The following is a 71,882-nucleotide window of genomic DNA, read 5'->3' on the forward strand; positions in this document are numbered from 1 at the left end:
GGCTGCCCCAGCCCTCATTCCAGCCCCCTTCCCTTCCACATGAAGGTACTGAGTGACAACCCTTCTAGCCAATCAACATGTGCTGGAGGGATCACGGGGACAGCTCTTGCTGACCTAATACAGATACTGCCTCTCTCCCCTCCAACATACTTCCACTTTCTCCTGCTGAAAATGCAAATGTGATTGCTGGAACTTCAGCAACCATCCTGGGCTTAGAACAGAAAGGCTAAGAAAATCTCAGACTTCAGGGCTGACGTCCTTGAACTTGTACCGGTAGCTACCTACCTATTCTTATTATGGGAGAAAAATGAAGTTTTCTCTTTTTTGGACACTGAAGTTGGGTTTTCTGATCATTGCTGCCCAGCACATTCCTGACTGAGGCAGTTGGCCACGCTCTCTTGTCCTTGCACAGCTCCACCATATGTCAGCTCCAAAGTGCGCCCAACCTTCAGCCCAACTTTTCATCACGGCCGTTGTTGTGGGAATCAGCTATGCACAGCACCCCTCCCCACACCCTGGCAATAGCTACCTAGAGCCTGCCCAGCACGCAGACATACGAACACCCTTGAAAAGTGCAAGGATGTCGACACCGCTGTGGCATGAGGCAGCCGCTGCCCAGTGCTGGCCCGAAGCTGAAGGATAAATAGTGCCCTCCCGCCCCACCCCACCCCCACCTTGAGGAGACATTTTAGAAGCACGTAGAGGTCCCCAGCGTGATGGTAAAGCACTCAAATTGGCTTATCCTCCTTCCTATTGCATTCTTCCCAGCTCCCTACTTCTGTTTCTTCCCATATCCATAGACCTTGTTTCACGCTTTGGGGGTTAGGGGGGCCCGGGCCAAGACATTTTAGATCACTGAGTCAGCTTGGTCTGCTTGCTCACCCTCTCTGGGCCTCAGTCTTCCCCTCTGCACAGTGGGTAGACCTTGGACCACACGTTCTCGGGGGTCCCTCCCTCTGTGCATCCCTGTGCCCCATCCTTGTCCCTCCACATCATCGCGTCAGCCCCAACTAAAGGTTCCCCAGGGGCAGGGCCCACGACTGCCTCAGCCTGTCTTTAGGGCACCCAAACCAGCATCACACACACAGTGAGTGGAGGAGGGAAGAGAACAGCCAGAAGAAAGTGTTAATTATGAAGTGAAGCAAACCAGAAAGAAAACAGAAAAAATCCTCAGGCTAGAAGCTCAATCATGTGAAGGGGAAGAGACGGGGTGTTGCCAGGCGGGTGCTGAGCCCATTAAGTGGGAATGAGCTGGGGTGGTGTGCGCCAGCCAGGGGCAGGGGCCAAGCACACAGCCAGTGCTAATTAGCTGCAAGTGGCTTTGGTCACAGGTTACCAAGAGCAGAAAACACTCAGTCCTGCCAGGGCATTGCAGAGGCGGGTGGGGGAGAGGGGAGGGAGGGAAGAAGATGGCTGAAGGGCTGGCGGGAGGGCTGGCAGCACAGGGCTGGGACTCGCGGCCGGCACTGAGCTGTCCGATCCTCTCCAAGCCACCTGACTTCTAAGCTCTTCTCCTGTGGGAGGCTCAGAGGCAGCGCAAAGAGCCCTCCCTGAGGGCCCACCTGCACCAGGTTCCACAAGAAAGGGGATGCAGTCCCTGACCTCACGGAGGGCACAATCCAGTACGGAAAGTACTTCTAAGATGGGGTGAGCACAGCCAAGGGAGCGCTCACCGGGGGTGAGGCTTCAAGAAAAGTCTCCAGGAAGGGGTAGTTTTGTTGAAATCTGGGAGGAGTAATCCAGGCAAGCAAAATGGGGGAGGCTGGGGGAAGGAAAAAGCATGCCCGGCAGAGGGACCTGCAGGTGCAAAGTCCACGAGGCAGGAGACGGCGGGGCAGTTTCAAGAGCTACCAGCCCTTCCGGACACCTCTCCCTCAGCCTGTTGCAGCAGGCTACTGCTCAGCGGGCCATGTGCCTCTGGAGGGGCTCCCCACCTAGGGTCATGGTTTCTGTCTCTTGCCCCTAGGCCTCTTGAATAGTGGAACTGAGTGGTGCGGGGTGTGACCCAAACTGGGTGCTTGGACTCTGGGCCTCCAGCTTAGGATTCCATTCTGCCCTCTCGATATGAGACTAGAGGGAGGCTGTTAGGCCCCCTTTCCAGGAGGCAGGTGGGAGTGAAAGTGTGTCATTCAACAAACACTATGACAGCCTCCATGCTAGGGGCAAGAGTCACAAAGAGAAATAAGTTTTGTCAGGTCGCTGCTTTCCCTGAGTCCCCACACTAGGGAGATAGAAACATATACAAATAATTACAGAAAACCCCAGTCACTTAAGCAAGACAGACATTCATTTCTGTCTAACATTAATCAATTACAGAAGTAGGTAGCCCAGGGCTGGTATGGTAGCTCTATATGCATCTAAGACCCATCCTCTTGTCCCCTCACCCTCCACACACAGCTTTCATTGTGTGATCCATTATGGCTGCTGGAGCTCCAGCCAACTCAGCCACATTCCAGCCAGCAAAGTAAAGGAAATGAGGAAGAGAAGGGCACTTATCCCTTTAAGAACACTTCCAAAGAGCTGTCTATGCTGATTTAGCTTATGTCCTATTGGCTAGAATTCAGTCAAATGGCCACACCTACTTGCAGGACAGTTGGGAATATAAACTTTATTCCAGGTGTCTATGTGCCCAGCAAAAAATTAGGGATGCTATCACTAAGGAAGACGGAAGAAAGAGAGATTGAGGACATCTAGCAGCCTCCACCACAAATCAGAATCCTTCCTGGCCAAGGATGGCAGAATTCTGAGCTAGGAACTTCTACCACTGCATGTGTTTGGGGCCAAGAGGACTGTGATATATGTCCCCATCACAGAATCTCAGATTGTTGTTAGGGACTAGAAGACTGGGTCCTTGTAGGCTCTAGATCTCAAAGCAGACTCCCCTGTCTAGTCTGCTTTCTCTCCTTTCCTTCTCAAGTGGTACTTCCCAACGAGACTTTTTCTTCCTAAATCCTTCTCAGTCTCTGCTTCCCAGACACTGTCTGTTCATCACTTTCAGCTGCTTGGCAAAGCCCCTTTCTCTGGCCACTGCTCACGGTCTCGGATAGGCTTGGACCAGCTTCTTGCAGGTGCAGCCCTGCAGCCCTCGTCTCTGCCGGTGATCTGCATCTCTTGCTTCCTGCCCAGGGCTTCTCTGAGGACCCAGCATGGCTCTCCCGGTGTTACCGAGTCCAAGTTCATACTGCTTGCTGCACGACAGGCCAATAAATCGAGAGACAAGGTGTTGGGGCAAGGAAGAGTGACTTCATTGTTCTAGCAGACCAGGAAGATGGTGGACTAGCGTCCCAAAGAAGCATCTTACCCCAGTTAGAATTCAGCCTTCTTTTATACTAAAGGGGGAGGGGGTGTGATCGTCTGCTGCAAACTTCTCGGTGTCAGAATCCTTTGTTCTTGCAGCTGTCCCTGTAGGTCCCGTGGAGATGTTCCTATAAACCTCTAACAAGACAAATGTTATTCTCTGTTCTGCAACTTTTTATCTCTGTATGAATGGAAAAGTGTTATACCCTTAAAAGTCAGAGTCTTGAGAATGAGCTATCCTGTATATTTCAAGCTATAGGCAACATCCTTAACTTGTAGCAAAAGCAATAGAATACAAAGGTGAAAGTAAAAGAAACAGGTCCATCATGGGAGTACTTGCTTGGAGTACCTGCTTGGTGCTCAGGTAACTGCAACCAGGAAGCACTGGCCACCCTTGGTCAAGAGGGGGTGGCGGCCACTGAGAATTTTTTTCCTCCCACTCATCTCCTGGTGTACAGCTCTGAGTCACGTGCCCCAAGACTCCCGAGATGACCCGTGGGGTCCAGACCCAGTTGCCTACACAGGTGGCCAATCCGACAATACAAACTTGGCTTTGCTTTGACCCTTCTCAGTGCCATCTCCCCTTCTCACTCCATCCCACTTGCAGGGACCACTTGCAGGAAACTGCCCACAGGCCTGTGAGCCTTTGTCTCAGGGCAAGTCAGTCGAGACACGGGATGTGCAGGGAGGCCTTGCCCTCTCTCTGTCCCGCTTTCCTTCACACGCCAGGAACTGCCCAAGCGGCACTTGACCTGAATTCAGAGACCAAGTTCAAATCCTGGTTCCGAGCTTTCAGCTGTGAGTCCTTGGGCTTAGCCTCTGTCTCCCATCCTCTTGTCTGTAAGTTGGCGGGAGGCATGCTTCTACCCAGAGACACCTTCAGGGCACCACCCTCCTTGCGTTCCACACAAGTGATGCCCCTTGGTGTGTGACACGTAGCTCTGCTTACACCACGGGGTAAAGTGAGGCGGTGGGTGCATCTAGCCGTGCACAGTAGGAGCCTAATGGAGTTTACTTCCCTTCCTTCTGCCGTTAGTCTGGGGATCCCCTGAGGTCAAGGGACCTGTCTCCCCCTCAGACTGGGGCTCCTGAGGGCAGGGCCGAGAGCTTCCCTCTCCCTTCCTCTGGGTCTCGGCATCTGTCCCCACCCCGCCCCCGGCAATGCTCCAGTCCGCTTTCTGCTCCAGAAGATGGCTGTTCTCTCCCAGGCAAGAATGCTGCCTGTGGGTCCACTGCTCATCCCTTCTCTCTCTCTGTCCTCCTCCTGCCTGTGTGTTTGAGGAGGAACAGGTTGCATTATGCTAACTGCAAGCTTACCCTTTGGTGATTAAAGGAACATGGTGTTACAAGCAGAGCCATACTAATTACAAAGTGGAAAACACAGCTTTTTACCAAGAGACAAAAGGGGACATTCGGTGCCTTTTCCAAGCATAGCCAGGGATGCGCAAAGCTGCCACAGGTCCTAGGGAGCTGGGAAGTGGGGCTCCCCCGAGAAGCTGCCTGATCCCCCTCTGTTCTGTGCACCCCTCCACCTGGTGGGGGGAAGAGAGTGACCTTTGCAGGGAGGAAATGAAATCCCTCCACGGGCCAGGTTCATTAACAGGCATCATTAACAGGCATTAACAGGCACCGAATCACAACTCTCTTTCCTGGGAAAACACAGAGGCTGCGGAGGGAACAGCATGCCAAGCTGGGGGCTGGAGCAAGGGGGAGCTTCACAGAGTCCAAGCAGGGCAGCCTCATTCCTGAGCACAGGCTCATTCTTGCAGTTCTACCCCCACCCCTGGTCCCAGCCGAGGACCCTGCCTTCCCATCACAAGGGCAGCCAAAGCCTCTGGTGCTCAGTGCCTACAGCTTCCACTTTTCATACTCCTTGTCTCCCTCTCTCCCTCCCTTCCTCCCTTCATCCATCCCTCCCTCTTCCACTCCTCCCTTCCATCGATCATTGAGCGCCAGTTTTGGAAGGATGCTCAGCCCTAGGGATACACAGTGAAGAGGAAGACACAACCCCACCCTCATGGACTTTGATTCTAATAGAAGAGCCAGTAAGCAAATGATGATAGAAAATAATCAGTAAATAGGATTGGGATGGGTGTTTGCGAGAAAAGTACAGGGGAATTTACCTAACCTGGGGTTAAAATCTTATACAATAAAGCTCGAGGTTACTGTGTATCAGGAGTTGTCACAGCTCCACTCACTCACTCACTCATTCATTCATTCATTCATTCACTGCTTACCGAAAACCACAATTTGCCAAGCCCTACGGCCCGGATGGACAGGAAGTCAACAGCTCCTCTCTTCCCTCATGCAGCCCACTTTCCAGGTGGGAGACAGACAACGAGCAGCTCGGTGATGGTTACAGTAACGCCCAGCGCCAGGCATGTGCTGTATTTTAGATACTTCATAGACTCTATTCCTCATAACAATTCCGGGGGTCATTATTATCCCCAACCTACAGGTAAGGAAACTGTTATCTCCATGAGGCCACAGACTTTTGGATTTCAGTGCTTCCCTGGGTGCTCGGAATAAAAAAATACACATGTAAACTCCAGCAGATCAAGAATAACTCTGACCCTTCCCTGGGCAGGGAGTTACTGTGAACATGCTGGGTCCTCGTCCACATCCCAGCACCAAGGTCACCCTGGATGGTGCCTGACAGATCACTGCTGAGCAGATGAGGAAGGACAGTCTGGTCTGCAGGATCGCACAGCCGCCCAAGCCCACGAGCATTTCCCATCTCAGCAGAGGCCCACTTCTTTCCTTGCTAGCAACAGTTTCCCAAGGCCTGCAGGGGGAAATCATTTGAAATGCAATGATTTCTTTTTACATATGTCTATTGACTTTTCTCCACATTCCACTGGCATTCTCCAATACTCAGCCAACAGAACAGCCCAGTTACACCAATTCACAGCGGACAAGGGTGTATATATTCATCGCTGCCGGCTCTCCTCTCCCAAGCCGGGCTGCTGCTTCCAGTGCATCAGGGCTCACAACGTCGAGGGCAAGTGGCCCATTGTAGTGGGACATCCAGTTCCTTCCTTCTCCTGCCTACATGCCTTGCCTTGCGGGAGCTCCCCTGCCAGGGGGGGGGAATTAGGGACATGTACATGACACAGGTGTTGTGCCTCTGAAGGTCAAGGGTGGGGGCAGGAGTAGGACAGGTGAAGCTGTTGGATCAGGTGAGGTCTTTGTCTTATCCTTGAACTTAAGTTCCCCATGTTCAGGCCTGACAGGAAGGTTCTGTGCTAGAACGTGGGGAAGTTCATGGAATGAGGTTGCAGGGGCCGATCTGTAAGCTGGAATGAGGGGAGGTGGGGACGTCACCCAATGTACCAGGTATTTCAGATCTTTAATCGCTCACCCCTCTGGGTCTACCTGCTTCAATATCTGAGCTGGATGCGAGGATCCCCATCCTCTTCTGCCATCTAGAATGTTGGGGTGGCCACACTGAACTGTCAGTGCCCCCCCCCCGTATCCCCTCTGGTACACGACAGCCCACTTCCAGATGCTTTTAAGTTTTTGGCTGAGAGTGTTCCTTGGCCTTGGAAGCCTTTTGTGCCCCTTCATGGAGGACTAGAAGAGCTGGGGAATAAACAACCCGGGAGTAGCTCAGCCCGTGACTGATGGGAGCAGGTGTATAAATGCCCCAGCTCCCTCACCTCCATGGGCACAGAAGTCCAAGGTGCAGGTTCTGCACTGGCTTCTAGAGCTCCTAGCAAGATGAAGCAGGATCAGCTGGCGATCTGATCATCAGTGCACACTGTATTGGCTTCCTTCCCTTGCCTGCCCCACTTCCCTTCCCCTCTTCCTGAGTTTTCCAGGACCAGCTCCTGCCTGAGCTACTTGCAGACAAGTCCTTACTCAGGCCTCTGTAGGGGAGCCCAAATGAACAGTGGCATCACTGGTGTGTGGATTCAGGTCCTATTTCTATTACTTAGACCTCGGGTCAGAGACTTAAGCTCTCTTCGCCTCCATTTCCTCGTGTGTAAAATGGGCGTAATGACAGACCCTACCTCCTAGAGTTGTTCTGAAGATTGGATGAGTGATTACATGGAGAGCCTGACTGTAGTACCTGGCATGTGGTGAGTGCTCAAATGTTACTAAGCCGTGAGCCCTGCAAGGCCGGGGGCGTTTCCAGCCTCACACACCTTGTGTGTGCTATTAACCGTTCCCAGACAGGGCAGAGTGCTTGGCAATATTTACTAAATGAAATTCTTGTCCTAACTCCAGCCCCGGTGTTCCTGACTTTGGCTCCCCCTCCACTCCTGACCACATGTTGTGTTGTGAGTCTGGGCTCTGGTTCCCAGCCTGGCCTGCACCTGCACCCATAATGCACTGCTGCCCTTGCTGACATCAATGGTGTCGCTGGGCAGGGGAGCCTGAGGCCGTTCCCAGGTGACCCTGCACTCTCAGGGCACACACATAGGCCCGGGAGGTCAGGCCTGGGAGTGACGTCTTCGTATTAAATGAGACCTATTCTCTAGCCTCGCTTTCCTTCACCCTGGGCAAGGGCGCCCGCAGGAAGCCCAGGGCAGCCTCTCTGAGGACTGCAATTTCTAATTAGCCTCGGCTCTTTGAAAAGAGTAAAATGCTACACAAATGTGAGCTGTTAATGAAAACAAGTGATCTTGTTGGGGTTGAGCATGTGGCTGGCCAGGCCTCTTGCTTCTCCTTGTCGGAGGCAGCGTAATAGAAAACAGTACTAGAAAGAAGCAGACCAGGAGTTTAGTCCCACCTGTTACTAACTCGCTGGGTAACCTTGGACAAAGTATGTCTTCTATGGGGGCCTCTGTGTCCTCCTGGATAAAATGAGAGTTTTAAGAGTTCCTCGCATCTCTGATTCCATGGCAGACCTCACCAAGGGTTGCAGGCAGCAGGGCCAGACACTTAATACCTACTACGTGCCTGAGGGTTCTCACCTATGGACTAATTTATCCTGCACGGTGACCCAGATTACCTCTGGGTTTATAGATGAGAACATCAAGGTTGGGAGAAGTTACATAACTCACCTAATGTCACACGTTAACAGTGATGAAGCTGGTGTGTGTACATTCATGTGTGTATGTTTGGGTATCTGCACACGCACGAGTGTGTTTGTGTGCACATGAACATATGTGTTGCGTGTGTATCGGTGTACATATCTGTGCCTTTGGCGTGGACGTGTGTGTGTGCGTGCGCATGTGGGTCTGCTTGTGTGTGTTGAGCTGCGTGTGTGGGGTGCACACACGTGACATCTGGTCAATAGCCAGTTTTGCCTGAGATGCCCCGGATGGCAGTCCCCCCAGGTCCCATCCTCTCTCCTTTTCCTTCTTTCTTCCCTCCTTCCTGTGTCTCTAGGCTGAGCCACCTGAACTGGTTTTCTTTAGAAGAGAAAACAAAGCCTGCTCTTTCCCAACTCCAAATTCTATTACCTGCTGGAAAATCCATAACAATTAACCAGATCTGCTGGAGGGAAAAAAAACAACCCGGGACCTGCTGAGATGGCTGTAGGAAAGGCGGTCGTTCTCTTGCGCAGGTTAAAAACTCAGAAGGTGCATTGGCATAGGATATGAGGTGCAGTCTTTTACTAAAGAGATTTAATGGCCCACAGTTCAATTTGAACGGAAGATTTCCCCCCATGACTCTTTATAAAGTCTTCCCAAGACCTGAGTCGATATCTGGGGGGCTGGCAAGGAGCAACCATCGATTAGCTGTCTCTGCCAGTGAGCTTTACAAACCGAGGAGGGTGGAGGGGAGTTGCCTCATAAAATCGGCCCCGTATCAACTGGCTGCAGGGCCGTCCAGGCCGAGACAAAGGATGGCTAAGGCAAGGCCTGAGAGCTAATCAAATTCTCCAGGAACCCACTGGGCTAAAGGAATCCAGAGGCCCCTCTCCTACCAGGGGGCATGCAGCAGGGGCCGGGAGCCAAGTTTCTAATAATTTCAAGCCAAAGGATCCTCAGGTGTGAGGTAAGACCTGATCATACAAGATTTGAAGTTTCATTGTGTTCTAACCAGTTCAGAGAAGAAAAGAGAGAAGTTACTGTGATACCACGTTTTTCCTTAGACCACTGATTTGGCAACCTCAGCTGTACAAGAATATAACAAGGATTCCAGAGTAAGAAAAAAATGGCTTCCGGGCACTTAAAAAGTCCTCATGATAAAGTCTCTGCATTAAAATACATGCGCTACTCAAGGAAGAGCAATTCAGACCCGACCCTCACTCAGAACCTATTAACTCTTGCTTTATACATAATTCTAATGAGCTTTATTTTTCTGGTCTCACGTGACAGTTTAGTACTAGGAAACAGGTAAGATTTAAGTGAGTAAGGGATGGCTATGCTAAAGGTAGTGACGTCATTGGCCACAAGAGGTAATAGCTCAGAGATAAGGCAAAGGAACTATAAAACCAGAGTGGGGTGAGCATGAAATTTGGAACCACTTGGGGCAACGGCAAACTGTCCTATATTCTGGAGTGTCTGTGTTAGTCTGTGATCAGACTGATTTCGGAAGCACACAGCAGCTTGCAGCAGCTGGAAGCAAGATCTTAGTTCCCGGACCGGGAGTCCTAACTGCTAGACCACAGAGGCCAGAGGCTACACCCTAAACCCCCAGTTCTTGCCCACCTTGTCAGGAAAGAATTCAGGAGAGGAGGTAGAAGGTAAATAGAAATGTAAAAAGTTTATTGGAAAAGCAGAGTACACGTGGAGAGACGCATGGGCGAACTCAGAGAGAAAGAGTCGTGCCTTCGGGAAGTTTAAATCCTTTATAGAGGGACAGTGTTCCAGGTCGTTGTCTTCCTTCTGGCCAATCATCTTGTTTTGTCCCCCTGGCTAAGTTACCTCAGGACCCTCCCTTTAGGTGCACACGTGCCTCTCAGCCGAGGTGGATCTTGACGTGAAGGCATCTGGGAGAAGCAAAACTCACTGTGACCTTGCATTGCCCTCTGACTTTTGACCCCCAAGGAGACTTTCTGCGCATGTGTGGTGTGTCCCTTGCCCCAAGGAGGGGGAAGCAGAGATCCCTTGATCCTTTATTCAAACAAGGTTTTGCCCCTCTTTGTTCTTGCCATGACTGTTATCTTAAGGCATCCACAAGAGACAAAGCCTGGCTATTTACCCTGTCTCTGTAGTTTCTTCCATTTTGGAGAGTAAACAGGAGGCTGATTTTATTTGATTTCATTTTATTTTTATTTATTTATTTTTGGCTGAGTTTGGTGTTCGTTGCTCTGCGCGAGCTTTCTCTAGTTGCAGCGAGCGGGGTCTACTCTTCGTTGCAGTGCACGGGCTTCTCGTTGCAGTGCGCGGGCTTCTCATTGCGGTGACTTCTCTTGTTGCGGAGCACAGGCTCCAGGTGCGCGGGCTTCAGTAGTTGTGGCGTGTGGGCTCAGTAGTTGTGGCTCTTGGGCTCTAGAGTGCAGACTCAGTAGTTTTGGCAAATGGGCTTAGTGCCTCTGCGGCATGTGGGATCTTCCCGGACCAGGACTCGAGCCCGTGTCTCCTGCATTGGCAGGCGGATTCTTAACCACTGCACCACCAGGGAAGTCCCAGGAGGCTGATTTTAAATGTCTAACCTGAAGCCCATCTATCTCCTGTCTCAGGAAATGCAAGCAGGAGGCTAGTGCCCAGCCCAAAGCCCACTTTTTTCCTACCCCATGAAACGTAAATGGGAGGCCAGTTGTAAATGTCTAACCTGGGGCCCATCTATCTCCTGCCTCAAGACTGTCAAAACAAAATACCATAGACTGCGTGGCTTAAGCAGACATTTATTTTCTCATAATTTTGGAAGCTAGAAGTCCAAGATCAGGGAGCCAGCATGGTTGGCTTCTGGTGAGGATTCTCTTCTTGGCTTGCGGACTGCTGTCTCCACACTGTGTCTTCACGTGGCCTTTTCTCTGTGGGCACGGGAGGAGAGAGAGAAAGCTCTGGTGTCTTTTCGTATGCTTTTAAGAAAACCAGTCCCCACTCTTATGACATCATTAATCTTAATTACCCCCTTAAAGTTTCTATATCCAAATACAGTCGTATTAGGGGGGTTAGGGCTTCAACATATGAATCTGGGGGGCCACTATTCAGACCATAACAGTCACCAAAGTCTGCAGTGCCCACTGTGGGACAACAGTTGATGTTCATAAGGAACTAGCAAGGGTAGCTTTTCAATCATGTGTAGTTACTTCTCTTTCAGACGGCAGGGAAATAACGGCTGCATTTTATAAAGACTGCCGAAGAATACTGGCCAAAACACTGGTTTCTAAGGGAAAGAGCTCCATTTAAAAAGAAGGTCACTCTTGTGAACTAGTTCTTTTTCAGGGTCTTGACACAGCTGTTAAGAAATGTCACCCTCAAATTAAGGATCATTTGAGGAGAATTTATTAAAGGGGTGTTTACCAAGGTGCAGGTAGAGCGGGAACCACAAGGGAGAGCACTTGTAGACCAGGCTGGGAAGGGTGGGGATGTGATGCCCCAGGCCCTGAAGCCCAGGTCAGCGAGGCCCTGGGACAACGAGAAGGCTGTGAGTAGAAGGCTGATCTACAACAAGTGGAATCTCAGCTCTAGGGGCAGGCAGATCCCAGCAAGGAGGAGGCAGGAGATGGGAAGTAAGTCACCTGAGCTCTCTATCTCTTCCCTCCTTCCCTCCAATCTCTAATAGGGGCTCCCATGTGCTAAATTTGACCAGAAGTCAGACATCAGGCAGGGCTGAGTGCATGGTTTCAGCCTCCTGGGGTGGAGCGTGGACACGAAAGAGTAAACCAAAGATGCCCTGGTGCCTTACCTTTTCCGAGGTGCACCTGGCCCTGCAACAGGTCATCTCCCCTATCCCACTGGGTGTTGGGTAGGTGCAGGGGCTGGGGGAGTTACTTCCTCTCCTCACTTCCCTCCTTCCAACTCTGACCCTGTTTCATTCTCTTGTCTTCCCCAAAGATAAGAGAGGGAAAGAACTAACCTCAAATGTCTCTCCAGCTCCAACTTGCCGTGTCCCACCATCAAACACCACGTACCACATACACGTCCCCCTCCTCAACAAGAAGAGAAACTCATTTCACACCATTAGACGTTTCAAAACGGAGCTCCATCATTTACTCAAGCCCCGCCCCACCTGAGGATCCAGTGTCACAGCCGCCACCAGTGCTGAAAAGAACAGAGGCAGCTTTTCCACACCTGCAATGACTGATTTGCACCAAACTGCTCTAATTAGCACATTCCACGCTATGATTAGGCTTCCAGGGGAAACATGCCAAATGCCATTAATTATGGATGTGATCTTAAATTATTCACTTGGAATGTTTTTTCTTCCTTGATGTGCCCCTTTCATCTCCCACTAACTTTTTGTCACATCCAAGAATAGATCCAATTAAGCCTCCAAAGGCGGGAGTTTGTTATGTTAAAGAAAATGTAAACTGAAAATGAATCACTTCTTTTTTCTCCCCAGTTGTGGCGTTGGTGGTGATCAGGAAGCAACCAAAGGAGGAAAAGAGACGTGGTTTTCTTCCCTCCCTTTCCTTTCTGCAGATCTCGGCCCACGTGGCTCATCAGTGCCACCTTGCTCATTCTTACGGGAGCCTGGATGGGGACCTCTTAGGCAGGTGCCTTAGAAGTAAATCCGGAGCTGAGGATTCGTGCGCAAAGGATGTTTTTAGGAAGCTGGAAAGGAGTCAGGGAGGCAGGACGAGGAAGGCGAGGCAAGGTGCAACTTCAGGCCACATCCCAGCGGGGGCTCTGGAGCAGAAATTATACCTCTGCATTTCTAAGGCAAGGCAGCTGGGCTTTCAGACCTCTTCTGCACAGGTCAGTCATTGACTAAGGACTGCCGGGAAGCCAGAGAGGGTGTAAACTCCCAGGCATTTGGTCCACTGCAAGTGTGGACCAAGCAGTTCCCAAAGGCAGTTCTTTGATGAGAATAACAGGCGTGGGCCATTAGAAACTAAATGGAAGCTGGAGACCGGCTGCACAGAATCTCCACCAAACGGGGATCAAGAGGATGACGGACAGCAGAATAGAAAACGGAGCCCCCCAAACCAGCATGCCCCTGTGTGGTCTGTGGGCGCGGATGCTCCAGGCACCCATGTGGACCCAGCACTGTGCTGTGTGCTGTGGTAGAGACACAGGCAAGTCCTGCTGGACTCAACACTCCATGTCAGAAACTGGCCTAACACAAATGAAAAGAAAAATTTGAGGGTGTCAGATCAAATGCAGGTCTGTGTGGTTGAAATGTGATTGCTAGAAAGATTCATAAATGTGACGAGGTTCTCCTGGGAGAGTTAGGACTGAGCTGGGTTCAAGAGGATGAAAAGGAAAAATAAAGATTCCTTACCTAGAGTGCTTTATGCTGTTTTCTCTTCCTTCTGTTTTCTCATTTAAGCCTAGAAACGACTTATTATACCCTAAGGTGGTATAATGGCCCCATTTTACAAACGGGAAAAATCGAGGCTCAGAAAGGTGATGGGCTGACTTGTCCAAGGTGCTCAAGTACTGTATGGTGAAGCAGAGCCTTGGGTTCCTTCCTGCCTTTAGATTCTAAGGCCTGTGTTCTCTCCACTGTGCCACACTGCCTCCCAGGCAGCAGGATCTAGCAGGGCAGAGAGGACAAGGAAGGGCATTCTGGGTGGGGGAACTGCACAAGCAAAGTCTTAGAGACTGAAATGTACATATAAAGGCTACGAGGAAAGGAGCTGGTCTGATTAATATCCATATTGTAGTAGCCTTGGAGGAAGGTCGTTCCCACCCCCTTGATCCGTCCCTACCACGTCACAGTGGAATAATAGTCTCCCTCTAGAAGGAATCCAGGCCTGGAAGCAAACCCCATGTGGAAGTGGCTGCCTGTCTAGGCCTTTTAGAGTCAACAGGAGTCATGTAAGAGGCACACACAGGAGACTGGGAGCCAGAGGGTTGCACAGGGCAGGAAGGACACTGCTGGTCAGAGACCCAGGCCACGAAAGGCTGCTCTGTTATGTCCCAGATAGGCCGACAGCCAAGAGAGCATCGGACAGCTAGAGATGCCCACAGACAGTGCTGCCCCAGGCCAGCCACCGCTGCCTCCTGTTGCATCTCAGCTTCAGAGTGGCATTCGGGAAAGATGGGCTGTCTGTCCAGTTCACCAGACATTTAGTAAGCAGCTCCTATGTACCAGAAGTAGGTACCCAGTCTCCCATACATGACAACTGGGGTATTTTTAAATCTGCCCACGGAATATTCGGTACTCCTCCCTTCAAAAGAAGGAGCCTAATTCCACTGAATGTGGGAGGTCCTTAGTGATGTTTTTCCTAGTCAATAGAAGGTAGCGGAAGTGACAGTGTGTGACTCCCAAAGCTAGGTCGTAAAAGACATTGTTCTGTCTGCCTCTCTTTCTCTTGAATTGCTCACTCTGGGGAAAGGCGGCCAGCTTCAAGGCACTCGTGCAACCAGGGAGAGGCCACCCTGAGGCACACAGCCCCTCCTGCCAAGCCAGCATCAGCTCTGCAGCCGCGTGAGGGATCCGTGGGAAGCCACTGCTCCTCCTCCCGGGCTCCGCCAGCCCCAGCCAGGCCTTCAGATGAAAGTATCCCTGACCAACATCTGAACTACAACTTGATGAGAAATCTCGAGCCAGCACCACCCAGCTAAGCTGCGTCCAAATTTCTGACCCAGAAACCATAGATATTTATCGCTGTTTTAAACCACTAAGTCTTAACGTAACTTGTCAAGCAGCAATAACTAATACAGGACAGTACAGAGTGTCAGGACCCATTGAAAATGGGCCTTTTTGACTCCATCTAAGGAACGTATCAGCACAGCATCACAGTGATGATACAGAAAAACCCACATCCGAAAGGTTTTGCAAATAGTGAGCAGTTTTGCTGCAGATTCTCTGGAAGGGGGAGGAGTGAGGTGGGAATTACCTCTCACAGCAGAGACCCAAACTCCTTAAAAATCGTCTTTAACCCCCACTTCCCTCTAGAAAATGCTCTCTAGGTGGGTCTGCTTTGTCCAGAGCTCCAGCCCACCTGTGTCACGCTTCCACAATGCTTCCATCGAACTAGGTTTGTTTTGCCCAATGCACGGGAAGCCAAAACACTGAGACACAGAGGGTTTGCAGCAAAGAGAGGGTTTATTTGCGAGGCAGCCAATCAAGGAGACAGGAGGAGAAATCTCAAATGTGCCCACCTGAAGGCAAGGGCCTCGGGGGTATTTATGGGATAAAGAATAAAGAAGCAGGGCGGTCTCAGGCGTGGGGAGCGTGGGGGAAAGGTGATTGGAAAAAGGTGTGATAATCTTTGTTCCGTGCAGGCGTAACTAAACTCTATGCCTCCACACGTGCGAAAGTTCATCAAGGACGCTCGCGCATGCCCAGTTGAAGGGTCGGGGATCCCTTCCGGTCTTAACCTGCTCAGCTTGAACTAGGCAACTGACCCCGAGTTCCTGGGAAACGATTGGGGCAAACATCTTACCCTTTAGGCTACATGCCGCTTGGAGGACAGGCGAGTCTTAAAACGACTTGGATTAGTGAAGGCAAGTGAAGTGGATTGAACCACGGTTTCAGTAGCAGCGTCCCCAATGTTCCTCCCTGCCTGTTACCCGCGGCCAGTACAACAGAGGCATCACCAAGCAGGACCAGCACCCAGGAAGGTGGGGACGGCTGTGATCCTTCAATACGTTGGCCCCGTCACTGCAGCAAGAGCAGTAGCAGACAATCGTGCAAGGTCAGTGCAAATCCGGGGAAAGCGTGCCTGCGGGCTGGAGGTCACTGAGCTTCACGGAGGGGTGAGTGAGGGCTGAGATGTGAAAGACGCCAGGAGGCGGAGAGGGCATCCTGGTTGAGACCTTAGGTTGTGCAATGCCGCAGAGGCACGGCAACGCGAGGGAGGGCGGCGTGCTTGGGGAATTGTGCCTCGTGGCTCTTGCGCCTAAAGAGGGAGAGAGCTCCAGGGTCCAGAGGACTCTGGCCAAACTCCTCCGGGGTTGGAGGGTTGGGGGTGGAGGTTGAGACTCCCGGGGCAACTCGAGCTTGCCCGAACCTTGGACTGTTCTTGTATTGGAAAACAGCCTGGTTTGGCGTTCACTTGGATAACTAAGTGATTACTCCTCTGTATGTAGGGTCAGGACTCTTAAACTGTAATGGTTAAATTCTGATTCCTGGGCCCCACCGCCCAGAGGTTCTGAGTCCCCAGAGCTGAGGCAGAGCCTGGGAATCTGCCTCATAACAAGGGTCCCAGGGGCTTCGGCCGCAGGTGGCCCTCACATTTTAGCAGCTTCCTGAACTGTCTTGGTGCTGAGAATCGCCTGGGAAGTTGTGAAAAACACCGATCCCTCCCCTGGAGATTGTGGGCCAGCGAGCTGGCCTAGGGCAGTGATTCTCAAAGTGTGGCCCCAGGAGCACAGGCACCCGGCACACCCGGGGGTTTGTTACACTTGTGCAGTCAGGTCCCACACTAGGGCTGCTGAATCGGAATCTCGAGGGCCGGGGCCCAGGCCCCCCATTTGTTTGAACAAGCTCTCCAGGTGAGTCTGATGTCTGCTAATGTGACAGCTGTAGCCTAGAATTTGAATTGCTTAACGATTACAGCAGGTGATTGGTAGCACTGGACAAGGTTGGGAAGCCTTGCATCACTGAGGACACAACCAGCTCCTGTTGCCCAAGGTTCCCCGAAGGCCTGGATTCTCCCCAGCTTGCCTCTGGTCCTCTCCAGAAAAAAAGGTGTCCAAGAAACCGTCAGTATTTCCCCTTTACAAGCAGGTAATTTTCAGAAGAGCTGGGGAGCAGATAATTAAAAGCCCCACCTCAACCTGCACACTCATCCACTCCTCCACACCCGGCCTCCGTGGCTCCCCAGGGAAGAAGTGGAGGCCATGGAGAAACTTCCAGAATCCAAAATTTACCAAGAATGAGTCTGGGTCAGCAGGGGTCACTTCCTTTTATTAATTCATTCCTGCCAGCTGACATCTCATTTTCTGGAAGCCAACCTGCGGAGCCCAGCTCCCCCGCCCCTCCTTTCTCCCTGCCGGGGAAGAGCATCCCCGCCAAGAATAACAAGGAGAACTGAGCAGGCGCTGGGCTCACCAGTCATCAGAAAAAGGAGCCGCCCCCTTTGCTCCCCTTTCAACCCATTTTTAAATTCTGGGGCAAACTCATTGTCTCAGGACTGACAGGGAAGGGAGGTTCGTGGCCTCTCGGCCTTGTGCTCCCAGAACTGTGGTTCCAGAGGACCCTCTCTCCTTTCCCTGCCTCATAGGGTACCTGAAACCCCACCGTCAGTGTAGCAGTCTTTTCATCCTCTCACCTACACACACACACGCTTTATTCAATCAAATTTATTTATTGAGCATGTTCCTGTGCCAGGTAGCGTGCTAGGAGATGAGGACGCTTGCAATTACATCTGACCTGAAAAAATGCCTTAAACCTTAGCAGACAAAGCTTCACCCTAGAGCTTCATTAGAGCTTCCCAACGGCGGAGGAGATCTTGTAGGTGGAGGGATGGGACTTTGGGAGCGTGCAGGGCGAGGGTGAGGGAGGGCATTGGGAAAAGAACTTGTCTGACTTCAACTTAGAAACCTGTTTATTGAGCAGTTAATGTGTCCCAGGAACTTCACTGGGGCCTCAAGAGAGGTAATACATAGTGTGCCTGCGAATCCTGGGTCTTCAGGGGTGCATTACCCAGGGGAGATCCCCTGCTCTTCTGAGAGGCATTGCAGTATTGAGGGCAGAACCCGGGTGTGTGGTCACAAGAATGGAATACTGGTCTGGAAGGTTGTCTGGTTAGCGGTGATCTTGGGGAAGTCAATTTATCCCCAAACCTCATACCTTCTGTGGTAGGGGAAGGAGTTCTCTGTAAAATGGGAGTTGTCATAACTACCTGCTGCTAAGAGCTGATGAGATCATTGTGGCTGCACCTTGGAGACTCTGGACAGCTGTAGATACTTATTCTGTGGAGCTATATTTCGTACCTGCTATCAGACATAATTTAACTGGGGGTCAGTTAGCACAATGGACAGAAATCCCTGTCCTTGTGGGGATTTCGGTGGGGGAGGATGGATGATGAATGAACAAATAGAGTGTCCATGGTGTCAAGGGCTCTGGAGGAAAATACATCAGAGCTGGGGGTTAGGAAGGACTGAGGGAAAGGGTGCTGCTATTATATAGAATGGCCAGAGAAGGTCTTTTAATAAGTGACAAAGTGCTGCTGGAGCTAGAGCTAAAGGAAGTGGGGAAGGAATCACAGGGTTATCTGGGGAAAGAGCATACCATGTAGGGGAGACTGTAGGTGCAAAGGTCCTGAGGTAGGTATGTGCTACAAAGAGTATCAGGGTTACTAATGAGGGGAGAACCAATTGCTGAAGTTTCAGGCATTTTTTTTTTTTTTTTTTTTGGAACAGAACAAGAAGTTTATTACTCTCACTCAGTAGTTGCTGGGAGCTTTGACGTTAAGTCATACATAATTTGAGAAATACCAGGAATCTTCTTAATCTCAGTGACCGTCTTTAACACCACCTCTACAGGGATCTCATTGCCAAGGGTTGCAGGTACACCAGTCATGAAATCACTAGTAATAAAGGTTCCAATAACCATGGCTCTCTGGCATGAAGGATGCTTCTGAAGTGGGTCCCGATCAAAACGTAAAGGTGTCAGAATCACCAGCATCTGGCTGATTTTCCCAGCACACCCAGACTCCCTGAGAACGTTATGGGCCTCAAAATCAGCTTGGCGTAAAGTACTGAGCACCCCTGTTGTCAAGAAAGTGGGGGTAACATCTGTAGGAGGTTCTTTAACTGGTGGGCCAAATATATAGACAACTCTGTTAATGTTGTGACACAGGCGAGGTATAAGTCTAGCCAGGAAAATTGGAGATTCCCAGTCAGGCTCATCCTTACTGGAGATTCCACACCCATAACTGGAAGAACGACAGTCACCCTGCACACCCACAGTTTTAACTGGTAGCGGGAAGGCATTCGGTGAATGCAGACTTGTAATTTGCACCAGCTTCTCCTGAGCCTCTTCAGTTGTGCAGGCTTTGACTCTCTGTAATAGTGTATGTGGCTTTATAACGCTTGCAGAAAAATCAGCTACTATTTTCAAAATATTGTTGGTTTCAGGAAAATCCTTACAAATATAAGGTTCCTCAGCACATATTACTCTGATTGCCAGGCTCGGACCTGGGAATGGATGCCTGGAAACGAACTCTTCCGGAAGTCCAAATTCTCTGCCTAAGATCCTTACTTCGTCTTGATGAAAATCTTTCAGAGGTTCTATGACTTTTCCCTCCTCTCTCAACTTTCTGATAAGCTCTGTGTCGTTATAATGGTTTATTTTATTTTATTTTTTTGTGACTTAAAACATTTTATTTTATTTATTTATTTTTATTTTTAAAACATCTTTATTGGGGTATAATTGCTTTACGATGGTGTGTTAGTTTCTGCTTTATAACAAAGTGAATCAGTTATACATATGTTCCCATATCTCCTCCCTCTTGCGTCTCCCTCCTTCCCACCCTCCCTATCCCACCCCTCCAGGCGGTCACAAAGCACCGAGCTGATCTCCCTGTGCTATGCGGCTGCTTCCCACTAGCTATCTACCTTACGTTTGGTAGTGGATATAATGGGTTTTGATGAGTTCAGCTTTGCCACTTGCAACAAGGGATGCACTTTCAATTAGATCAGGCCATAAAGTACCTTGGGCAAGGAAAACCTCCTCTGGTTTCAGGTTCATTTCTCCAATTACTTCATTGGCAATCTTGACAAAAGGATCCCCAATGATTTTTCCTTTCTCCTCGGGACTCGTAGTCATTTTAAGGTCTTGCTAATTCTCTTTCGTGGAGATCTGTCTTCATCTGATATTGGTAGAGCTGTTTGTTCCATTGTAGAAAGAATGAGCGGCATTTATCACTTTGACGTGAATTCCAAGCTTTTTGAGGGCCTCTTCAACAGACCGACATTCTCGTTTTCTCATAAAGCCATTATCAATGTGCACAGCAATGACTTGACCTTGGTTTAAAGCACGATTCAACAAAGCTGTACAAACTGTTGAGTCCACTCCACCACTGAGCAAAACCAAAACTTTTGATGTGCCGACTCTCTCTTTGATCTCTTGAGCGCACTCAAGTTCTCTGTTCTGCACAGGGAAGGTCCCGCTGCACCCAGCTATGTCGAAGAGGAAATTCTTCAGTATTACTTTCGCATTTTCTGTAAGGCCAACTTCAGGGTGGAACTGGACTCCATATAATTTTCTAGATCCATTTGCTCTACCTGTTAGTGTTGGAGGGTCTCCTGCAGAGGCGGGGGGTGGCTGTGGCTCACCGTGGGGACAAGGACACGGGCAGCAGAAGTTGTGGGAAGTACTCCTTGGCTTGAGTCTGCCATTAGCCCCACCAAAGAGCTGGGTAGGCTCCAGTGCTGGGTCACCTCCCGCCAAACAACCAACCGTTTTAGGCATCCTGACAGCTACTTTTTCAACACAACCATGATTTAAAATTATATTAAATTATTATATCAAAAAGAAATATATGTTTGCAACCTATTCCTTTGTAATTATTTAGCTACATTCTAATTCTGTGTATTTTACTGTGATCCATGCGCTTCAGGTAATTTACATCTATTGTAGGCATATAGAGATATTGCCGTGTAATAGAGGGAACTGCCCATCCATTCTCAACTCCGTATTCAGTGACGTCGTGTCAGGAGCTTGAAGCCCGCCATGCTGGGAGTATTTACACCTTGGCAGTTGGCAGACACTGTGAATCACAGTTGTGCCTCTCCTCCTCCCAAGAGCGGATTGTGACCATTTTCCAACCTACCAAGGCTGCAGCTCCCTGCAGGGCAGATCTGAGGCAGGAGCTCCCTTTCCAGTCTGCTCTCAGATGGTCCCCGAGTCTGGAGGAGGAGATGGGGGTGGTGCTGAGGAAAATCTCAGGGTGTGGTAGAGGCAGTCAGGGTGAGCTGGGCAGGACCTCCAGCCCCACCCCATCCCTGGGCCCCCATAGTACTCCTGGAGCTGCCCCGACTGCATTATTGTCTCTCAATCCCCACTTCCCTAGCGGACTGCAGCCAATTCCTGATTCGCACACTGCAGTTCAGGAGGCATTCCAAGCTCCTTTGAGTGCCCAGCCTTGAGCACTCAGTTCCTAGGGATAATGATAATGACAGCAATTTACAGTCATTGCTTTTAAAATTCTCTCAACAACCCTAATCAGGTAGACATGGTTATCTTCCTCACCTCATGGAAGGGGCATCTGAAGCACGGAGAGATTCAGTAACTTGTGCAAAGTTGCACAGCCATTACCAAGTCCAAACTTGTACTGCTCGCCGCATGACAAGGCAGTAAACTGAGAAACGAGTTGTTGGGACAAGGAATAGTGATTTTATTCAGAAAGCCAGCAAATGGAGAAGATGGTGGACTAGCTTCGCAGAGAACCATCTTACCCTCGTTAGAATTCAGGCTTCTCTCATAGTAAAAGAGGAGGGGGTGTTATTGATCGCTGCAGCCCTCTTGGTGTCAGAATCCTTTGTCCTTGCAGCTGTCCCTGTAGGTCCAGTCACGATGTTCCTATAAACCTCGAACAAAACAAATGTTATTGTCTGTTCCGCAACTTTGTATCTCTATATGAATGGAACAGTGTTATACCTTTAAAGGTCAGAGCCTTGAGAACGGGCTATCCTGTATATTTCAAGCTACAGGCAACATTCTTATCTTGTAGCAAAAGCAATGGAATGCAAAGGTGAAAGTAAAAGAAACAGATCCAATATGGAGTCAGATTTGTTCTTCCCTATTACACAGCTAGTAAGTAGCAGTCTTAAGTCGAGCCCAGGCCACTGGCTCCAGAGTCTGCACTGTTTGCCATGAAGCAACTCTATGACATGAGAGGTAAGGGCCCTAAGCTCGGGGAGCTTATGCTGGGGTGGGGAGATCAGGAATATCTGGGCCTCGAGAGAGACAGATGGCATTTTGCCAGGAAAAGATGGCGATCAGAAGAGGGCATCCCAGGTGGAGGCAACAGACAGTGCAAAGGTCCAGAGTGTGTGGGAGAAAGGGCTGTTCAGGGAAGAGGGAACAGCCCCAGCTGCCTGTCACTTCGACGGCCTCACCCACCCTGGAGAAGCCTGCCTTTGGGGCTTCAAAATGACAACTTTCCAAAAATAACTTATCTTCAGCTTTCTCTCTGTCTTTGCTCAGTGATTCACATGTTCCTCAAGGTGGTAGTAAAGTAGATTAGTTCCATAACACAGAGACTGGGGAAATTGTGTGTGCGTGTGCATGCTGGGGTGGGAGGCGGCAGGGAGGAGACCTGGTAGAGTGAATGTGGCATCTGGCTTGGGATTAAGCATTTTCCTCAAGTCTGTTCATTACCTGCCTTGAGCAAAGCCAAGTGGTAGAGGCTGGTGAGGGCAGGGCAGGAGGGGCGACTGCTGTGCCTGGTTGTTCTCGACGCTCTCTCTGAGTAGCTCAGAATTTGCTGTCCTGGTCACTCTCAGGAGGTTAATGAGACAATGAACATCTCTGGGTCAACTGTTATGTTATCCAGCATCCTTTGTAAGAGCCATCTATGCAAAGCCATCTATGTAAGAGCCATCTATGTCCTGGAAGGACAGACTTCTCTTTCTGAACTCTGAGCAGAGACCACCCTCTTTGCAGGAGAAATTTCATCTCTCCATATGAGTCTGTTGGCCTCTTTTTATCTGCTCCGGTGAACTATATAACCTAAGCGTCCACATCGAAGGGATTGCATCCTGTAAATTTAACGCTGCTCTGTGTAATGAGTTCCAGAAAACAGAGAAGCCCCAGTGGAAATTTCCATTGAGGTTCAGCATAACCATTCTTCCCGGAAAAATACTCTTGGACAAGGTAATAGAAATCCTTGTTTGCCTGGAATCTTAAAGAGAAGAGTGCTGGTGGGAGGAGCCCAGGGACTCTTGTTTCTCCAGAAGTTTCCAGAGGTTTGGAAGACCTTGCGGTCACTGACTGTTCTGGCAATAAGCACGGCATCTGCAGAATTGAGGATTCATGGTTGAGAGACGCATGAACTCAAGCCCGCGCCCTTTTGAGCACAGCAGAGGAGGAGTTAGGAATAAGCACCACTGCGTCCAGGGTGGACTGGTGGTGAACACATGGGGTGCATGTGTCCAGAGGCTGAGTGTGGAGGGACTCCCTGCCTGCGGGTCAGAGGTGAGCCTTCTGCAAGGTTATTGGTTCTGGATCTAAGAGGTCAGCAAATCTCCCCCAAATGAGAGCTCTTAACTACAATGTATTTTCCCTTTTGCCTGGGCTACCAGGACATTCACAGGGAAAATTAGTGTTCAGCTGGTGACTAGACATTTCAGGTACGTGACATATCTATTAGTGGAAGCTTTGGGTCCTTGTTAAAATTGTGCTGGGGGAGAAAAAAGAATGGAGGCAACATATAACACTAAAATAGAAGTGTTTTTTCAGAATTAATCTTTAGCCTCAAAGAGTGACTCTTCGTGAGGCCCTGGAGAGGAGAGGGTGGGGAACCACACAGTCAGTCAAGGGAGTCTTTGCACCCCTCTGCCTGGTGTGTGGTGTTCCTCTGCTTCCCTCATGCTAATCCTCGCACGGCACCTCTAATAAGCCCGTACCCCAAACAGTTCTAGCCCCTCCACGTTCTCCAGGCTGTCTCCTATCCAAGCCCATTCATTTGTTCATCCATCAGTCCATCGATCTATCCACCCCCCACCCCCCTCCACTCTCAGCAAACACTGAGCACTCTTCCTCTGTCCCAGGACAGGGCTATGCATTGACTAAGAATTGGGATCTGCCTTTCAGTAGCCTTTGCATCCAGTAAGGGAGAAGATTTACCAATGGGTAAGTTCAAGAGATGTTAGGACAGTGGAACAATAGTCAATTTAGGGTTCAGAGAAGAGGGAGCATGGACTTTGGGACCAGGCTGTCTGGGTTTGGAATCCTGGCTTCATCACTTATTAGCTGTGTGACCATGGGCAAATTACTTGACGTCTCTGTGTCTCAGTTTTCTCAGCTGTCAAACGGTATTCCATTGGACCTGCCTCAGAAGGTTGTCCTGGTTATCTACCGCTGCCTAACAAAGTACTCGTGCCATTTTATTATACCTCATGATTTTGTGGTCAGTTACTCAGGCAGTTGGCTGCTTGGTGCTTTTGCCCCACGTGGCATCAGCTGAGGTCACTCAATGGTACTTCAGCTGGAAGGTCCCAGATGGCTTCACTCACGTGTCTGGCACCTCGGCCAGGATGGCTGAAAGGCTGGGTCCAGCTGGGACTGTCCACTAAAGCACGTGAATGTGGTCCCTCCAGCATGGCAGTCTTGGACTAGTCAGACTCTTTCCGTGGAGGCCCAGGGCTGCCAAAGAGAGTACACCAAGAGATGGAGGTGGAACTGCTAGTGTCTTCAGGTCTGCTCTAGAAACTGGCACAGTATCACTTCTACCACATTGTACTCATCAAGTGGACCCCGGGCCTGCCCATGTTCAAAGTGAGAAGACTGAGACTCAAACTCTCCAGTGGGAAGAGCGGAAAGGATTTGTGGCCATTCTTAAAGCATCACAGTTACCCGAAGATGAAATGAGTTAATATGCGGAAGCAGCTAGAGCCGTGACTGACAGCGAAAGGGACATACAAGTGTTTGTCGTTGTTGCTTTAATTACCGCCCTTGCGCTGAGTCTTAATAGATGAGTCTGTGCTCTCTTGACAGACAGCCATGGGGAGCTGGGGAACGGTGGGTTTCAGATGGATGGTGTTATTAGCACGTAGTCGTGTTTCGTGGGCAATCTTGTGAGAGTCCTGGTCTTTGCTAATTCGAAGTAGATGATCAGACCTACTGATATATGCAAAACATGTAAGTGACTGCTAACTAACAGGTCTCACATCCCTCCCAGGGACAACCAGGGACCCAGCCTGGTGGGAGACCCAGAGGGCAGGATGGCTTGGAGGCCAGCCCCCTCACCCAGGACACGTGGGCTCAGCTCCGAGGTGCTCACAGACCCAGAAACACACAGATGAGCAGACACGGCTGTGGGCCGCCTGCCTGGGCTCCCCCTCCCAGAGCCCACCGCTTAATTGGAAAGGGCCATTTCAACATCTTAGCAGAAAATGGAGTTTTTCTTTCCTTGATGTCGTGATTTGACTGGGGGTTAGCAAAGCATCAGTGAATCCTAAATGTCTATTTTAAAAAATCAAGCCTTCATTTCAGCTTGGCACAGGGCTCTGCTCTCCCTTTGTGGGAGGAAGATAAAACGCTTCCATGCACGTCCTTCTGCCTTGAATGCGGGCTGGTTAAACATCTCTGGTAATGGCTGGGCTGTGCCAAAGATTTTTTCTCTTCCCAGTAGCAGTTCCTGCCTTTAAACGGCTTCCACGGGGAAGAGCCATAACACACATGCAGAACAGAGGCTGAGAAAGGCTTCCAGGAGGAGGGCTTGTTTCTGAGGGGCAGGTGCAGCCGTGGCTTGAGCCAAGCTCGGTCCCTCGCATCAATTACCTTATGTAATCCTTACTAGGCTGGGGTGAGGGGTGGGGGGAGAAATGAGGGTTATTTTTACCGCCCTTTATAGTTGAGACATCTGGAGCCCAGAAGGGCTGAGTGGACCGGACCATCCAAGGTCACACCCCTGGCGGAGTAGAGTGAGGGGCAGAGCAACTCCTACCCAAGTGTGTCTGACTCTGTGTTTTTACTCTGCCAGGAAACATGGGGGTCCTCCCCACCTCCTCGTCATTCCCTTCCCCCATTACTAGCCCTTGTACAGATGCGGACCCACTCTGGCGGGGGCCCCCCACTCTGAGTGGACCAGTGGTGGGTGCCACAGCTTGGTGATGTGATTTACCTAGGAAGACCCCAAAGCATGGCATGTACTGACTCTGAATGAGAGCACAGAACCAAGGTGGGCGCACAGGGTGTGCTGAAGGGGAGGGAAGGGGGCGTTTTGAGAGCCCTAGAGGAGGGGAGGGAGGACGGCAGAGGACACCTCATGGTGCCATTCTGAGAGCCAAGAGCTGTGGGTCCACAGCCCAGCCATTTCACTGAGGCATCACTGCATGGCCTTGGAAAAGCCTTGTCTCCACCAGCAGCCTCAGGCTCTTCATTTTAAGGTTGAGTGACTGTGCTTTAGGCTTTCTGATGTCCCTTTCAGTCCTGAGACTCTGGGAGTTTACCAGTGCTGCTAAGCACAGCTGTACAGGTTGTGCACTGCACAACTCCAGGTAGGTGCCACTGGCAGACTGCAATGTGAGTCCGCGTCCCATTCCACGGTCCTGGAGTCTATAAATGGGGATATAGATAGGACATGAGATCAGAGAAGAGGGGAGAAGTTCCAAGCAGAGGGTGGCGTGTGACCACATTTTCTCCAATCAAGAGCCAGACAAGTATTTATACTGCAAAAAGGAGTGGTCACATAGGTGTGTCTGGACCTGTGGTGAGAGATCTCTGGGGTTTGTCACTAATCACACTCAGCAGCCACATATGAGCATGACCACTTTGATTGGCTCTGATTTAAAAGCACAGTGTTTGTCCACTAGGGAGAGACCCCTTTGACGGGTCTAAGATGTGGGGCCTCCAGTTGTCAGAGGCAGCTTCCTACGGGAAGTCTTCCGACAGTCTTGTAAGCCTGAGGTTCCTCAGCCGCACTGCCTGCAAGGATTATGTATTTGGTTAGTACTTGCTGATGACTATTGCCGCAAGGAAAACAACTGCGTCTCCCCTCAGGCCCGGGCTCCCCGAGGGCGGGGCCGCGTCTCCCCTCAGACCGAAGTTTCCCTGCCATCGGAAAGTGTGTCTCCGTCCTTCATTCATTCATTTGATATTGACCGAGGACCTATTTAGTGCCAGACACTGTTCTAGGCTCTCAGAACATTATACTGATAAACAGCAAACAATTCTTGCCATTGCTAAGCGCTAAGAAGCAGGGTTGTGTGACTGGTTCACCCGGGGTGTTTTGGGAAGGCCTTTCTGAGCTGTGAGATCCAGCAATAAGGAGGAGACAGGTGTGGGAAAATCTGGGTGAAAAAGCATTCCAGGCAGAACCAACCACAGGGCAAAGGCCCTGAGGTGGGAGGAAAGGAAAGGCCAGGGTGTCTGGGCATAGCGAGGGCCTGACTGCCATCCCGTGGGGTCTCCCGGAGCTTTCTGTGGCTTCTCCGTGGTATGGGCTCTGGGCTCTGTCCCCTGCCCACCTTCCTCTGCTGCCCCAGGATATCACGGAGGAAGTGTCCTGCCAGCGCGATGCCCTTCCTGCAGCCGCCCCCGGCCGCCGCCTCTCCAGCCACACTCTGGACTCCCTGCCCCCAGCCTCCTTGCTATTGCAGACCTGGTCCCCTGAGCTCAGCCCCTCGTGTCCTGTTCCTTAGAGCCATCTTAAGCAAGCAAGGAGAAAACCTCCTTGACCTGAATTTTGGATTTACAGACAGGGTGCCAGAGAAACATGTAGCTGGGCAGATTCAGGAAGGCCCTCACCTCCAGTCCGTCTTCTGGAACTGACGGTAATCAGCCCCAGGTCCTGTCCCGACTTTCTCCAGCCCCCCAGTACAGACATCCTATAACAGAAGCCCGTAAGTGCCTGGCCTTGTCATGTCCCCCGCAAATGGGCCGTTAAGAGGCCAGGCTGGGAAGTCACACTGAGCCATTGTTGAAATCTGTGGAGTTATTTCACCTCTCAGGTCCTCCGTTTCCCCAGATATAAAATGGGAATAATGGCATGTACTAGGTAGGATTGAAATTGGATAACAGATACTTGGGAGGGTAATGCTTGATTAATTATTGATTACTGTGGGTAATGCTTATTGTTCGTGTGCCAGGCACCATTCTTCATTTTTATAAGCAGTATCTCATTTAAGCTTCATAGCCCAATGAGGCAGGCACGTTATCATCCCCATTTCTGAAATGCAGACACTGAGGTACAGGGAGGCCACCCAGCTGTTCAGGAAAGCTACCGGAGAGTGGTCCACAGCCAGGGCTGGCACTGTCTCCCTAGGGGATGTGTTGACATATGAGTGTGTGGTTTTGGGTTGTCACAGTAGCTGGGGCCATCTTGCGGGGTTGGGGGACAGTGGGGATTCCTAGTGAATGTGCCCCCTGGGGCAATGTGTGGACTAGTCCTACACAGGAAGAACTGACCACCCCAAGTGCCAACAGACCCCTGTTTGAGAAACACTGATTCCAGAACTACCCCTCATTAACAGAAGAAGGATTAAGTCCCAGGTAAGGTGACTAGTCCAGGCTCACCTGATACACAGCCACATCCTCACCTCGACCATCACTTCACGGCGCAGAGCCCACGCCAGAATTTGAACCACGTTCAGGGTCAGGCCAGCTGGCAGCACTGGACTGGTGTGTCCCTCAAAAGCCACCGGGTGTGGCCTGTGATCCCCTTTCCCAGCCTGAGGAAGGACCCCCCTCACCCAGCCCTGGCTTGAAAGGTGATTTTTTTTTTTTTTTTTTGCAGTACACAGGCCTCTCACTGCTGTGGCCTCTCCCGTTGCGGAGCACAGGCTCCGGACGCGCAGGCTCAGCGGCCATGGCTCACGGGCCCAGCCGCTCCGCAGCATGTGGGATCTTCCCAGACCGGGGCACGAACCCGTGTCCCCTGCATCGGCAGGCGGACTCTCAACCACTGCGCCACCAGGGAAGCCCGCTCCTCTCATTTTGGGTGTGTGTGTTTGTGTGGGCAGATGGACTGGCTCTCCTCTCTTCTTGCCCCAGGGACTTGGTTTGTTTCCCACTTGGTGGGAATACCACCACTGTAACCCTGGCCTCTGTCTATCCAGCTCTCAGGCCACAGTTGGATCCTGGAGCATCCACTGCCTATGAAATCTGGGTTGGGGAACATCTGCTGAATCCTCTGTCCCCAAACCTCTTCCTGAGATTTCCTTGCCATTCATGTGCTTGAAATTTTACCATCAGAGATTCATTTCTTTGTGACCTGGCCTGGGGTGGTGGGTGGGTGATCCCTTTTTTCTTTTCTTGTTGCATAATTGAATCAGGATTATTTTCATTGTAAATGATAGTTAGAACACTTAGCTTGGTCTCAGGTGATATAACTGAATGAATTATTGAAAAGTTCAGATTATTGAAAAGTCTCTGGCTTCAGGCATGGTTTGATCCAGGGGTTCTCCTTGTTAGCAGGACTCTGGCCCCATTTTGTTGTGATTCCCTGGGCTCCACTCTACTCCTGGGTCAGTTTTCTCTTCTGACCACCCTCCCCCCAATCCCACCACATTGGTGGCTACAGAACCATCTGGAGGTAAACAGCTTCTCTCTGAGAGGTTCTGATAAACGAAGAAGGAGCTTTGGAGAAGCCCCCCCCCCCATACAGCTCATAACTCATTGGCCCAAACTGGGTTATGTATTCCCTCTACTTCCCTCCCCCAGCAATCACTGTGGTCCAGGTGATGGAATCAGTTATCCCTGGGCAGTGTCATCATATTTATTATATAGCAAACTATGGTCCTTGGGCAGAGAGAGCCTTCAGACCATAATGCAGACCTGCAAGCTGGGGGAGGGAAAGGGGCAGGAACGCCTCAGACCACCATTCACCAGGTCACGCACAATGGCAGCATCTCAGGCCGCCCAATGGGGAGCTCCCCAGCAGACTGCCCATTAGACGAGTCCGGCTCCGGGCAGAAATGGCCAAGCCCCAGCACCTGCCATGCTGGGTTACTGGCTGGCCCTGACTGGGAGGAACTGGCCTGAGCTCCAGAACTGAGGTGGCCCCTGAAGGTGCTATAACCGGAGGCTCTCAGCTAACTGCCCTCCTACCACTGAACAGGAAATTCCTCCTTGAAGAGGGATCTGAGAGGCATGCCTCCACAGCCACCTCGCAGCTAGGAAATAAACCAGGACTCAGACTCCAGGGGTCTGGGGCCAGACGCCTGTGTACTTAACCCCTTGGTAGACAGTGGCGGGGGGGGGGGGGTATAAGGAGCACAGCGTTAGTCTTGGGTATCCTGGCTGTGCCACCACCAGCTGTGTGTCCTTGGGCAAGTCACTACATTCATTCATTCATTTATTCCAGCACTTAGCATTTGCTGAGTGTCAAGCCATGTGCTAAACCCCAGGAATTAATGTGAGGAATCACAGGTTCTGCTCCAGCAGATCACTGATCCGGGAATAGGGTGTTGGACCTGTGCAAGCTGGGGCACAGGCACTGTTGTCCATCCCACTTCGTGCAGAGGTGGCCTGTTCTCTCTCCAAGCTACCTCTCTGCCATGAGGCTCAGTGGCTTATTGACCTTGGGGCAGGGTTTATGCCTGGGGGTCTGGATACAAGGGCTTTGGCACTCCAGACCCCAGGGCAAGTCCTCCATCTTTGCCTTTATCCAGACACAGCATGTCCAGGCAGAGAGCCAGGCCAGCTGGGCAGGAACCATCAGTTAAACAATAGACATTCATCAGCTGATGGATGAGTCTGAGAGAAATCAACAAACTCATTTAAAAAACCAAGCACCCAGAATTTCCCAAGTCCTTTTCCTTACCCAGCCAGCCAAGATGCATGACCTTGAAGAGGTCCCTTATCTTGCTGCAAATTATTGCCAGGAAAATCTATGGCCAATTAAACAAGCAAATGTTCCCCTTGCACCTTTTACTTTCTCTTAAATAAGCTCTGGCCTGACCTATGGGAGAAGATGCTGGACTCACCTGTTCCCTTCATCATACTAAACATTTCCCTGAGGGCACAGACACCAGGGCTTGGTTATTAAATCAGCAAAACCCAAACGCTCCCAAGATAAACTCCTGATGATGTGATAATAGCAGTCACCCTGTAGAATCCCACCTGTGCATATCAGCAGTGGAAATGTCATCATCAGCAGGCATCCTGGTTAAAACAGCCCAACAGGTCATTTGCTGATTTACGGCTCAGATGCTAAAACACGAATGTAAACAGGCTCCAGTGGCCAATGGAAAAACACTGACAGTGCAAAATGCTTTTCCTCACCTTCACCAGGGAAAGTCCCAGAAACGCTGAGCATCCCTGGTCTTCCTCTCCTACTCCAGCCACTTTGGGCCAGTGTGAAGGAATATACAGACTGGAGGGTTGCGGTGATCTCGGAGAGGCAGCAGGGAGTGGTGGTGTGAAGCGAGATCTTAATTCCCTGCCCAGGAATTGAGCCTATGTAACCTGGATGAAAACGGAAATCCTAGCCACCACACCCCCTGGCTCTTGCCCCCAGTAAAAAATGCACTTCTCATGGAGGCAAAACTGTAAAAACAGGTACAAAGTTTATTTTTAGAGACATAGCACAACAACACGTGGGAGAGCACACAGAGAAACCGTTTGTTTAGTTAAGATAGAAGCGAGGCAGAGATTCCCACCCGGAGAGAAAGGGTGTGGGTGTTCTCCCTAAGGAGGAGGAGTGCAGTGAAGAGGCGGTTAAGTCATTTATGCAGGGCGGTTCTTCCGGGTCTTTGTGTACCTTTAGCCAATTATCTGGTTTCTTTTTCCACGCCTGACCTGCCTTAGGAGCCTCCCCCACATATGTGTGCAACTTTTTTCCAAGATGGATTTCAGCCCAGAGGCCTATGGGATGGCCTTAGCATCACATTATTATGGGGTGGTTCCACCTCCTTTTTGACCCCCAAGGAGCCTTTCTGCGCATGTGCAATACTTCCCTTGCCCCAAGGATGGGAAATGTATGACCTCTTGATCTTTTAACAGGGTTTAGTCCTACTCCGTCCCTGCCATAAAAATGTCCAACGTCTGGTTATTTACCTTATTTCTGTTGCTAGGTTCTATATCGAGGTGAAGATCTCGAGATATAGACAGGAGTCAGGTCATAACTATGTAGTTCTGGAGCCCGTTTGTCTCTTGTTTCAGAAATGTAAACGGGGCTGGTAATGAATGTCTGGCCTGAAGCCCAACTTCTTCTCACCCCAGGAAGTGTGAACAGGAAGCCAGTTGTAAATATCTAGCCTGGAGCCCGTCTGTCTCCTGCCTTAGCAGGGGGCATAATTTTTTTCCTAAAATGAGCCATAACCCACCACCTACCCTCTCCCCAGCTCTGCCTGTTGGGCAGATGTGCTACGGTGACTACCGCCCACTCCTCACTGTGCCCACCCCTCAAGGGTAATTGTTTATTCTCCTCTTTCAGTCTCTGCCTGTCTTATTCTCTCTCATCTGCTTTTTCTCTATCCCATCTTTTTCTCCTCCTTTTCCTGAGGTGGGTCTTCCGTGACTTTCCATTTTAACACGCTCACATCAGGAAGTTCTTTCTAAACCCTGGGCCAGACTTGAGGGTGTTTCCCTAACCCTAGGCCGGTCTTGGTGTGTCTGAGTCACATTCCCCCTCTTGCCCTCACAGGGACTGTCCTTGCTGTGGTGATCCCAGTCTGGTCCTAGTGAAAGGTCAGGCTCCCCCAGCAGGCAGATGGAGAGCAGCCCAGAGCCACCGCCAGCCCTCAGGGCAGCTCTGGGTAAACTAGAAAAGAGGTGCCCCTTCTTCGAGGTAGAGGTAGCTCCCGTGTCAGGGTGCACATCCCAAGGGCTTCAGCCCCGTGCTACCCCTTGGCCAAGCACCCTGTATGCAGCACGTGGAAGACAGGGCTGCCAGGACCTATTTCTCTGTGAGACGCAGCTCTGGGGATGGGTACAGAGGGATGGCTGTGGACTAAGTGGGTTCTTCCCAACTGCTACAGAGGCAAAGTCCAGAGTGACCACCTGCGAAGGCTAGTGGCCGTGGATTTCCTTGGGGAGCTTGCTTAACATGCAGATTGCTGGCCCTGCAGGGAACCTGCTGCAGCGGGTTTGGCGTGGGCCCTGAACCGAGCTCCCCGGGTGATTCTGATGCAGCCCACACTCTGAGAGTCCCCGGTTCCCCAGAGCAGAGCCTTTGCAGATTTGTACCCCAAGAATGAACACATTTTACCTCTCACCCCCAAAATAAGGGTATTAATTTGTCAGTTTTATACATGTGATACTGAAAGCTACGACATTAAGTAATAGAAGGAAAACATGTTTTAAAGGTAAAAATAAATACAAATAGGAATTGTAATATTTCCTCCCTACCCCCCTCAATTCTGCTTTCTAACCCTCTGTGCTCCCCACTTTGGAGGCCATGGCCACAGGGACTGGGAGAGGAGATTTAACCACTGAGAATGATGCCCGAAACTCAGCCTCTGTGCACAGGTGCCGAATTGAACCTCAGAGACGGAGTTCTGGGTGAAGTAGCAAAGAATAGCTTTATTGCTTTGCCACGCAAAGGGGGACACAGCGGACTCGTGCCCTGAAAAACTGTGCATCCCAACCTGGGGGAATTTGGTGAGGAGTTTTATAGCAAGGGTTCAAGGGCGGAGTTGCTGGTAAGGGTCAGAGTGGGAGGGGGGGTTGCTGCAGTCCTTTAATCTGGTCTCAGGTGGTCTCCTGATGAGCTTTGCAAGGTTATCAAACTGTGATCTTCTCTGGAATGAATGCTGACGTCTTCCATTTGTTGGGGGTTTTAGATCTGTAAAGAGCTCAAGATATTTTTATGTGTATCAGCTTAAGGCGGCACTAGGACCCTGCTTCAAGGCTGTCCTGTTGTTTCTTGCCTGCTCCTCCCTTGTCTCTGCATCCTCTCCCTTCCCTGATTAGCAACTGTTTGAAAGGTTTCCAGGCCCAGGAGCCCCACAGGGTCATGCTCAGTTTCAAGATCATGAGTCATCTCCCCCTTATGGGAGGAAAACCAGGAGGTTTTCTCAGGAGGAAACCCAGACGCTTATGATCAGGGTGAAACCTCAGGCTCCCCTTCCCTCCACTGTGAATTCCTCGTGATTCTGCTGCCTTTGGAGGGTGTGGGGAGCTGTGGCGAGCCATGGCGGGGCACCCCCTGACTCCCGAGGTGCTCCCTGACTGCACGTGCTGCAGGCCACGCTCCTTTCTCTCTCTAACATTGCATCCCGGCCACTGTGCTGTGAATCAGGCCTGTGCTGATTTAGTGGCGAGTCCTGTTTCGGGTGACACGCTTCCTCACCTGTGAGATGAGAGGGGTGGGCTGAGTGACTGCTTGGTCTCCTTCCAGCCCCGACGAGCGAGGCTCCCATCAACCGTGGTGATGCCATTCGTGAGTGGGAGAGTAAGTGGCGGCCTTGGAAAAGACTAGGAACGAGAAGCGAAAGCTGGTTAGTAAGGAGATAACTGTACTCCAGCCAGTTCTTTGGGAGAGAAAGGCATGGGAGGGTCAAGGGTCCCCACAGCAAAGGCAGCAGGACTTGGTCTAGGTGCTGCAGGCAGGATCGGCAGTCACTTCATCCGAATTCTAGTCCGGACTCTGCCTGGAGCAAGTTTCCTTGATCAATTACTTTTTTTTTTTTTTGAAGTATAGTTGCTGCACAATATTATATGTTACAGGTGTACAATATAGCGATTTACAATTTTTAAAGGTTATACTCCATTTATAGTTATTATAAAATATTGGCCCTATTCCCCGTGTTGTACAATACATCCTTGTAAACAAGTTACTTCTTTTTCCTAACCTCAGTTTTCAAAAAAGCAGGATTGGGCTAGATGATCACTGTGGATGCTACCGTGGGTGTAGTCTAACATGGACTTTTCCAAAATGCGGGCCATGAAAAACTTTTAGTTATTTGGTGAGGCAGGGTAGGGCATGGCAGAATAGGAAGTTTCCTTGAAACTTTTGTTTCGTGTTTGTGTGTGTGTACGCATGCGTACTGGGTCACTGTGCCAGTCCATGTCCCAAGAGGAAACAGAAGACACACTTCAATGACAATAATTGGCACCGGGCTTCACGGACTGTTTACAAAGGTGGAGAATAGGGAAAGCATGGATGCAGGACCAGGGGCTGGCAGCAGTAGGGCTGCTACCACCCCTGAGGCAGAAGGAACGTAGGGAGGGAGTGCTTTCCAGAACCCAGCAGGGGAGTCCTGTAGAAAAGGCCACCTTGAGAGGAGCCACAGCCTTTTATAGAGGGACAGCCAGGCTGCTGCAACCCAGCAGGAAGGAAGCCAGGAGGGAAAATACCCCTAGCTTCACTCTCCATCCTTCCATGTCCTGCTGGAGCTACCCACTCGCAGAGCCTCCCAGAGGCCAGAGGGCAAGAAAGCCACGGGCGCAGTGCCCTACAGCTCCTGGGGCAGAGGGATCCCAAGGGGCGAAGGGACAATTTCCAGCCCAGGGAGATGTCCCATCTATATCTTCCCATGGATTGCAGTCAAGTGCTCTTAAAAACCATCGTCCATTGGAGACCAAGGTGGCCTTGGGAGCCTGCATGGGTTTGAAGGCAGCCAGAATTAGGCTTGGATCCTGGCTCTGCCACCTGCAGGCTGCCTGACCTTGGACAGACTACTCACCCAAGGTGAGCCTTAGCCACCATACGTGTGAGAGCTGGGACCATGATGCTGGCTGTGCAGGTTGGCCACATGGGTTAGAAATAATAACTGAGAAATGCCAGGCACCTGGGACGTTCAGCATCACTCCTTTGCTCTAAGCGTGACAACAGGAATTAGTCACAGCCCTTTCTAAGCACCCGGGTGCCTGTCTCTGTTTCTTTAAACAGCACCCTTGTACTGGATGGTCCTTCTTTCGTCTCCATCCTCGCCACCCAGCCTTTGGTTGCTCCATTTCTTCTGCAAGCAATTATTGATGAAATGATTTATAAATTACAAGGTGTTTACTGCTCTTGGAGAAAACATAGACCACTTATCAACAAAATTTACTGAGACATTAAGTGGTAAGAAGGACTAAAGCCCAAGGAAGGACCCAGAACGGGAGTAGCTTTCCTGGGGAGCCTGAGGTCAACGCGTATTTTCACCGTTATTCCCACTTGCAGTGGCAGCTCCTGGAGGCGAGGAGCCTGCTCTGCTCAGAGGAAAGACAGCCAGGGAGCTTCCTTTGCACCTGCACTGTGACTTGGGTTGAACCTAAGGCCTCCCTTGCTCCTGCTCTGGGGGCCCAGTCCCTTTGATTTTGTTGGGGAAAAAAAACCCCAAAATCAGTGTGTTTCTCTCCTTAACAAACACCGGGATTCCTTTTTCAGGGCAAATCAAACCAGACTGCTCAGGCTTCCATTAATTGACTACATCTTATCGGAGCCTCAGTTTCCTCAACTGGAGAGTGGAAATGGTAACTCCTGCTTTATGGGATGGCTGTGAAGTGTAGAAATGAGTATCTGAAGAGCCTGGATCGAGTCAGTGAGTGGAGATTCTGGTGGGGCCTCTGGGTAAATTCTCCCAAGGATAACAGCTCGGATCAGCCTCCCCAGCCAGCCGTGGCTCTCCCTCTGTAAGCAGGGCAGCTTGATTTGCAGAGATTCTCCCTTTGTTGATGCCACTGAAGGCTGCCTATGGCTCTGCTGAAAGGCAGTGATAATTACACCTGGTGTGGGACTGGGGGGAAGTGTGGCGGGAGACTGCTCTGCTGTGTGGTATGTGCTCATTTGCATTAAGATCAGAAGCATCGTGTGCCTGCGTGTGTGTGGGCGTGTGTGTGTGTGCGCGCACACGCACACACACATATACTTGTGCAAGACTGCAACTGAGGCTTGTCATTGGTGCTTTGGTAACAGAGAGGATCAGGGGAGCAAACCAGGAGCACTGACTCTAAAGGGATGACACTGCAAATGGCTCAGAGGACATCCTTGTCCTTCGATGACCGTCCTGGGTGCTGGCTGAGGGCAGGGTTCCAAAACCAGACCGCTCAGGCTGGGCTCTAATCCAACCTTTACCACCTTCCAGCTGGATGGCCCTGGGCAAGATACTTTAGCCTTTCTGTGCCTTGGTTTCTTTCATTGAAGATGGGGATAGAAGTGTGTTGTGATGAAGATTTCATGAGTCAGTACAGGTCAGGAGGCTACAATAAGGCCGGGCACATACTAAGCAACATAAAATGCGTTACCTCTCATCACCGGCGTCAGCTTCATCCGCATCATCTTCCCCTCTGCCTCTTCCGTCCTCACTGTCATCAACATCATCATCATTATCCTCCTAAAATAGTTGTATAGTGAGAGGAAGCTTGGACTAGGGAAGGAAGAAGAACTAAGATTCATTCAATTATTAGTATTATTTTTCCAAATATATTATTCCAAATGGGATGTGAGACAAGTCATAAACATTCTTACACTTCACCAAAAGAGACAGAATAAAGTTCATGGGGAAATGTGGGGAAGCGAGGGCAAGATGAGTGTACAGAATGACTCTGGGGGGATCCTGTAGAGTTTCTGGAAGTGGGCCGTTATTGTGGCTTTCAGCTCCATAAAAATACGATCAGCTGCAAAATTCACTGACAAAGGGAAGTCAGTCGCAGAATGGATGACCCCCGTCCCGCACAAACAGAAGGTTTAATAAAAGAATTCAGATGACAAAGAGTACATGCTATGAAATTCCATTTATATAATAAGTACAAAAACAGGCAAAACTAATCCATGCAGTTCCAAGTCAAGATAATTGTTACCTTTGGGAGTGGGGCAATGAATAGCAAGATAGTAGGGGGAGGGTCCTGGGGATCCTGGTAATGTCCTATTTCTCGATTTGGGTGTGGGATTGTGAGAACTCATCAAGCTGGGCATTTATGATGTGTGTGTGTTTGTACGTATGTTTCATTGACAATTTCGAATAAAAGCGGTTGCTTGGTGGAAGCATAGCTTTTCAGCACACTGCATCTATAAGTAACACTTTATTATTTTTGTTTTTTTGTCTTTTAGTTTCATTGAAGTATAGTTGATTTACAATGTTGTGTTAATTTCTGCTGTACAGCAAAGTGACTCAGTCATACATATATATACTTTTTCATATTCTTTTCCATTATGGTTTATCACAGGATATTAAATATATTTTCCTGTGCTATACAATAGGACATTGTCGTTTATCCCATAATAGTTTGCATCTGCTAATTCCAAACTCCCAATCCTTCTCTCCCCCACCCACTCCCCCTTGGCAACCAAAAGTCTGTTCTCTACGTCTGTAAGTCTGTTTCTGTTTTGTAGATAAGTTCATTTGTGTCGTATTTTAGATTCCACATAAAAGTGATATTATCTGGTGTTTGTCTTTCTCTGACTTATTTAGTATGATAATCTCTAGGTCCATCCATGTTGCTCCGAATGGCACTATTTCATTCTTTTTATGGCTGAGTCGTATTCCATCACACACACACACACACACACACACACACACACACACACACACATATGTATATATAATCACATCTTCTTTATCCATTCACCTGTCAATGGACATTTAGGTGGCTTCCATATCCTGGCTATTGTAGATAGTGCTGCTATGAACATAGGGGTGCATGCGTCTTTTCAAGTTATAGTTTTGTCTGGATATATGCCCAGGAGTGGTATTGCTGGATCACATGGTATCTCTGTTTTTAATTTTTTGAGGACCCTCCATACTGTTTTCCATAGTGGCTGCACCAGTTTACATTCCCACCAACAGAGTAACAGAAATAGAGAGCTAATCGTCGCTGACCGTGTGCTCTGTCCACTACACGTTTCCCTCACAGCTGTCCTGTGAGGTGGGGTGGCCCTCCACTTTTACAGACGGGGCAGCTAAGGCTTAGTGAGGTTAAGTAACTTCCCTGCACCCCCAGAGCTCTTCCTGGCAGAACACACTGATTTGTGTGTCCTTCCCCCGCCTCCACCCCACACCTAACAGCGAATGCCTCTTCGATACAGCACAGAATCTGGCGCACAACTGAAGCTCGAGAAATGAGGGAAGGAGGGAGGGAGCAAGGCTTGTCATTGCATTGTCACCAGTCACCCAGTCTTGGCATTCTGAAATCATTTTTGTCTCCCCTCTAATTTCAATTGTACTTAAAGGCCGCGCCAAACAGCACGTAATTGCTTTCTGTTGCTATGTCTAAAACGTTCTGTCACTTGGGCCTGCGCCTCCAAGCTGCACAATTGTTTGAAGTGATTGAGGAGCGAAGAGAGCTACTTCTGCTCCCCATGGGAGAACCTGGGTGGGAGAGGGAGGAGGGGCAGATGTGAACTAGGGTGGGGGAGGGGTGGGGGATGATGCCTGCACCTAGCTGCTTTCCACCTGCCCAACCGCTTAGCTTCTTAACCCAGCACCAGGAGGTAAAAGTGAGTGACTGGCCCCCAAGTGGGAACATCTCCTGCCTCACCGCACCCCAGGGTCTCGCTTCTCTCCCAGTCCTGTGCAGTGGCCCTTTCCCATCCTACTGGACTCTTTGTCTGAATTAAGGTCAACAATTAGCCCAATTTGTGGCCGATCCCTCACAAAGCCCGCCTGTGCACTCTCCCTGCCGGAAGCCTATTTCTCCTGGGGAGACTTTAGTGGACAGCAAAAAGCTTCAGGTGGTGTCCCAGTCCTGGGGAGGAGGAACCCTCCTCTGATCCCAGAAGCTCTTTACATGTCCCTCTGGAATTGTTGGGGACATGGCTTTCCTGCCCTTTGGGAGGATCGTGTCTTTCTGCCACTGCTTATGTTACACTGAGTCAACATTCAATGAATAATAAATTATAATAACAATAACTTGAGGAAATTTATGCCCTAGCTTCAACGGGGTCCAAAACATAAAGGGAAAACTCACTGTAAATCATACCCCGGGACTAGCAAGTGAATAATGCAGGCGGCTTTCCCCAGAGACCTCCAAATCAACTCATTTAAATTAATCTCACTCTCCTCTGTGCCTGAATAACAGGCTTATTTATGCGTCTTGAAATTGCCCAAAATATCCGAGCGAGGGAACAGAGCAATTAGAGTTCCTTCTCTGAGATGCTGTCTGACTTGCTGACTCTTATTCTGGCTGAACGTAGGGAAAGGGGAAAAGAAAAAACCCACAATAGCATTGAATTCAATCCGACCAGCGGATCGCTTCTAAATGTACAAGCTTCCAAGTAACCAAACGGACTGAATTTTTCACTTTCCAGTCACTGCTTTTGTCTTTTCTGGCCTAAAAACCCTGATACAGACCAGTCTTTCTCGAAAAAGTCCTTGCAGAGCTTAAGGCCAGAAAATACGGTTTGTTCTGACAGGTCCCCTACTGAGGCCCCTGGAATGTGGGACTGAAATTGAAACTATTTAAGGCAGTGGAGGGCTCTGGCACTGACCAGCCAGAGGGGGCGTGGCCTGCGCCCCGCCTCCTCCCTCCTCCCCCTCCCCCTCCCCAGCAATGTTAACTCTTTAGTTTCTGGATCTTAGGGTAGTCGGTGTCGGGGGTATCCTGGAAGAGAGGCAGGGCGGGGTGCTGGAGGGCTCAAGGCAGCGGTGGGGATGAAAGCATTTTAATATCTCAACAGTGCAGAGGACTGACCGTCAGGTCTGCTTCTACATGCTCTGAACAGCTGGGGAGAGAGTGGGTTCTAATCTGCCTTTTCTGGGTCATTCATTTCTGTTCTTTCCCTCTCACCTAATTCTTCTTAGACTGTCCATAACCTGTTTTTCATCTCCACCCCAGTTCTCCCAGCTTTGGTCCAATGCAATTTTGATGTTAACCATTCAGAGTTAGGTCAAACTCTATAAGTCAAGGGCAGAGTCGCCCAACAAGGCTGCCCTCACATCAGACACTAGCCCCAGTTTTGAAGGGTCCTCAGAGCCACTGATACTTCCGACCAACTGGCTACAAACTCAGGGGTACCACTACCTCCTCAAGTTTGATAGTTCACTGGAATGACTCAGAACTAAGAAAAGCGCTCTGCTTATAACTACAGTTTTATTACAAAGGATACAAATCAGGACCAGCCGAAAAAAGAGACGCAGGAAGTCTGGGAGGGTCCCAAATGTGAAGCTTCTGTGTCCTCAAGATGCGACACTCTTGCAGCCCACGTTGAGTATTACCAACCCGAGAAGACCACCTGAACCATAGTGTCGAGGATTTTATTGGGATTTCATTACCTGGGCACGATGAAAACAGTGGCCATGTGATGGAACTCAATCTCTAGTACTCCGCCCCTTCTAGGAGGTTGGGCTGAAATGTGGCTCAAAGCGCCACCCATCTAATTACATATTTCATCTTTCTGGAGTGACCAGCCCCCATCCTGATTCCTCTTGTGAGCATAAACTCAGGTGTGTCTAAGGGCCCACTATGAATAGCATGGGAAATTCCAAGGACCCAGGAACGGAGACCCGCCAAATGCTTTATTATATAACATACGGTTTAAATGAACATGCTTTATCTGAGGCCTAGCTTCTGTGTCCATTAGGTATGTCCTAGAAGGCTATCGTATCTGTGTGTGTGTGAGTGTGCACGTGGAGGTGTCTGAGGAAATACAAGGAGTAAGGACTGGCCGATGAAGCAGGGAGAGCCTTGGGCTGGAAGATGAATCCTAGTCTTGGGCTGGGTGGGACGTTATCCTCAGGGAGGGGCAAGGGCAGTAGTAGTTGTACCACCAATACCAGCTGTGTGCTCTTAGGAGTTTGCCCACAGGCTGGAGGAGAGTAGCCCCGAGAGAGGACCAGAGGACGGAAAGAACTGCGGGGTACGTGGGGACACGGAATGGAATGGAATGGAATGTCAGGGCTGGGAAAGGCCTCTTCCGTGGTCTTATGTGCGTCTGTGTGTGTGCATGTGAACATGTATTTGGGCCTGTGTACACACGCGTGAGCATGTGTGAAGGTAAACGGGAAAGAAGCTAAGTTGGCATTCCCTCCTGATCTGGGCTGCCATCCACTGGGATACAAACTGAGCCAGTGGCTGATAAATGGCGCTCCTCTCACCACCACTCTTAATGAACCACTTAGGGAACTTTTGCTCCCTGTTCTCATAACCTTGAGCTCTGTCAGATTCCCAGGGAGGGAACACGCTTCCACCAGGGGACGCTGCACTTAAACTATGACCACAGCATGGTCACTCTGGGCTTCTCCTGCCAGTGGACCAGCAAGCAGAGAAAGGAGTGACTCTGTACGTGGAAGTAATCGGCCCTGACCCCCACGAGGAGCTAGGGTTGCTGTTATCCACTGAGGGCAGGGAAGAGCTTGTCTAGAGCTCAAGAATTCACTGAGCTGTCTCTTGGGCTTCTGTGCCTGGTCATGGTAAAGACCACTGCAGCAATCGCAGCCTGACAAGGGCAAAGCAACTGAGAGCTCAGACCCCTTGAGATAAGGCGCAGCAGTATCTCACAGGCAAGTAGCCCAGACCAGCTGGCCGAGGGAGAGGGAAGCTGAGGATGTGTGTTGGAGGAGGGAGGTGATGAGTACCAGTTTTGGTCTCAGGACCAGCTGCAACCACAGGGACTGTCGCGAATTCCACGTACCTTCCTGTGTTGAGTTTTGGCAGAGATTGTAGGCAGCCACCACCATGAAGGAAACCCTGTGACGGGTCGGACATAGCAGAAGGCCCAAGAAGGCCTGAGTGGGTCAAGGGCTGGATTGTACCAGACACTTCACACCCTCTCATCCCCACTTCTCACTCCAGCCACTACTGTGGCAGTCGGTCCTGTGCAGGCTACAGACAGCCTCATGCAGGTTGCAATTTAACGGCCCTTGCATAATGTACGTCATGCTCTCTACCTCTTGCTTCCTGTGCTGGGACTTCTCGGGCCCTGAGGCACACGGATGCTGGCAGAAGCCCACTTGGCGGCACACGCGGGCAACCCAGCAGTGCGTGGTAGTTAGGGCTGCGAGGCCACACTTGACCAACAGAGCAAGGAAGGCAGTGGGGTGGTGCTGGCCCCTGGCATTGTCCGAGAGGAGAGCCCTGAGACGTCTTTCTCCCAGGACCCTGCCAAAACCAAACCCCGCTGGCCCCGGGCTGGTGGCCAACTCACTGATGCATCCTCCTTCCTGCTTCTCCTCCTTTCCCGTTCCCACTCTTCTGTCCTTCGCTCTTCTCCACGGAATCACAGGTCAAATAAACCTCCTGCCGGCAAGCTTTTGTCTTAGATGCTTTTCTCCCCCGACAAGGCAGAATCTAAGACACTCCCTCCACACGCTGTCCTCCGTACAGAAGCCAGAGCCATTGATCCTTACATGAGTTAGATCACAAGTCTTCTCCTCCAAGCCCGGAGCTCTAGCCGTGCTCCTCCCCGCACGCTTGCGGTAGTCAGGGCCAGTACCCACACTGGGAAAGCTGCTCTTCTCCTAGGAGGCCTTGCATGATCTGACCCCCCATTACTCTCTGACCTCATGCCCGACCACTTCCCTCTTATCTACCCCCTTCCAGCCACTCCAGCCTCTCTGCTGATCCAGGAACACACAGGCAAGTCTCGCTGCAGGGTTTGTGCGGGCTCGTCCTCCGTATCTCTGCACAGACAACTGCTTCACTCTTTCCCTTCCTTCCTCCAGTATCATCTCAAGGTAGGGTGACGAGCTGTCCTGGGTTGCCTGGGACTCAGAGGCTCCCCAGAATGTGGGACTTTCCATTTTAAAACCAGGACAGACCCAGGCAGATTGGCACATCTGATCACCCTCTTTCAATGAGACCTGACTCTTCCATTTAAAATTTCAATCCCTCCCCTTCCTTCCCCCACATCCCTGATTCCCACTCATTCTGCTCTTATATTTCTTTTCTGTCAGAGCATTTATCACCTCTAACGTACCACATCGTTTACTTGTGTATTGGGCTTATTGCGTAGAGTATTCCCTGCTCTAACCCTAGTTTCCGGAACAGCTGAGCACCGGGGTTCTCCAAGTGTGGTCTCAGCAGCAACATCACCATCACCTGGGAGCTTGTTAGAAATGCAGACTCTTGGGATCCACCCTGATCCACTGAGTGCAACACTGGCAGGGGAGGGGGGCGAGCCCGGGAATCTGTGTGTGACCCAGCGCTCCAGAGGATTCTAAGGTGCATCAAGGTTAAGTGTCACTGCCTGGGCGCACGGGAAGTGCTCACTGAGGGAAGGAATGACTCCTGCAGACAGATGCTCTTCATCCAATCTATAGACACAGGTTCTCCCTGGGTTCCTTCTCAAATCGCATCTGTGCATTGAGGATTTGTCACTTTGAGCCAAAGAGGGGTTTCTCTTCAAGCTGCTTGAGAGCCCGGGGGTCATCATAATTAACCCGATACAGGCTGCCTAGGTGACGTGAAAGGTGCCTTGGTGTCTGCTTATCTCGGTATGTAGAAGGTGTTAAGGAAACACCTGCCGTTTTCTCATGATCCCTGAGCTGTTTTTCCCCTCTTTGACTGGGGAACCTCAATCAGCAATATTATGGTAGGTTATTTCAAACGATCAAAAGGGGTTGGAGCAGGAGAGAGACATCTGAGCTTTACCCTTACTGAGAAATCAAACATTCTTGAACGGCAGCAGGAGAGATTAAGGCTAGACCTCAGGAAGGACTTTCTGCAAGCCAAGGAAAGCTATAAGGACCTAAGGAAATTATGAAATCCTCTCTCATAAATGCCTGAGTTGGGGTTGGTCTTATGTGTGGGCAGAGGAACTGACCGCAAAGCTTTCAGGACTCGGGGGAACAGATTGAGAGGTGGCTGCCTTTCAGTGAGGAGTCCGAGAAGCGGGGATTGTCCCTCACTCACCCGCCATGTGGTTTTGAACCCATTTTTCCTAGTTTCTCTACCTCAGGGTTTCTAGCCTCGGCACCGTTCACATTTGGGACTGAAGAATTCCTTGTTTGAGGGGCTGTCTCGTGGGATGTTTAGCAGCGTCCCTGGCCTCTATCTTCTAGATGATAACAGCGTCCTCTTCCCCAATTGTGACAATGAAAATTATCTCCAGACATTGCCAAATGCCCCTGGGGGTGGGAGGCAGGGGCCCTACACGTACTGCGAGGCTCAGAAGATCCATAAGGGCCTACTGAGCACCCGTATCCCGTGAAATGGAGCAAACACCACCCCACGGCCTTGAGGGCAGCAGAATTATGGCAGGGCCTGGCTCCAAGCGAGGGAGTAGTACGTGGCTACCTCCTCACACGCACTGTGGGTCACTGCAAGGCCAGCCTGGCCCTGATTGGCTTTCTTTAAAACGCTTGTCTTCCGGGCTAGCTGGCAGGGGCTTCAATGGCCGTCTAGTCTGGGGAGTTCAAATTCTAACTGGGCTGGTGGGGGAGGGGACACTAATGTCACACACTGGAATCCCGCCCCCCCCATTTGAAAACCGGTACCCCGGGCCACACTTTCTCAGGAAACCAAGAGACCAATGTCATAGCCAATAGATGGAAATGTTACGGCCAGATTCCCAGTCTGAGCTATTTTTGAGGCATTGTCTCCTGAAAGACTCTTTCAGGGGGAGGTGAATGAGGCAGGGTCTTGCAAGTGTAGAACTGGATCCTGTCTTTCTTTAAAATGTTGATGTTTTGTTCGTCGTGGATAGTTTTTGCATTCGTTTTGATTTTTTAGAAATAGTGTGTTAAAATCCTTGGTTACTAGGTCTTTTTTTGGTGTCCCTCTGAAATGTCACACCCTAGCAAGTGTCTCACTTACCTCACTGTAATCCTGGCCCTAATCACCAACGTTTTATGATGCAGAACAGCAGGCCTAGGTGTGAGGAGCATGGCAAAGGGAGCAACCAAGGCTTAACCTGAAGGCCCAGGACCCCAGGTGTTGCAGAAGCCCCTGGGGGACAGCCCAGCCAGAACACACTGAAGATAAACTGGACAGAGCCTCCCAGCCCTAATCCTCAGTGAATTCATGGTTCTAGGATACTACACATCATTCATTTCTTTATTCGCAATCATTCTCAGAGGGCCTGCTCTGGGCAGACATTGGAGGGACCAATAGGATGCCACCCCTCCCCCCCCCCACCCCAGGGGACAGGCTGGTAAACAAAGAAGAAGCCTGATGCTGGTGACAAGGGCTGTACAAAGCACCTCGGGGCTGAGCCAGCAGTGATTCATGGGATCTGCTGTGTGGGGACCGAACCGAAATGTAAGATTCATTCTCAACCCAAGAGAGACCTTGTCAACCACAGGTCATTTTCCAAGTTCACTAACAAGCCTGCCAGAGCCACAGTGGTGAGATATGAGCTGGGGATTTACTTGGCTTCATTTCCTTGAGTTACTTAGGGAGCCATCAAGGGACTCTCTACCCCCCTTCACAGAGCTGAGGCTGGGTTGGGTGGAAACGATGAATGAAATGATTCTTGAATGGTTAGAGGGCTTAACTGTTGAAAAACCAGAGTATGTCATTTTTATTGTCCACTCTCTTTTTTGTTTTGAGATTCAGGGGATGATGGCGTTGATGGGGGCGGGGGAATGATGCACAGACAAGAAACAGAAAATAATATGCTTGCGAGTGATGTTCTAACTCCCCATTGTACAGATGAACAAACTGAGGCCCGGAGAGGACAACTGACTTGTTCATGGTGCAGCCTTAAAAGAGAACTTATAATAATAGTGCCGGCCCGCGGGAGTGGGCGGGGGGTGGGGGCGGAGGGCAGTGTCTGCTCCATGTGTCTGGCTGTGCAGGAACGCGCACCGTTTTCTTCGTTAAGGAATTAATTAAGCGGCAGCTAATCCCTACGGCAGCGATAAACAGAGCTAACATCCAAGCATTTGGTTTGACAGGAGATGGGGTCCCTTGTGGCTGGTGCCAGGTGTCCCACTCTCTGGAGAGGAGGGGCTGGGTAGCTTAAAAGAGGTTGCACATGGAAGGGATGGGACTCCAGTCTCCCGCAGAGCAGCCCTGCCATCCCGCTAAGTTCCCTGCAGTGGAGGCAATTGCTCTCCCGCATCTTACTCTCTGCTCCTGGAAAGAGGGAGGGCCAGAAGCACCAGCAGTTCCATTTGTGGTTGAGGAAGTTGGCATTCAGAGCGGTTGGGCAGTTTGCCCCAGGGCAATCTTCTAAGTAAATTGCTGGCAGAGCCGGCCCTGGAGCCCAGACCACTGTGATTTCTGCCCACCCCGGGGGCTCTCTCCCCAGCCCTGCAGAGGTTCTGTTCCTAGAATACCCGGGTCAGGGCACCATCTGTCCCCAGCAGGCTGTGTCTGGTCCTCTCTGCCGCATGAACTACTGTCTCTAGGGAGCTCCACCAGGGCAGGGAATCCCAGCTCAGTCTTTCTCAGAACCCCTGTCAGAAAGTTCTTTCTTGGTTTGTTTTCTTTATACAGACACAGCCCGTCTCCCCTCCAAGACTCCCCACACTAAGGACCATGTCTCATCTCTTGTTAACCTGGCCAGCACCTGGCCGAGTATGTGCTCTAGAAACATCAGTTCCCTGCCCCTGCCCTTATATGGTTGACCCTTACAATACCTGGATGAAGGTGAGTCTGGGATTCTGATTATCCGCGTTGCAACTGATGCATTTCCTGAGAGCTGCAAGGCAAGGGCCTTTATCCCCTGAAACACGGGATTGCAAACACTGACGTATGTGTGGGGCGGGGTTGAGGCGCGTAACAAAGGAACGAAGCCCGCCTGGTGGTTCTCCAGGGACCCCAAGCTCCACTTAAGTTAGTGGGCAACTTGACCAGCTCCCGCCCACACTGGTTTCAAGAAACTGGACCCAGCTTTGCATTGTCAAGGGAAGCAGAAAACTGATTTTCTATGGGAAATTTCCTGATATGACAGTGTTGGCGTTAAACTCATCTTTTACAAAAGACACTCCGATCAGATCAAACAAAACACAAGTCCGAGCTGCCCCTTTGCAGACTCTCACTTTAGCATTTTCTTAGGTATAAGGCTGGAAAGAGCACAGAAGGAGCAGGGTGGGTAAGGGTCTGCAGGAGGGGGGCTCACAGCGTCCTCCCTCTTCCCTTTTCCTGGAACCTTGTAGGGGGAGCAGAGACTCCCCTGCACTGTACTGGAAACTAAGTCACTGACCCCGTTGGCATTGGGCCCTATGGCCTCAAACTCCATCTTTCTTCCCCGGTGTTCTTGGGGTCTCTCCCCACCTCACCCCACCATGCTCTTTCCTTCCCTGTGGGTAAATGAGAGGGAAAAACCATGAAGTCCCATGAGTTCTACGGCTTGGCATGGTTCATCTCAAATGCCTTCTCAGCGAATCTCCGTGTTTTCAATTATCCTGAGCCCAGCCAAGCGGGAGAATTAGTAAATTAATGAGTTTAAATTATTTAGTTTTCTTCCCCCCCCCCCGTCTTTATTCTGTGGCAATATTAAATCTAATCCAGGTCCAGATGCATTGGATGATACATGACAGGTTATGGCTAATAACTGATCTCATTTTCAAATTAATATGCAAATTCACCCTCAGAGCTGAGGAACTGAAAGAGGCTAGTTGGAAACAGCAGGGAAGAGAGGATGTGAGTGGGGGAAGGAACAATAAGGGAGGAGGAGGTCCCCCTGGAGTCTAATCAGAATCTTCCTAGAGAGACAGGGAAGAGGAAATGTGACAACATGGAAAATCTTTGTCAAACAGAGTCCCCAGGCATATGCATGTCTCCCTCTGCAGGGAAGCTGTGGGATCTTTGAGCTGCAGAGTTGGAGGGGAATCCACCGCCATCTTACAGAGGGAGGAACTGAGGCCCGAAGTTACCAAGCATGCTGGGAGCAAAACTGTGCCTATAAATCAGAATATTTGAGGGCCCCTGTGCCAGCAGGAAGGCGAGAGAGATCAGTCTTCCCTGCAGTGGGGAGCCGGAAAAATGAGATTCCTTCTACTCCTAAATGAAAATTCATCCCTTTCAGTTCCTGAAACAGGTCCTCTATGGCATGGGACTCTATAGGGCCATATACAGTGTCTGGTCGGAGTGCTGACCATTTCTGATAGTTACTAGTTGCACAGCTGAATTAATCAATGAAGCCATGAGTATGGGGCGTGTGCCCTACTACGTGTCCGTCATTGTGTGGAGCACTAGGGATAGACTTTTGTCCTGTGTTAGTTTAATCATCATTTCCACATAACAAATGGGAAAGCTAGATCCTAGTGAGTGACCTACCTGGGGGAGAGATTTCACAGCAGAGGTGGGGCTGGCTTCCAGGGCCCCTTGGTTTGTCCTGGGCTCCCGCTGTCTCCCAGGCCGGCCCTTTGCTTTCGGGCTGGGTGCCCCTGATGGTGGTTGTATGCAGCCTGGATTCCCTCTGTTGATTTTGAAAAGGCTCACGGAAAAATGAGTTGGCACCTTCCCAGCTCACCTTGGAAGATGGATTATTGGGAGGGAAGGGGGCCCTGGCTGCAGGTGGCCCGTAGCTAGTGAAGAAGTGGCAGCTCTTTGTCTGGGAGGGGACGGGGCCCTGGCATAGAGTGTCGTGGTCCAAAGATTGACGTCTGTGATGCTCCAGTAGGCAGGATTGTCTCAGCAGGAGCCCCGTTCCCTCAATCACTTGATCTTCGTGTTGGTTTCCTTAATGTGTATCTACCCTCCTGTCTTTCCCCTTCTCTGGGCTGCTGTCTTTGCTGTCATTATAGCTGCATCTTGGATTCGGAGGCTGTTGAATGCTGGAGGAGGGGAGGTCGTGGGGATGGAGGGCTGCAGGACGCTGGGCCCAGGGGATCAAGGAGACCTTCCTGTTCACCTTTCTTAGACTCAGTGTCCTGCATGGAAGGCAGTGACTCGGGCCAGATTCCCAGGGGGAAGCCAAGGAGGAGGAACTAGAAGGAGATCATCAGGCTATGCTGCCCAATATGATAGCCACTAGCCACCCATGACTACTTACACTTACATGGAAATTAATTAAAATATAACAAAATTAAAAATTCAGTTCCTCGGTCATACTAGCACTCATGTTCAGTGGCCACGCATGGCTAGTGGCTATTGTATCAGCATGAATAGAGCATGCCCATCATCACAGAAAGTTCTGTTGGACAGTGCCGTTCTAAGGTGTTGCCTGTGTCTTAAGCATCTGATTCCTGGTCTGATTCCCAGGAGATTCCCTGGTCCTTCAGGCCCAACATTCATCTGCAACACCTAGCTCAGAGCCTTGCCTGTGGTGAGGCTTAGTATGTGGTACCCATTGTCCAAAACCAGATGGGGGGGAGCGATGATCCTGTTTATCCATCCGGGGGTCAAACCATATATATTCCAATATGCGTACCATTACATTTTTAAAGCACTTCCGTTTGTCTTACAATCAACCAAGTATAAGCGGGAGTGGAGGGTCCCTTTGACTCAGGGGGATTCAAAGTAAGGAAAACAGACAGCATGAAATATGAGGTGGTGTTGGGCGTCCAGGGGTCGAGGGTTGTCCCTTGCTGGTCCTTTCCTTCTAAGACAAAAGTTTCCTAAATGCAGGACCACGGCACATAGGAATCAACAGTTTTTAGATGGGCTGCTCTAAGCAGCACCAAGGAAGAGGGGGGAGGGGGGCAAAGAGGAGTCAGAAAGACAGGGAGGTTCATGACGAGCACAAAACACCTTAAACCTGCACAGCTCCTGGGAAGGATCTCACTGGCTTGAGAGTCACTTTATCGTCTTGGGTGGCGCTTGCATCGTGTTGATGAGCAGCCTGGGCACGTGTGACTATTGTGCGCATTGTGCAGATGGGGAAACAGAGGCTCAGAGAGGTCAAGGTCCGAGTGGCAGGCCTCCCTGGTGCCGCCCATGTCCCATCATCGGGGCCAGGAGAGAGCCCGAGAGCCTGAGATGGCCCAGCCCGGTATCGGCAGTGGTGGCTGTATGCAGACTGTGGAGTGAGGGGAGTTATCTGCTGGCTGAGAGCAGAAAGCCGTTTAGCAGTGGAAGCAGCAGGTGAGACAGCAGGAGTGGAGCTGCAGAAGGAAGCAGCCGGGGAGGAGAGCGGGATACAGAACACCTGGGACAGGAGGGCAGCAAGGGAGGGGGCGGCACAGGGGGCGGGTACGCGGCCACTGTGGCGGCTCTGAACGAGACACATCCGCAACCTGACACTGGGTCACCTGCGGCCACCGGACAGTGACCACAGGAGCTGGGAGGTGAGCAGTGCGGCTGTTGAGAGACTTCTAGGTATACGCTTATCTCCCGGGCGATGAAGTCATTTTCAATCAAATCCCTTTTCGTGACAAGTTGTATAGCAGGTTGGTTATCGATGTTGTCCCCACTCCAAAGTAAGGGGCTGGCTCCCTTGACTACTATTTCACAACCTTGTTAGCCATGCTTCAGATCCAAATAATGTATATTTCACATTGTGACCCGGCGCTCGAGCGCGCGCGCACGCACACACGCACACACACACGCACACACGCACACACTCATCTATGAACTGAACAGTTTCTCCAAACAGTGCTCTTAGTACGATTCACGTCCACATTCTCTTTTCTTATCTCCTCTTTTCTCTCTCTCTTTCTTTCTTTTTTTTTTTTTTGCGGTACGTGGGCCTCTCACTGTTGTGGCCTCTCCCGTTGCGGAGCACAGGCTCCGGACGCGCAGGCTCAGCGGCCATGGCTCACGGGCCCAGCCGCGCTGCGGCATATGGGATCTTCCCGGACCGGGGCACGAACCTGTGTCCCCTGCATCGGCAGGCAGACTCTCAACCACCGCGCCACCAGGGAAGCCCTCCTCTTTTCTCTTTTTATTTTCCTTCCATCCTCCTCCATTTGGAAAAATACTGGTCACAACCCACTGAACTGGTTTTGCTTCTCACTAATGAGAGGTGAGAATTCTACCACTGAACCACCAATGCTCCTCACTAACGGGTCTTGACCTGTCTCCTCACTGTGCTGCACATGTGACCCCTTCTGTTTGGAAGAGGTGATCTCTGGAAAGGTGTGCCACCTAGAACACCAGGTGATGAGGGTCTATGGAGGGCTCCCTGAAGCACGAGGGAAGAAATCTCATCACGTCTCCTTCTCAAACACCATGAGATAATTGATATTTATCAGACGGACAGTCAATTTCCTGGCATAGGCATTGGCAATTCCTGCCAAATGTATTAACTGGGACAGCAGGATAGTCATTAGAGCCCCTATGTACGTGTGCCGGGCACTGCACCAGGAACTTGCCAGGGTTTATCTCTTTTTTCCTCGCTATAACCCCGTGAGGGCAATATCACTAGTCCCGCTTTACAGATGAAAAAACTGAGCTCAGAAAAGACAAGCGACTAGTCACATAGTGGCAGAGCTGGGATTTAAACCCAGGTCTGTGTGTATCCAAAACCTCTGTTATCTTCGGGACATGAAATTATTCGAACAGTTGAATATCAACATTACTCCAGAGAACAAAAATGCCAGTGTCTGTGTCTCTTCTCTCTCCTTCTCTCTCTTTCACACACATACACACACACCCCCCATAAAATTACTAAATCAAATCTGTATACAATTTATTGTCCAGTGGGTTTTGATATGACATGAGGCATACTGGATCCAGCCATATTGGGTCTCCATGAGCCCTTCTGAGAGGAGAATGGAGAAGGTGTGAGAGAATGGGCAGCCCCTGAGGGGGCTTTACACATGCCCACAGCCTCCTCCTAATGTAGGAGGCCTCCTGTCGGGGGGCGCTGTGGAGCAGCTGGTCCACCCTCCATTCGGCCCTACTCTTAGGGTGTCTCCCTGCACTGCAAAGGCTGGAAAGCTAAAAATTACATTCCTCAGGTTTCTCTGTAGCTATTATTCTGCATGGGAATTAAGTTCTCTAATTCCTTGTTCTTGCCCAAGACCTGGGGGGCAAAGGTGATGTGGAGGCTGTCTTGCCGCTGCTTTTCGCTGTTTCCCTGCTGGAAAAGGAGGCTGTGGAGATGTGACTTTTCCCCCTACAGCAGCACTCAAATGCCCATTCTTCATGTTCTTGGGTGTTGAGAAGCAGCTGTGGTGGACACAGTGGCTGAAAAAGCACATTGCAGACCTGATTACCAGCTTCGACAGTGGTTCATGACACGGGCACAGCTGCAGGGCTGGCTTCCCTAATCTGGATTCCTGGACCCTGCATCACAGCTGTGGGTGTGATCTTGAACTCAGCCGGGACCAACAGTGGTGGCCTCGGGACAGTTCCACTGGTAGGTCAGCTCCAGGATCCTGCACCCAGGCTGAAGCCCGTATGGTTCCAGCCCTTCCTGAGATGTTTAGGCACCTAATCCCACGTGTTCGATCCCTTTCCATCTCTTGCACAGAACCTGGCTGATACACGTTCCTTCGCCAGCCTCTGCCCCTGAGCCACCAACCCCCTTCTACACATGTCCAGTGAGGACTCTCCCTTTCAAACAAGGATGCTCACTCCACCAACAGGGCTGAGTCTTGGAGACTCACCTGCTCAATTTATCACTTTGGCTCAGTGATTTCTATGAAGTTATCTGCACCTGTTCACAAATAAAAATGTTCTGTCTCGTGGACATATCGGATGGTTTTGTCAGTCTTGAGAAAGCCTCAGATGCTTAATCAGGTAACCCTTTTCCTTCTGGGTATATTGAGACCCAGAAGGCTTTCTGAGGAGGCAGGAAGTTCCCAGGGGAAGTCCCACGTCCTGCTTTCTAACCCTGGAAAACGGCAGGGTGTCAGCTCTCCCATCTGAGCCCTCAGAAGCCAAGCCCTCCCTGCCTGGTTAGGAGCCCAATTCCCCTGTGGAGACATCTTTCCAAAGGATGCTCAGGCTAGCCTGACCCTCAGAAGTTGAAAGGAATGGCTTCAAGGGCACCTAAAAAGCCTTCCACCGACTTTGTGTTTCTCGGAGATCTAAAAAATACTTTTCCATGGAGGGTGATCTCCCGCCAACCTAAAGAAAGAGGCACAGAGAGACAGGGCTGATCTAAAATGCTTCAGGGAAGAGGTGGGAAGAAGTCTGAGATGTTCCGGACGCATCCCTGAGGCAGATGGGTGGGGTGTGGAGGTGTCCCTTAGGCCGGGTGCCTGGTATTTCTGCGCTTTGTAAATGCCTGTGGCCGCCACCTGAAAAGGAAAGATGGACAGGAGTGTTGTCAGTCGCTGGAGTATACACAGCTATTTTTAATACAGTGTGGGTGACCTCAGGGCACCAACCATGCAAAACAGAGATAAGGAGTATGAAACACCTCACCCAAGTGACTTAGCACCAGTTCATGCATTCAGTGGGCTTGTCTCAGCTGTGCTGTTTCCAGAGTCCTCCCAGTCACTGGCTCTTTCTGTCTCTCTGTCCTTGGGACTGTCCTCCCACTGCCCTCTCTTTCTGGATCACCCCTCTCTTGTCCCAGGCCAGCAGAGTCTCCTTGCTCCCCATGATGTCTAATGAACCAAGGCCTCTTTCTGCCTAGACACCAGGTCCACCTCCTTAACTTTGGGTCAAAATGGACATGTCTCAGACAATGTCTAGTTCAGGTCCTTCAAAAAGCAGATGCTAGGATAGAATTAAATGTGCAAGGGTTTTAGTATAGGGGGGACACCTACTAAAGGAGAAGATGAGGAGGGAAGCTAGGAGAGGCCAGAAGAGCTATCAGACTGCAAAGTAAGACTGGCGCTGAATGAAGGAGAGAGAGAAGGAAGGTTAGCTGGAAACACCCTAGGCCTCCACGCACTCTAAAGGGGTTTGGCAAGGCTGTTGTTCTCAAGCCAAAGTCCCCTGTCAGAGGAGTCTGCGTCTCTCGGGACTTGCTTAGTATCCCTGCTGCGCTCAGTCATAGTTTGGGAGCAGCCTGTTGAAACATGCAGCATTGCCCTGGTGCAAACATGATATTGGATTTCAGAGCACAGCGGTGGGGGCCCTTGGACAACTAAGTTCCCTGCAGTTGGAGGTCTGCAGGGCATATTCTCAGGGCTGCCACGGCTCCCCACCATATCTACCAGCTCACCCTGTTCTCTTCCCATAGAAATTCCTCCACTAGCCTTTACCCTTTGCCTAGTTCAGTGGCTGGAGACTAAGTCTTCCATCTTGACCAGTGTGTCCTTCATTTCCCCGAAATTTCTTCCTCTTGTGTGGTCTACTTTTTTTCTTTTTAATGGGCTCTGACCCCTTCTCCAGCTCTTCCACTCTTAAATAGCACATCCAGCTATTTCTCGTCTTGTTGCATCCAGTTTTCCTGGAAGTCTCAGCATTCTCTCTTGAATCTCCAATCTCCAGCCCATCATAATGATACCTAGTTCACCAGTGTTGGGTAGAAAAGCCCTCTCCCCTTCTCTCCATCTCCCTGGATTGTCCAATGAGTTATGTTCTTTCACACAACATTTACCTTTTCATATATTGATAAAATCTCTCATTTATATTATATATTTTTTTAGTTTGGATTCCCCTGAAAGCAGAGGCTGAAGCAAGATTTGGGTGCAGTGAGTTTGTTTGGAAGGTGATCCCTGGTTGAAGAAGTGAGGGAACAGGGAGAGAAAAACTGGAATAAGGGAAAAGTAATAAAGAATATACTATTAGTCTAGGACCTGATGGCTACAGTGGTGCATTCTACCAAACATTTAGAGAAGAATTAACACCAATCCTTCTCAAAATCTCCCAAAATATACAAAAAGAGGGAACACTTCCTAATTCATTTTTGAGGCTAGCATTCATGATAACAGAGCCACATAAAGATTCATCACACACAGAATATTATAGATCATTATCTTCTATGCCTATAGGTGCAGGAATCCTCAACAAAATGTTAGCAATCCAAATCCAACAGCATATTAAAAAGATGATACACTATGAGCAAGTGTGATTTATTCCGGGAATGCAAGGGTAGTTTAACATAAGATAATCAATGTAATAAACCACGTTAATAGAATGAAGGGGAAGAAACCCCAAATCACCTGAATTGATGCAGAAAATACATTTAACAAAATCCAATATCCTTTCATGATAAAAACTCAGAAAACTAGAAATGAAAAGGAGCTTCCTCAACGTGATAAACAGCATTTATGAAAAACCCACAGCTAACAGCATACTCAATGGTAAAAGGACTGAAAGTTTTCTAAGATTAGGAAGAAGAAAAGAATGCCTGCTTTCACCACTGCTATTTAACATTGTACTGGAAATTCTAGCCAGAGTAATTAGACAAGAAAAAAAAATATAAAGCATCAAAACTGGTAAGGAAGAAGTAAAATTATCCCTATTCACAGATGACATATCTTATATATAGAAAACCCCAAAGAAACAATAAGAAAGCTATTAGAAGCAATAAACAAATTCAGTAATTTTATAGGAAATAAAATCAACACACCACAATCAGTTGTGTTTCTATATTCCAGCAATGAACAATCTGAAAAGAAAGCGATTTCATTTACAATAGTATCTAAAAGAATAAAATACCAAGGAATAATTTAACCAAGGAGATGAAAGTCTTGTACACTGAAAACTATAAAAAGTTGCTGAAAAAACTTAAGACCTAAATGAATGGAATGACATCCCTTGTTCAGGGCTTGGAAGATTTAGTATTGTTAAGATGGCAGTGTAAAGATTCAACACAATCACTATCAGAATTCCAAGTCTTTTTCGGCAGAAATAGAAAAGCTAATCCTCAAATTTATATAGAATTGCAAGGGACCCTGAGTAGCCAAAACAATCTTAAAAGAAGAACAAAGTTGGAAGACACACTTCCCAATTTCAAAATTTACTACAAAGCTACAGTAATTAAAACAGTGGTATTGGTGTAAGAAAGACATAGAGACCAATGAAATAGAGAGTCAGTCCAGAAACAAACCCATAAATCTATAGTCAGTTGATTTTCAACAAGGGTACTAAGTCCATTCAAGGGGAAAGAATAGTCAATTCAACAAATGGTGCTGGGAAAACTGGATTTCCAAATGCCAAAGAGTGAAGTTTGACTCGTACCTCACACTATATAAAAATTAACTCAAAATGGATCAGTAACCTAAATATAAGAGTTAAAACCATAAAACTCTTAGAGAAAGGGGTGAATCTTCATGACCCTGGATTTCATAATTGATTCTCAGATATGATACCAAAAGCATGAGCAACAAAGGAAAAAAGTATGTAAATTGGACTTCATCAAAACTAAAAACTTTTGTGCAAAGGACATTATCAAAGTGAAAACACAGCTTACAGAATGAGAAAAAAATATTTGCAAACCATATATTGGATAAGTGTTCAATATCCAAAATATATAAATAACTCCTAAACACAACAAAAAAAGACAACCCAATTAAAAATGAGCAAAAGACTCAGACATTTTTCTAAAGATGATATACAAATGGCCAATAAGCAAACGAGAAGATGCTCAACATCATTAGTTATTAGGGAAATACAAATAAAAACCGCAATGATATACCACTTCTCACCTACTAGGATGACAGTAATAACAATACAAAAATGTGGAAAATTGGAACTCATACGTTGTTGGTGGAAATACAAAATGGTTCAGCTGCTATGGAAAATAGTTTGGCAGTTCCTCAGAAAGTTAAATACAGAGTTACTGTATGACCCAGGAATTTCACTCCTGGATATATACCTAAAAGAGTTAAGAAGAGAGACTCAAGCAGCATTATTCACTATAGCCAAAAGGTGGAAACAACCGTGTCTATCAACAGATGCTAAACAAAATGTGGTCTGCACATACAAATGGAAAATTATTCAGCTATAAAAAAGAGTGAAGTTCTGATCCATGCTACAACATGGATGAATCTTGAAAACCTTATGCTAAGTGAAATAAGCCAGACACAAAAGGACAAATATTATGTGAATCCACTTATATGAAATCTCTTAAAAAGGCAAAGTCATAGTGACAGAAAGTAGACGAGAGGTTACCAGGGGCTGGGGGTAGAAGGGGATGAGGGATATCTTGCTTAAGGTGTACAGGGTTATTATGGAAACCGTTTGGAAATCAGTGGTGGTGACGGTGACACAACGTTGTGAATGAAATTAATACCACTGAATTGTACACTTAAAATGGCATACTTTATCATATTGAAATATATAATAAACAATATAAAATATTAAAATATATAATATAAATGTAAATGTATAAACAGAGTATGCCATTTTAACCCTTTTTAAGTATATATACATATATATGTGTGTATATATAATTTGCTGTAATTTTTTTTAAAGTGCATTATTGAGTGAGCTGGGGACCACAGTGGGAAACTGGGGTTCAATCCTGCAAGGACCACCCTAGGGAAGCATATAGAATATACCTCAGAATTGTCCCTTTGAAGGATGGAAGCCTGGGATATTTGTCCACTGGCTTCTGTCCCCCAGTAGTTGGGAGTTGCCCTTTCGGTTATTAACTCCCCAGCATTTCCTGGCTGCGCCTAGGTGTGGACTAAGTCCTGCAGCCCTGGAGAAAGCCCGGAGGCAGAAAAGCAGAGGCTTCCTCTGTACCCTGAGGCAGGACTCTGTCTGCCACAGACATGCTGAAATCAGTGATGTGAGGCACGGTGAGCGGGCGTGTGTCACATCTTCCCGAGTCTGGGACCCCCTTCGATCTGCAGTGACCCTTTGAAGGAAGCAGTGGGTGGTTTCACCAGTGAGAAGTTTGTACATTCTCAGGTCTCAGGAAGCTTCCACGTCTGCCAACATCTGGGGCAGAGAGACTGATGGGCTGGGTTCCCCGAGCAGCGTTGCCAGCATGTAGTCATCAGGGGAACATCACCTGTGACACTGAGGGTGTCCATCTGAAATCCAAATCCTTCTGGGATTCTTGTCTCTCAGATGCCACTACATCAGTTTTCTCTCACTTTTGAACACCTGCATTTCAGAAGTCTAATAAGAAAATAAGGATCCCCAGAGAGAAAGAGATGATTACAGGATCTCTATGTGGAAAGATGAGGACTTCCTTCTCAGAGCCAGGGTGCCTTGAGGACAAAACCTGGTAGAAATGTACACAGTCAGGTCATGGGGGATAAAGATAGGCCAATTTCTAAATCTGACTCCCTTTCAAAAGCAGCACTGCCATCAGAAATAGGGATATTAAGGTGACAGACGATGGGGGATAAGCCAGTGGGAAAAATCCATAGATGTAGAGGTCTGGCTGCTTTAGCCACAACATTGAGGACAACCTGGCTACCCTTTCCTTCTCAGTCCTCCTCTTCCTGGGCCTCAGTTCTCCCAACTGGGAAAAAAAAAAAAAAAAGCAGGAGTTAAAAGGAAACAACTCCTGTGTTCCTTTCCAGCAATATTCTTCATCAATCACAGGATCCTCATCTACATCTATTCTGGGATGTCCATGCAAGTTGCAAGTTTCCTGATGCTGAATCTTCATTTGCTGAAGTTTGGGACATGAATTTTGTTCCTATCATCTCCATGAATTAGTATTGGCTAAGCATCCACAAGCCCTCAGTGCTGAGAGCCTGGCTCTGACCCCAGCAAGCTCCTGTCGTTAGGAGAAAGGACAGGTGCATGTGGGGCACAGATTAATCTCCCACGCCCTTCCCCATCCTCTCTGTGAGGTTTACTCAGAGACTAGTATGAGTGAGTTTGGATATGGGTAGAAGTTGGTAGTAGAAAGACTAGTCATTAGATAATAAAAATTTTTTTTAACATGGAATAGCGGGAAAAAATAGCATTTTCAGTTAGAAGTAAATTCAAATCCTGGCTCTGCTGCTTACTAGCTTTATGTTTTTGAGCAAATTACTCAAAACTCAATTTTCTTATTTGGGCAACCCTGGGACATATGGTTGTTTTTAGAATTAGCAATAATATATTTAAGTACCTGGTGAATACCAGATATTCAATAAGTGGAAGTTAGTATTATTTGAGGATGGGACCTGTAATAGTTAAGATTCTTTGGGTTGCAAGCCATAGAAACTAAGTTAAATGAAAAAGGAACTTTGTCTGAAGGATTCTGGGATGGCTCACAAAAATCAAAGGAATAGCCAAACAACCTGGGTGCAAGATGGGCATATAACAGAACCACTTCAAGGATCTCAGAAACAGGAGGAGTGGACTTTCTCCCAAGAAACCACTTTTGCAAAAAAGATTCCCGGAGGGCAAAATCACAGAGTTCAGACATGGCCCCTAGAGGCCTGCCCCCTCTTGGGTGTCAGAGCCAGACATTGGGGAGCACTCGGAAGCCACCTCAATTAGTGTCGACTACAAGGATGATGTCTTTAATGATGTCCAAGTCTGGGTGCACCCTTTGCTTCAGAAGGGACCCCGGACCCTGGAGATGTGGTCACCGTGCCTTTCAGCTGCTTAGACTAAGGTTCTGACAAGCTGGAGCTACCCCTTCTCCCAACACGTAGAGCCTCAGTAAGCTAGAGGGTGATTAATGGCTATTGCCCACCATGTTTATCACACGCAACTACAGTCACCAGTTACAGGCATGGTTGAGAAAAGATTACAGTCTGCGCTTTGTGTTCATTGATTTCTACAAGCTTCCATTATGCATACGGCTCATCAATATGTGTCAGATAGACAAACTGCATCATAGATGTTCTTGTGTTGTGCCTTTTACATGCTTCTTATTCTCTTAGAAACCCAACAAACAGAGTCCTACCAACATAATTTCTGACCTATTCAGTTATGTATCACCATACTTCCTGGAATTCCAAGTCTAAGCCCTGAATGGTCCCTCAGAAGTCATCTGGTCGAAGCTCTCAACCCTGGATGTACATTAGAATCATGTGGGAGATTTAAATACTGAAGCCCAGGCCTCCCCCTCAGAGATTTGATTTAATTGGTTAGGGTATGGCTCAGGAGTCAGTATTTCAAAATAGTTGCCAGATGATTCTCACGTGCAGCCAAGGTGGAGAGCTATTGATTTGGTTCAAGCTTTATGTCACAGGAAAACGGAAGCACAGTTAGGAACATGAGGACATGTGCTTAAGGTCACTTCACTGATTATTTGCTGAACTGGGACTTGAACCCAAGTGTCCCGATTACCCATTCAGCGCTCTTTCTCTTTGGATAACTGATTGCTGTTGTCCCATGAAAAGGGGGAGGTCTTCCAGAAGGTGTTATTAGATTTGGCATGGTGCTGGAGGGGAGTTTTAAGCTGAGGAGAACCAAGACTGGGGCAAGCAATCCAGAGACTCTGGAGGAGTAGAACCACAAATGGGACCTGAAATGTCCAACATAAGTTGTAAACAGTAACACGTCCACACTCATGTCAGTTTCTGATGCGAGAGTGATCTGAAGTGTGAGTGAGCACTTGGTCATTGTTTTTCAAACCCATAGTTATGTAAAAGAAAAAGGCTGCCACTTAACATTTGAGACAGAAAGCTAAGGCCAAGAGACTCCACCCAGCTCAACTTCTGGGAGTCTTCATATAACAGACACTGTGTTAGTTTTTCCTTACACAGCTAGGTTGGCGCCAGATACTCAGTTTAGGGGTACACACGTAGGTGGTAAACGGTTTAGAAAAAAGATTAAAACAAAAAGTAATAGTGACATATGGGGGTGAGCGAATATATGATTAGGGAGTTATACACAGGGGTTTGCTTCATTATTAGCTTAAGTAATGAAAAGACATGCTAGTTACAAGCAATCTCACCAAAAAGCAAAGCAGACGGCAGTATTTATGTAAAGTTTTGGAGTCAGGGATAATGTGCGGATTCTCATGGTTTTAGAGGTAGGGTTAGGCTATGTTAGCCTTGGAAGTGTGCTTACTAAGGCAACACTTCACTAGAGTAAGTTGGCTACTGATTGACTAACCTTCAGTGGCTATCATGGGTTGGTTGGTTTTTAGAGGTGTGCTCAATGAAGCAAGTTATCATTGATATAAGACTGAGGCCGTTTGTCACTGATTAATCAGACAGATTTAAACAGGTTTTATAAAGTCAGCCTTTTTCTAGGTATGTAGAAGCTTCATTTTTATTCTCAGTTGATGGTTCAAAATTATCAGGTAAAGGATTTGTGTTTCCAGATTGGAAAAAAGAAAAAAAATAACCAGATGCCTAGCATAATAGTTCAAAATAGACTCAGGGTGAAATATGTCATTGTGAAATTTCAGAACACTAGGGACAAAGAGAAGATTCCAAGAGCTTCCAAAGAAAACGCAAATCACTTATAAAATTTCAGGAATCACAATGGCTTTTGACTTCTCAACAGCAGCTGGAAGCTAAAAGGCAATGAAGCAGGGTCTTAAAGATGCTGAAGGGAAATTATCTTCAATGTGGAATTCTATACCCAGCCAAACTATCACCCAAGAGTAAGGGCAGAATAAGATATTTTCAAATATTCAGAGTATCAAAAAATGTACTTCCCTTGCACCCTTTCTCAACAATGTGCTTTGGGGTGTGCTTCACTAAAAATGAGAGAATAGATCCAGAAAGAGGAAGATATGAAATACAAGAGGGGACCCATCACAGAGGCAAATATAATAGATGAAGGTCCTGTGATGACAGCTGCACGACAGACATAGAGGGCATTTGTTCCAGAAACGTGTGACTCATGATATGTTGAAGACTTATGCGTAAGGATCCCAGCTGCCTACCTTATTTTTTTTAATCTACAGATGAGATTTTTCCGGCAAGTTTGGCCCAGCTTCTCCTCTGCTCTAGGCTTGTGTTAACTGTGTGCCCAGTTAACTGCTCCCAGACTCTGACGGAAAGACTCAGTTCAGCTTGGTTTCCCTTGGGAGCTTTCATCTAACAGGAGCCACATTGCCCTGTCCTTATATAGCTAGGTTTGTGCCTGACACTAGTTTAGGGATAGATGCATGAGTGGTGAAAAGTAAAAACAAAGAATGATTAAAACAAAACAGTATAATGGTTATCTCTGTGGGTGAGGGATTATGCAATTGGGGAGTAACTCACAGGGGCTTCTAAGGTATTGGCATTTCTTTTTTTTTTTTTTAATATAAATTTATTTATTTATCTTTGGCTGCGTTGAGTCTTCCTTGCTGCACACGGGCTTTCTCTAGTTGCGGCGAGCGGGGGCTTCTCATTGCAGTGGCTTCTCTTTGTTTCAGTGCACGGGCTCTAGGCAAGTGGGCTTCAGTAGTTGTGGCTCTTGGTCTCTAGAGCGCAGGCTCAGTAGTTGTGGTGCACGGGCTTAGTTGCTCCGCGGCATGTGGGATCTTCCTAAACCAGGGCTCGAACCCATGTCCCCTTCATTAGCAGGCAGATTCTTACGCACTGTGCCACCGGGGAAGTCCCCATTTCTTAACATTAAATAACCTCATAATGATTCTTTAAACTGTAACTGTGGTTTTTTAACTATACTCTTTAGACATTTTATTTTGTTATTGAAGTATAGTTGGTTTATAGTATTATAGTAACTATGTTTTTATACTCTTTTGTATGAAGATCCATTTCACAATTTAAAAAATCTATCACTTGATATAAATAAAGCAGCAGTCATGCTTCCTAAGCTTCTTTCTGAAGTTGCATTATTTTCAACACTAAAAAAAGCTCAATGAAAACTCCAAAAGGTTAAGATGAACAGCTCACTGTTCTCTTCCTGCTGTAGCAGAGGAGATTTTTTTAGAAAATAAATAAGCTAATGTTTGCTGTTTTGAAACCTAGACAAAACGGAACGCTTTTTAATTTTGTTGATTACCTTTTATATTTATAAACTGCTAAACATTCACACACACACACTTTTTCTCTCCCTCTCTCTCTCCATCCCTCCCTCCCTCCCTCCCTCTCCAGTAACCGTTATGTTGGATGAGGGGGCTGAATCTCTTAAGCTTCCTCACAAAATTACACCTGGAAACTCTCTTTTGGTAGCCAACACCAAACGGGAACATGAAGAGGAGGAGAAGGGTATCTTTAGTCTTAAGAGTGTGTTTGTCTGAGAGGGTAAGAGAATGTGCCCCATATGAGCAGTGGCCTTTGACAGTGACCTCACCCAGCAGTGGGACTCTGGTCAAAGGACGTCTGGTGCTCACCAATCAGATTGGCTGCTCCTCTACATGGGGGCGGGGACTAAACAGGATGAAGGGAAGAAAGGCCAACTGTAGTCATTCCAACATTCAGTCATCTTGGAGAATAAAGTGAGAGTCCCCTTTATGGAAACGAGGAGGAAGAATACGCCCCCTGTCCTGTCCACAGAGAAAAATATGCTAGATGTTACAGGGAGGGACTCTTACCAGTCAGGATTCAACCAAAGGAGCAGATCCACCTACACTGACCTTCAGAGAGGAAGCAGGACTATTTGCCTTGCAAACCTGAGTCAGTTTCTCTCGCAGCCAACTCTAGCCTGAAACCACACATGCCAGGAAATGCACTTCCAGCACAGCTAAGTTAACACAGGACAACGCCACCACAGTCCATACCATAAGGACTTGACAGTCAGTACGCATCTCTCTCTCTCTCTCTGTCTCTGTCTCTCTGTCTCTCTCTTTCAATCATAAACACATCAACACATTTTATTTATAATGTCTAACAGTTGACAAAGTGTTTTTCTGTATGTGATCACATTTGATCCCAATATACTATGACTAATAAAAATAAGATACCAGGGCTTCCCTGGTGGTGCAGTGGTTGAGAGTCTGCCTGCCGATGCAGGGGACATGGGTTCGTGCCCCGGTCCGGGAAGATCCCACATGCCGCAGAGTGGCTAGGCCCGTGAGCCATGGCCGCTGAGCCTGCGCGTCCGGAGCCTGGGCTCTGCAACGGGAGAGGCCACAACAGTGAAGAAGCCCATGTACCACAAAAAAAAAACAAAAACAAAACAAACAAAAATACATACAAAATATATTCATATCAAAGTAAGGAAAAATATTCATAACTCCTTGCATCTTCTTTTCTGAATCTGGTGATGTGCTTATAGCTGGTATTTATAACTTACCTTCTTCCATGATTCATTTTACATTCCCTGCCCCTTAGTAAGTGCCTCAAATGGTCATGGTTCTTTGCCTGGTGAGGTGACTCCAAACTTTAGATTCTGGATCATTGGGTTGTTGTCTTTTTCCATTTAATCACAGGACGTGGGAGTATATTATGAGGCAGCCCAGGAGATTGCCTGCATTCCCTGAGCTCCTCCTTACCCACCTTGTGTAGCACCCGATTTCCCCTTGTAAGTCAGGAGTCATCACCCCAGCTAACCCCGCTTCTTTGTCTGTTGAGTCACTGGCATGAAGAGCCCAGAGTGGCCAGGTGGCCGCCCCAACTTCCAGTTTAATGGAACCATAGTTGTGTCCCTGGCATAAGCATTTTCCTCTTGGCAACAGAGCTCAAAGTGATGGGGATGAGAAAGCAGACATTTCACTAGTGACTCACTGGGGGTAACAGTGAAAGAAGCCACTCTCATCTCTGCTGCTGGATTCCTGTCCCCATAAATCGTGCTATAGGTAAAATATATCAGTTAGTGATTTAAAGCGTATTCCACATCCTGGAGAGCATTGCCTCTGCCCTGTAAGGTGTTGCCACCCAGCTAAAGCAGTCACCAAATCTTCAAATGACTATTCCACTTGTTTTTTCCTACAAGGACAGCCCTCACTCCCCAGATCAGAAACCAGTGTGGGGGACTCTTCCAGCTTCCATGTTTATTCCAGTATACATTCTTGAAATACCTACAGGGTGGACTTGGGGACCCATTGGACCCACTGTGATCACCTCACCGCCATGAGCCCCTGCTCCACAGGGGTAGCTGGAATCTAGGAACTAATGCTAATATTAATCCCTGAAAAGCCTGATTATTTCCCTTTCCCATCACATAGTCACAAGTCCTTCCTCAAGGGGACTTGGCCTCTTCATTCCAGACGTTCTGGATCCGTGCATTGGTTCAAATCTGAGAATTGGTTGAGGGACTGGAACTCTCCATCCTGGTAACTTAGGTTAGACTTCTGTTAACCATACTTAAAGCTTTTCTGCTTAACATAAATCAAGTAAAACGATAATAGGCTGCCCCTCTATTTCTGTTTTAGGACCACCATGATCAGCTAGCCACACCAAAGATCTCTGCAGGTCAAATCATTCTGATTACTGCTTCAGCTCTGTTGCCCACAAAGTAACCATGCCCATCTTGTCACTTGTCCCCTGTCACCCAGGGATCCATCATCTCCAGTGGATTCAGGGAGCCCAGTTTGGAGGCAGTATTTCCCATGGCCATTCCTGGCCTTTAGGGTATAGTTACTACAGAGTTCTCCAACAGTGCAGGGCTTCCCCTTCTGAATAGACTTCTTACATCCTTCGTGAAGGGAGTGTCCTCTAGGCGGTAGGCTTAGTGGATGAGGGAGCAGGTCTCATATAAGAATTCGTTCTCACGTTCTAGTCTCCCTAAGCCTTTGGAGAGCTTCCTCTACAGTGTACCAAAGAAAGACGGACATTTCAGCTCGAGTTAGTGTAGACCATCCTGGGGTTCAGTCAGTCAACCCAGCAGGCTTTCGGAGCTACTGCTAGCCATTAGAGCTAACACACAAGTCCAGGATCTCTGCTTGGTGAGCCCATTTCAATAACTTCTACTTAATCCAGCACTTACATCTCACACTCTAATAACCTTAAGTTCCATTTGCACATGTATTCTCCAGATTTCTCTATATAGAGAAATGTATCTATATTTATAAATTGGAAAAAAAATCATGCAATTCTTTTGGCATGTGTGGCACCTCCTCACAAGTAATTCCTCCCTCACTCTTCGGGCCCTGTTTGAACTTGAGTCTGGTTATGGGTCTCAGCAATGGGAAGGGGGGTGGGTGCCCAGGAGAGTCAGTAGTCCCTTGCAAGGTGGCTGACAACCTCAGGGGAGGCTGTCACAAGGGGAGGCCAGCCTCCTGAGGCACGAGTGGAAGGGCCGCTTCGTTTAGAAAAGGAGACTTGGCAGGATTTAGGGGTTCAAGGTCTCCAGCTTCATCAGAATCTCTCCATGTGTCCTCGTTGGATTTTCAGTGTACCACCCCTTCCGAAGAAGAGCCCGGGGTTTCACCTAAGAGGCTGAGACGTTGAAATTCACTTGCTGTGTAGTTTAACCACCTGTGAGTTCAGACTTTGGGTCTTGTTTTCAGAAATCTTGGTGGCCACAGGTGATAAAAGTTTCTTTTGGGTCAGTCACAGAATGTTCAGGTACCTTTAGCAGAACTTGAGTGAGAATTTAAAGCCCTGAGCATATTGATTTCTTTCTCCCAAGCACAGTTGGGGGAAACCAGCCAACGCAATTCAATTCCTATTGTCACCAAAACATTCCATGGCAGCAATCACCTGGTCACCTCAAGTCTTGCCTTCTTCAGTCACTTGATAACAGATGTCTACAGGTGAGAATTTAAGTAGCTGTTTACCACTGTTTGCCATGGGCCACCAATGACCTCTTTACCACAGGAAACATGGTCATTAATACCTTTAAATCTAACCAAATTAGAGGACTCATCACAGCTAACCAGAACCAATTCAGAGAACTTATCCTTATGAGTCTGTTTCCTGGAATCACTTCTGGTACCAAGTTCTGTACCAGAGATACACTAGGCACGGCATAGAACATGGGAGTTGTGTGAGGGGACTGGCAGTATGTGGGAGCTGTATAAAAAAATAGATAAAATAAAATTTAAAAAAAAATGCGTTTCCTCTCTCAGTTACCAACTTTATTCATAATCTCACTGGGGCTGGGACTCTGCCTCTTTCACGTGTTTTTCCGCAGCCAAGTGTAATGTCAAACCCACTGTCAGCATTAAGTAAATGTGTGTGGAATGAGTTAAATAAAGGGGGAGCCCCTTTTCTGCACAGGATGTAAGTTTAGTTTTCAGAGTTGTCCCTCTATTTTATTTCCGATTCGTACTTCTTTATATCTTGGGAGTCTGGGCTACTTGATGAAATAATATATTTTTAAATGATATCTATCTTGCCTAGTCCAGAAAGGTGGGTTGAAATATTTAAGGGTATACAAATGTAATTTGAAAGATAATAAAAAAAAAAAAAGGTTAACTGTAGGAAAACAGACGTGTTAAGCACTGGGAAGGGTTAGACATTTGCCGTAAAATGGTAAAAATTTCATCTTTACACCTCATGGTCTCTCAGAGCGTGTGTTTAATTTCCTGACGGTGTTGACTTTATGTGATTAAGTGTGGATACTGTCAAAGTGAAGATCTACTGGCCCCTTCTAAACTCTCGATTTCCCCTCTTTGTCTAGTTAGTTCTGTGCTCTTGTCTCTCTCTGCTTCCTCTAATGAATGGTCTTCCCACCTGGAGATCTGACCTTGGCTGTGCCCGCCAGCTGGGGGCCAGGAATTCCAGTTCTGTGTGCCTGGTACAGCTTCCCCCTGAGCAATGCTCTTGCCCTGCAGCCTGCGAAAGAGGCTGAGATTGGCTTGAATTCTTCCAACGTTTAGTTTGATCTTTCTTTTCTCCTTGGCCCCTTTAAAAATCCTGCCTTTGTCTTTAAAGTTTAAAACAATTCACAAGTTGATTTGGTTCCTGGGGATGGGGGGGTGTGGGGGAAGCTTTCTTTGGGAAATGCACCCACTTGACATACCCTCTGCGATGGTTTTTTCTTGCATGGTACTTTTGTTTCATGATTCTTTTTTAAAATATTTATTTATTTATGGCTGTGTTGGGTCTTCTTTGCTGCGCGCAGGCTTTCTCTAGTTGCGGTGAGCGGGGGCTACTCTTCGTTGCGGTGCGCGGGCTTCTCGTTGCGGTGGCTTCTTATTGCGGAGCATGGGCTCTAGGCGTGCGGGCTTCAGTAGTTGCACCACAACGCAGGCTCAGTAGTTGTGGCTCTAGAGCTCAGCCTCAGTAGTTGTGGCGCGCGGGCTTATTTGCTCCGCGGCATGTGGGATCTTCCCGGACCAGGGCTTGAACTTGTGTCCCCTGCATTGGCAGGCAGATTCTTAACCACTGCGTCCCCAGGGATTCTTTTTAAAATGTGTCTTATGTGTTGGGCTTCCTCTGCTTCTTCTGGCGACCCGTACATTCACAGAGAAATTTTATTGATCTATTTTCAAGTTTCGTAAGTTTCTCCTCATTTATCCTTTTAACAAAACTGCCCGGACACCTGCTGTAGTACTGGGTTCTGATGGAGAGCCTGCCCCTGGAGTGGAGAATCATGTAGGAGTCTGATCAGGCTCACCGTGCAGCTCCATACCTGGCTGTTGGAGGATGTGGTTTATGGGGGAGTGTGCTGAGAGGCCAGAGCTGGTGTTCTGAGTTAAGAACAAGCAGATTACGACCCGCTGAGTGAGGGGACACAGCCACCCACTCGAAGGATGCGTGGAGCTCGCTCAGCATCGCGGCTCCCACCTGGGGAAGTGAAAAACCCCAGGGTTGTCTTGATTGAAGTTACAGTTTAAATACACCCACCCAAAGGAAGTAGGGTCACAAGATTTATTACCTGCAGATCCCAGAAGCAAGGGGACACTGTGACCCAGGGGAAGGGCAGTCCTCTGTCCCAGGTCACGAGCAAACAGCAGACAGAGCAGGGTAGCAAATACCTACTACTTACAAGGTGGTTAGGGCTGGGGTCACTAACTTTTCAAGGGCTGAACACTAAGTGGTTATTTTGAAAGTTGCCCCTGGAAAAGTGAAGCGGGAACTTCCGGCAGGCATCCTAAACTCACGTCCCTATCTAAATGTCCAGACTCTGGGTGTGAGTGGGGTGACCACACTGTAGAATGCCCAGACAGCAACTCTGTTGTCAGTTTCTTTTGACAGAAATCAAAAGGTGTTTTTTTTTGTTTTTGACTTTTTGTCAGTAGCCTCTTTTCTTGTCACAATGAGGCAGAGAGGAGGCCAGGCGTAGGGGAGCTGGGGAGGTGGCAAACATGAGCCGTGGAGTACGCCTCAAACTGATGCCACAAAGAGCCTGGAGAATGGACCCTGAGGCCCAGAGCTAGTGAGGGCGTCACTCAAATTCACTAGACCTAGACTGAATCAGAGCTTAAAGACATACACCTTCCATGTTGAGAGCTGGTCCTTCATGTGTTGAAACCAGATCATACAGAGGCTGGGGAAGTTGGACTTTTGGCTGAAGTGATGGGAAGGAAAGAAAGAGAAAGTCAATGCAAGATGAAGCTGCCCAGAGCCACAGAGCCTGCCTTCCCTCCTGGCCCCCAGGAGTGCTGGCCCCCAGGCTCTGGCCGTGGACCGCGATGCCCAGCCAGTGCATGTGGCAGTGGTGACCTTGGGTGGAGAAGATCTGACCGGAACTTGCTGGAGTCGGTTAGCATCCGTGTTGGGCGACTCCTGAATCTTACACTTCTATCAGCGCTTCCTTTTTGATCTGGGAGTAATTCTCTCCTGCTTTTCCTCTCTGTGGGTCAGGTTGTAGGTTGGCGTCCCAGAAAGCAGGCTCTGAAGGGGAGAACAGCTTGCAGGATGTTTGTTAAGAAGGCCCTGGGGGTCAGCACCTGGGCAGGGAGGGAGGCACTGAGCTGGGATGCCAGCCGAGGGCAACCTGCAGCCTGGCCCACGGCTGGGAGTTCTGGTGCCTCAGTTACTGCCTTGCTCCACCCCCACCCCCAGGCATCAGGCACTGGAGAGGGGCTGCCCTGGGGGCCGTGACCTTGGGCAAGTGGCTGGCAGCTGCAGGAGTCCCCAAAGGAAAGGAACGGTCTGCCAGCCAGCGCCCCAGCAGCTGGGACAACAGTGAAGGCAAACGGGCTTCCCAGAGCCCCTCATAGGCCGGTCCCAGGGCCTGAAATCACCGGATCAAAGAGCCTCTGGTTGCAAAGAGCTCAGACTTCACAGGGCAGCAGGCAGACAGGGCAGGACACAGCCATGGTCATGTAATACAGTAATTGCTGTAATTGAAGTGGACTGAAAATGTCAGCATGGGTTTGTAAGTGTGCAGAAAGGGTTATTTACAATTACATGGGTTTTAAATTGGTTTTTAAAACAAAATATTTTGAAATTTGTTTTTCCTAAGTCTACACTCAACTGCAATGCTTGTTCTATTTACAAATCTGGTAAATTAAGTCAAAATGAAATAATCACTTTCATGAGACTTTTGAATAATGTTCCATAAATTCAAGTTGAACACATTTCTCTCAGAAGAACCCAGTTTATACACTTAGCTAATTTACTAAATATTTTAAACTACATTCATATATTTAGTATATCTTTTTCTCTTTAAGACCATCAAATGCCTAAGAGGGGAAACTTAGGACTAACAAGAAAAGGTTCCCAAGTGTTTCAATAACTGTAGTAAATTGATTAACTTACAAGTATCAGGCTAATAGTGACATTTTCACTAAACTTACTCAAATGATTTTAAAACTTCAATGTTAAAAATCACAGGCCTTTTAAATCAATTATTAGTTTTGTTTTCTTTAACAAATCCATTGCAAGGGAATTTTTTCAAAATATGAAGTGGTGAATTAAAAAACTGAAGAAAGAAGTAAACATTATGTGTGGACCTTATTTGCTTCTTGGTTTAAAAAAAATCTTAACAAAAAATTTTATGGCATTCGTGAGACAGGAAAGTTGAACATTGACGAAACACTTGCTCTTACTAAGGACTCATTGTCACTTTCTATATATATAAGGTGCTATATGACATCTGGGATTTGTTCCCAGGGAAGCGGCTGTGGAAGGGAAAGTTTGTCATGAGTTGGAAGTTGTTGAAGCTGGGGTTGGGTTCATGGGGGCTCACAGGACTATACCGTAAACATTTGTATTTGTTTGAAACTCTGCATAATAAGCAATTTTTAAAAAGTTAAATTAGGGGCTTCCCTGGTGGCGCAGTGGATAAGAATCCGCCTGCCAGTGCAAGGGTCTCAGGTTCGAGCCCTGGTCCGGGAAGATTCCACATGCCGCGGAGCAACTAGGCCCGTGCGCATAACCACTGAGCCCCCGCTCTAGAGCCCGTGAGCCACAACTACTGAAGCCCGCACACCTAGAGCCCATGCTCCGCAACAAGAGAAGCCACCGCAATGAGAAGCCCGCGCACTGCAACGAAGAGTAGCCCCCGCTCGCTGCAACTAGAGAAAGCCCACGTGCAGCAACGAAGACCCAACGCAGCCAAAAATAAATTAATTAATTAAAAAAAATTAAATTGGAATTTTAACACCAATTTCCGAGATTCCTTTAAGCGATCATATTTTCAATAAAAACCCATCAAATAACAAATTCACACATTATCCCTGTTTGTCAAACATATTCCTTAACTAATCCAAAAGCATGAGTGCCATGGATTTGATTTGTGTTACCATCTCTTCTAAAACCACTCGGGGTTGAAAAGACATCCACTAGGCAGTGGGGCTCAACCCTGGGGATCAACATCGTTTTTAAGCCCCCCCCGGGGAGTTCTAAGGGTAGGAATCTCCTGCAGAAATTGTGAGCACTTGGGTT

General features: G+C 48.7%; 1 pseudogene; it reads right to left on the reverse strand.

Moving 5' to 3' along the window:
- Positions 1 to 18,642: 18,642 nt before the first annotated feature.
- LOC132431891 (GMP synthase [glutamine-hydrolyzing] pseudogene) lies at positions 18,643 to 37,078 on the reverse strand (annotated as a pseudogene).
- Positions 37,079 to 71,882: the final 34,804 nt, after the last annotated feature.

This window comes from Delphinus delphis, chromosome 10 (assembly GCF_949987515.2).
Source record: "Delphinus delphis chromosome 10, mDelDel1.2, whole genome shotgun sequence".
NCBI lineage: Eukaryota > Metazoa > Chordata > Mammalia > Artiodactyla > Delphinidae > Delphinus > Delphinus delphis.